This window comes from Choristoneura fumiferana, chromosome 7, assembly GCF_025370935.1.
Source record: "Choristoneura fumiferana chromosome 7, NRCan_CFum_1, whole genome shotgun sequence".
In the NCBI taxonomy this organism is placed as follows: Eukaryota; Metazoa; Arthropoda; class Insecta; order Lepidoptera; family Tortricidae; genus Choristoneura; species Choristoneura fumiferana.
Genome location: NC_133478.1, coordinates 871,436 through 943,524, shown reverse-complemented (window position 1 = coordinate 943,524; position 72,089 = coordinate 871,436). Strand labels below are relative to the sequence as shown.

The 72,089-nt window shown below is 38.5% G+C and overlaps 1 protein-coding gene across 1 annotated transcript; it reads right to left on the bottom strand.

Moving 5' to 3' along the window:
- Positions 1 to 25,975: 25,975 nt before the first annotated feature.
- On the bottom strand, positions 25,976 to 69,725 carry LOC141429344 (uncharacterized). The gene is made up of 5 exons (XM_074089629.1): positions 69,640 to 69,725; positions 66,932 to 67,120; positions 29,467 to 29,592; positions 27,116 to 27,628; positions 25,976 to 26,616 (listed from the first exon to the last, which is right to left on the bottom strand). The coding sequence occupies exons 1-5, from the start codon at positions 69,649 to 69,651 to the stop codon at positions 26,104 to 26,106; spliced, it is 1,353 nt and encodes a 450-aa protein (XP_073945730.1). The 5' UTR covers positions 69,652 to 69,725; the 3' UTR covers positions 25,976 to 26,103.
- Positions 69,726 to 72,089: the final 2,364 nt, after the last annotated feature.

Here is a 72,089-nt window from a genome sequence, read left to right as displayed (position 1 = left end):
ACACTAACTGTATAACAACTTTCGATATTGTGATACAATCGATATTTTGATTTTCGATATTTTGAACATCGACATTTTAACCGTAGGTATTTTAATTTTCGATATTCAAATACTCAAATAGCAAGCTATCTAGTTCAGCAGATGAACTATAGATGGCGCTGTATCGAACATTAACCTTGCCAAACTTAAGAGATCAAGAACATACTATGGTAGGAGGATGTTCAGAACGATTCCTAGCTATTGATCTTTTTCGTTGCACGATTTTGAATTTGATTGACTTTTCAAATATTTAAATGGGTATCTATAAAAAAAACTGATAGTAAATTGGCCTAGAACTTCTCATTTTACAACGCTTGCAATATAGAGACGATTCAGCTTTATATATCGTGTACTTTATTAAGGATTATAATGTTATCCGATTTTTTATAACATCAGCAATGTGTCTACATCCCAAAGCCTAGAAAGGTTCACAAAGAGATTGTCTGAAACCACCCAGGGCGACTTTCAGCTAAAAGGATTTACTACAATGGACTTTTAATCAAAAACAAAGTGCTCGAACTTCATTTAATACAAAATTCTTAATACAAATACACTTTATTTTCCATACGCATAGAAGCCATGCCCCGCACCGTGCCCTCCAAAATATAAGCCGGTTCCATAACCTCCATAAAAAGTTCGAAATCGGTTCACATCATCTCGGTCCTCTGCTTTCTTTTCTACCCGCAATTGTCCAAATTTCTGTGCTCTATGTAGCGGTATTACAGATAAATCATGTACCTGTACCAGGTTGTGCTGAAACGGTACCAGGATCGGTACTAGTTGCGATGGATGGGTGATGTTCGTCGATGAATGGGACACAGTTTGGTGGTAAATCGGTATGCGTCCATTGCTGGTGATGATATGCTGGACCCCCGTGTGCACCGAACTTTGGTGGACATTGGAAGTCGCTGGTAAAACGTGCAACTGACTTGGCAGTAGCAGATGGTGGTGAATAGGCAGCGGGTAGCCTATATTTATTCCTTTCTTCTTCCTAACTTCTTTTTTGAGAGCTGGTATGTCGTGGCGTTGTATGACGGTGTGTGAAGGTTGAAGTTCGCGAGACGGTTGAGGCAAGTTGAAAGCTGGCTGGATGGCAATGATGACTAGGAACAGGTTTGGCAGCATCTGTAAAGAAATTGAATTTTAGAGCAGTGTAGTTACACTATAAAGTTAAAATACAGGTAATAATTATTCTACAGAGTGATTCATGATTCGACCTATTCGGCATTTTCCCTGCAGAAAAGAATTTAAAAACAACAACAACTATTCCTAAAAGAATGTTAGTTAAGTATACTAAAGGTAATTTGCAATAATTTCTTAGTTGTGCAAAATATTTACAAGGAGCTTATACGCAATAAATGGATTTGATTTCATCCTCATCATCCCAGCCTATATACGTCCCACTGCTGGGCACAGGCCTCCTCTCAGAACAAGAGGGCTTGGGCCGTAGTTCCACGCGGGCCCAGTGCGGATTGGAACTTCACACGCACCAATGTATTGCTTCGCTGGTTTGTGCAGGTTTCCTCACGATGTTTTCCTTCACCGCAAAGCTCGTGTAAATTTCAAATGTAATGTGTGTGGATTTGATTTAACTCAAAATAGAATTTTCCGCTTTCAAATATTTTTGAATAGAAAATCTACTGCAAGTAGTTAATTTAACGACCATTTACGTAAATATTTGTTTAATAACTGATTTTTTAATAGTTTTTACATTAAATCTCTATCTGGATCAACTACGTAGGTACTTATTATTTATTTATTTATAAAAAAACTGTCCTGTTTCCTACCTACTTATATAGTAATATGTATATGTCCCACTGCTAGGCACAGCCTGTGCCGCAAAGGCCTCCTCCCAATATAAGAGGATTTTTAGGCCGTAGTTCCTACGCGAGCCCTGTGTGGATAAGGATGTGAACTAACTGAAAATGGCAACTGAACATCCAAGTCCTAATGACCTATTTCGCCCCGACTATGATCGCTGAAATAACTGCGTCATATCGAAAATACAAACTGAGACATGGATGCACAGAAAAACCTGAAAAAGAGACCAGCGCTGGGAATCGAACCCAGGTCCTCAGCAATCCGTGTTGCGTTAACCCTATTATGATTAATCATAATTTGATTGCTTAGTAGCGACATCTCTTGTCTGGGTGAGAGGTTAGTTCCAAAAGAATGTGAAGTCTCTTGATGAAAGCGAAACATAGATGTCGCTAGTGCTACTGCTTAAGTAGCGTAGTAGAAAAAGGAACCTGAGATATGTGTGCATTGGAGAAATTTGTGCCTAGACTCCTGTCCAGGAGTGGTGTAGGGTTATAGCACGCAGCACGGATTACTGAGGACCTGGGTTCGATTCCCAGCGCTGGTCTCTTTTTCTGGTTTTTCTGCGCATCCATGTCTCAGTTTGTATTTTCGATATGATTTTCACGGGATACCCGTAAAAGTAAAAAATTGGAGTTGAAATAAAAAATAAAAAAAGACCAAAAACCAATCATACCTGCGTCATATTTCAGGCTGAGCCCATCTGTCAACAGCCGCGTAATGACGTGTCAGCTGTCACGTCAGCGGATGACCGGCCAGTGGATCAGCGCGGGAGAGTAATGGTCTCCCAGATTTACTGGGATTAATTTAATGTTTGGTGTATTGCCACCTGAATTCTGTTTGGCAACGTTATTGATGTTTGGGTTGAATGCGGGGCCAGTGACAAGGTTGAGTAGATGTGTGATCTTAATAAATAATAACAAATATAATGGGACAGTTGACACCAATTGACCTAGTCCCAAACTAAGCAAAGCCCCCGTGTTTCTAAGTTTTCTTCGATAAAAACATTCTCCAGACAATAACGAACACAACAAAATAAGAATAAGCGAAATCGGTTCAGCCGTTCCCGAGTTTTTCACTTAGCAACACATTTTACGATTCATTTTTATTTATAGAGAATACATACTTAAATATACATACATATTAAACACCCAAGATCCGAGAGCAAACATTCGTATTATTCATACAAATATCTGCCCCAGCCAAGCTGCCAAGCTTCATAGTCAGGTTCTCTAACCACTAGGCCATCCGGTCGTCTAATCTTGAGGCTAATGTATAGAAATTGATGATCAATTTATAAAAATCTATCCCACTAATATTACCTATAAGTACGAGTAAATTTGAAAGTTTGTTTAGTTTAGTTTAGTTTATTTATTCATTCAATACATCATTACATTATAATTTACATAAATGTCAGTTATAAGAATTTGTATTGAAATCGTCAAGGTAATATGATTAGTAATAATTATAAAAAAAAAATTCTAAGCATGTCATGTGAATGTAAACAATTAAAATTAGACTGGTTCTCCTCAAGGGATCGTCAGACTGAAAACACATTGAAATTGAATTTGTAAGTCTTGTTCGTTTGTTTATTTGTTTGTTTGTTACTCCATCAAGCCTGTACCGCTGAACCGATTTAGATGAAATTCGGTATACAGATAGTCTGCGTCCCGGGACGGACAAAGAAGAAGAAAGAAAGAAAGAAAGAAAGAAAGAAAGAAGACATTTATACATACACATAGGATACATACATACATACATACATAGGATAGTTTCATCCCGGAAAATTGCATAGTTCCCGCGTGATAGTGAAAACCGAATCCTACGCGGACGGAGTCGTGGGTAAGCTTACTATATTTTACATCCTATTAATATTATACAAATAAACCATTTAATTCGGGCACCACGGCCCATGCAACAAATACCTTAAACACCAACATACATGTAATATACATACATACATATATTATGTAAGTAAGTCTGTCCTTATATAGGCTTGTTACTTGTGGGGTATCGTTGGATAGGTCTTTTAAAACCATTAGGGGTTTGCTAAGACGATTTTTGTTTTTTTTTTTTGCGAAATATTCAACATTAAAGTGCAAATTTTCATTCAAATCGAGCGCCCTCCCCCCCTCTAAAATCTAAACCGGTGGGTGGAAAAATTTGAAAAATCCAGGATGGTAGTAAGTATAACAAACGTTTGTCTCTATTCAGGAATGGAATCCTAAAAACACATGTAAATACGAGTTTAAGAGTATTTCCAAACTTACTGAACTGGACTTTTTTATTTGTTTACATCAACATCGAATTTAATCATCTAACCTTGACCTTGAACTTGAATAATCATTTCGCAACATGATTAATCAAAGTAAATCGCTGTTCCACGGACGCCCTCGATTACTATGCGAGTATTTAAATCAGCTGGTTAGTATAAGATTAAGTCAACTTGTTACTGAGGTCAAGGTCACATATGTAGATTGATTAGTTTCTTCTAGCTTTTGCTTTTGACACCTTCAATTTCCCACTACCATCATCATCATCATATCAGCCGTAGGACCTCCTCATTGGACATAGATAGGCCTCCCCCATAGGCTTCCCCAGACAGATACGAACTCTTGCAACTGATAATAATGGGCAAAGTGGCAGGCAAAAGAGCAGTGGGTCGTAGTCGTAGCAAGAAATCGTGGCTACGCAATATTCGGGAATGGACGGGAGTTAAGAGCGCCGCGGAGCTTTTTAGACTGGCAAAAGACCGAATCATAGACGCGGAGCTGACTGCCAACCTTCACTAGTTGGAGAGGCACTTGAATAGAGAGAGAGAGAGAGAGAGATATAGGCCTCCCCCATAGACCTCCAGTTGCTTCAGTTGGAAGCGGCCTGCAGCCACCGTGAACCCGTTTTCCTAACCAGGTGATCCGTTCATCTAGTTGGTGGACATCCTAGACTGCGCTTTCCGATTCGAGATTTTCGGCTACAACGGCCATCTGTTCTCCGAGTTATATGTGCTGCCCATTGCCTGTAGAGAAACCGTAGCATAGCTCTCTCCTCTCCATACCTCGCATAGCAACTCTGAACCTATTTATAAGGCCTATGAAGCACCATGCTTCGGATACATGTCATCACTGGCAACACACACTGATTAAAGAATTTCGTCTGTTCATCGGAAAGCACAAGACCGGTCTGAGTGGAGAGCCTTGGGGGAGGCCTATGTCCAGCAGTGAACGTCTTTCGGCTGACATGTTGATCCCCGTCCCACTTTACCTGACCTGACCCGTCAGACATTAGTTTTTAATAAAACATCACCCATGAAAATGAAAAAGCCGTGGTGGCATAGTGGTTTGACCTATCGCCTCTCAAGCTGAGGGTCGTGGGTTCAAACCCCGGCTCGCACCTCTGAGTTTTTCGAAATTCATGTGCGGAATTACATTTTAAATTTACCACGAGCTTTGCGGTGAAGGAAAACATCGTGAGGAAACCTGCACAAACCTGCGAAGCAATTCAATGGTGTGTGTGAAGTTCCCAATCCGCACTGGGCCCGCGTGGGAACTATGGCCTAAGCCCTCTTGTTCTAAGAGGAGGCCTGTGCCCAGCAGTGGGACGTATAAAGGCTGGGTGGGATGATGATGATGATGAAAACATCACCCACATTAGTTTACTAGTTATCAGCTAACTGAAATCCCCTGTGAATTAGCATCCAGCTGCATTATGAAGACATAATGGGACAAAGTAGGTCGTCCTAATAGGATGGCGGTGCAGGCGGAGGCACGAAGGATTATGCCTTTGTCCCGCCGACGCGCGATAAAGGGATCTTCGGTATTAACTTGGAATAATTTCGGGACTCGTCCTGGAAAGTATCAGTTTTCCTTTTGAATTACGTCTTGTTTTTATTTCTGGAAGAATGGTTGCGAACTTTTGTTTGACGTGCAATACGGTCTTTGACTTTTTTGAATATTTTGTAAATCAATGCAACGGAAAAACTATTTTTCAGCTACTTATTAAATAACAGAGTTTTAAAGGTTTGATACAAGATCAGGCAGATAAAGAAATATGTACTTAGTACTAATTATACCGTCTGACTTCACACATGCAACTTATGCCATATCTGCAAAAAAGCGCTTCAGAAAGAGACAGAGAAATATATATTTTTAAATGTTTTAAAATACAATTTTCAACCGAATAGTTTTTTTTTGCTCAAAATTGCAATTCCATTAATTGAAACTACATGCCAGTATGTATATACTTTTAATTTACTCTGTTTTGCTAGCCTTACACAGAATGCACAGAAAAACCAGAAAAAGAGACCAGCGCTGGGAATCGAACCCAGGTCCTCAGCAATCCGTGCTGCGTGCTATAACCCCTACACCACCGTTGGACATTTTTTCGATATGGTTTCACGGGATACCCGTAAAAGTAACAAATTTGGAGTTGAAATAAAAAATACAAAAAGACTCCAAAAAACCAATCATACTTAATTTTTGTTTTGAATAATCGTTTTTTGCCTTGTTTCTTTCGCCGCTTTTTTTTTTAATAATGATATTTCCCAAAGCGCTGGTAGTAAAGAAAACGCATGTAAAAGCTTCTTTTGCGGCCTACTTATAGAGCAGACTTTTGATTTTCGATTGTTTTTTTGAAAGCCGAACCATGTTTTGCCGTATCGGGCGTAGATGCTCCTTAATTGTTAAAGTTCATAGCCAATGTTACACATTGCTATATAGTTACTAGCACGAAAGAATGCTACAATTGAGCAAATGCTACCTACTAGGATGTGTGTATAGGACACGTGCTATTATTAAGTATGCTAGATACGAGCATGTCTAAGGCGGCCTTAATTTTATCAGAAATGATGTTGAGATACGATGATATTCGGCTAGCAACGCGAGCGAAGTATTCAAATTATTCCGATTCGGATTTATGATAAAGTAGACATTGAAACCAAACCAAATTAACATGACGGCTCATAAATAAAGTAATTTTATTTAGAAAGTTCGCTGATTTACGAAGCCGGCTGCTCAATATTTTACATTTGTGCTCAAAATTAGGATGTCTGCTAATTTCAATTTGCATAATCACAATCTAAAAAACAATATAAATGTTGATGAGGTAGTTGAGGACGTTCTTTGGATAACTTCTTGTTTGAAATCTTCTTTAAATTAAGTTTTTGTCACAGTCAAGTGCCCCCCCCTACAGGCAAAACTATTATAATGTAAGTAATCATCCCAGCCTATATACGTCCCACTGCTGGGCACAGGCCTCCTCTAAGAATGAGAGGGCTTGGGGCGTAGTTCCCACGCGGGCCCAGCACGGATTGGGAACTTCACACACACTTTTTAAAATAAATAAAATAAGAATATCTTCATTGCCACATCTTAAATTATTCACACATTTTAAAAAAAAATCTAAATTACTTATGTAGTAATAAAAATAAAACCACATAAAATGCAAATTAAAACCAAAAAATACAAATTAAAACAAAACAATAACTGACTAATTTAGGCAATGGGTGCCAGTCTCAGCTTTTGCTAGATTAGTGGTATATACGCAGCGCTGATTTTCAGACTGGCCCCTTATAAACTTAATGAAATACGTTGGTCGGCCATGTTTATAAATTTCTTCGTCTGTATTCCTCACCATTCACCTATATTGAGTCTAAAAGAATTCAATGACATTTGAGCGTTGCCTCTCATTCCATAATTCAAAACAACTAATATATCTAGTGGGTTGCCCAAAATGGCCGGGCCAGCAATTAGTTTGCGGCAGATCTTTGATTAAGTCCCCCATTAATTACCGGTGTGAAATGTCGCGCGTTAGCTGACAATTAGTTAGCACGCTGGTTGTACAGTCAACGTCATAAATAAGTGATCGCTTTTGTACCTTGTCATTTTAATTTTAACGTCATGTTTGAAAACCCATACGAAATTGTGTCCACTGAAAGCGACAAGGTACAAAAGTGATCACTTATTTATGACGTTGACTGTACCATCCATCCATTCCAGCCTATATACGCCCCACTGCTGGGCACAGGCCTCCTCTCAGAACAAGAGGGCTTGGGCCATAGTTCCCACGCGGGCCCAGTGCGGATTGGGAACTTCACACGCACCTTTGAATTGCTTCGCAAGTTTGTGCAGGTTTATTCACGATGTTTTCCATCACCGCAAAGCTCGTGGTAAATATCAAATGTAATTCCGCACATGAATTTCGTAAAACTCAGAGGTGCGAGCCGGGGTTTGAACCCACGACCCTCTGCTTGAGAGGCGATAGTTCAAACCACTAGGCCACCCATTTGACTTTTTGGCTGTTGACTCTACATTTCACTCGATTTTAAGTACGATTTTAGCCGTTAAGTGATTGATTCAGGAATACTTCTAATATAGCTTCTGCCCGCGACTTCGCCCGCGTGGAATTCGGTTATCGCGCGCTGTTCCCTCGGGAACTGCATTTTTCCGGGATAAAAAGTAGCCTAGATGTTACTCTCTGGCCCATAAACTATACTCATCGGCGCAAAATGGCCCACTCTTCATACAAAATTACCTACTATTGCATACATTTGACGGCCAGATTTTTTGTCGCTCAGTAGGTATATCTCGGTCGTATGAATACAGTACTCAACTATGGCCACAGTTCAGATCAGGTTCCGATTGCGCTACGCATGCGCCAAAATCAGCATAGCAAGGTCGTGGTATCTAGTTTACATTACAAGTAGTTGCATTATGAAAGTGCAACGTAAGGATTACGATCGATGGGGTACTTTCGGCACAACAATAAATTATATATTAAATTCACTTTAAATATTAATGTTTCTCGAAACAGTCCAGGACCTCAAGATACAGACTCTGCCTAGTTTGGGGTCCGCAACACATCTCTTTTCATCTCTTTCTTTTCTTTCTTGGGTGCCCTCCGGCCAGGTGGACTGACGATTTGCAAAAGCCTGCTGGTGCTGCTGGCTTTTTTTTGTTATTCGACTGGATGGCAAACGAGCAAGTGGGTCTCCTGATGGTAAGAGATCACCACCGCCCATAGACACCTGCAACACCAGGGGGATTGGAGATGCGTTGCCAACCTAGAGGCCTAAGATGGGATACCTCAAGTGACAGTAATTTCACCGGCTGTCTTGCTCTCCACGCACAACACAACAGTGCAAGCACTGCTGCTTCACGGCAGGATTAGCGAGCAAGATGGCAGTAGCAATCCGGGCGGACCTTGCACAAGGTCCTACCACCTGCAATCTAGTCTAGCCGAGGACAGGGCTCAATGCTCTTTGGGGGAGGCCTATGTCCAGCAGTGGACTGCTATAGGCTGATGATGATGATGATTATGAAGACATCTCTTTTATGTGTACGTGCGTATCGTTTTTAAAAGCTTTTATTTAGTTTCACCTGGCCCGTTGTCTGTCTGTCTGTAATCAAATCTTGCAAGTTAAATTCGACCAACTTCCAGTAGTGGGATTGACTTGAAATTTGGTCCACTTAAGTATGTAAATTGTCTGCAAATAATCTGGTAGTGACATCCTGGTAGTCCGGCTAGTAAGTATACAAATGTAGTTTGGGTGACAATACAAGTCAACAAAAAGTACAGCCAGCAACAATTTTTTCTATTATTATTAACTAATTGGCGTAATGGAATCCGTACAAAGCCGTGAAATATGTAAAAAGCTGTCACATGTTTACCTACTATTCTTTTGTTTACGTACCGTAATGACGTCATGAACATTGCAGATAGCGACGCAGGGATAAAAAAACATTTTCATCACATCACACTCGCTCGTCAATGATGATATTCCATGCCTGTATACTAAACGACCGCGGAAATTATGGATTTACGTATAGTTTTTCTTCTCAAGGGAGTTATGACTTTAGTTTTAAAAATTAAGACTAAAGAGGTTTCAAGTCAGCCAACGCTTTATTTACATTTTTGAAACTTAGCTAATAACCCAATTTTACAACATAAAATTTTCCACGCATCATGAAACTTCGTTATTTTATTTTAAATACATCAAATTGTTTTGCAATAATTTTAGTAAATATTTTTTTAGCTGGAATAATTAGCTTAGCATTATCTATGGTAGAGGACTCGAAAAAAGTGACAATCAGGTGGGCACCTACGCAATTCGAAAATAGAAGTTCGTATATTATTTAATACGAGGGTGACAGGGACGGTATGATACGAACTTCGATTTTCGAATTTCGTTGTAGCCCCTTGTATTGGCAGGTAACCATTATTTTATTCAGTTGTTTTCTTAGCATTATTTCTTTGCCGAGCTGTGAATTGTTTAGACACAAAATAATTTCATTTTTTGCATTTTTTTCCTCGCAATGTGATGAAAATCATTGTGTGTATCACAGGCCGTAAGGAGATTACAAGCTCGAGTCATTAAAAGATGACTCTCGTTAGTATAATCCCCATCTTACGCCCCTTAATGCACAATGTACTATAATATTTTTGCGCGGGAAATTTGAAAATTTTAAAGTGTTCGAATAAGTATATAAACTTGTAGTGTAACTGTACTCATAACCGTTGTTATTATTAGATCGCTATTTTTCACGCGAGTATTTTTATGCAACGCTTATGAAAGTCACGATTTAATTTCTAGGAATTCCCATGGAAATTATCGCGAAATCCCGGAATCCCAATTCAATGAGGGCTATCGTTTTTTGTGTCACTAGATGGCGCACTGTTGCGTGAGTTTTTTAAGTATGGCTTTCAAAGTCTGTTATTACGGGCGTGAAAACAAAGTTTAGATTAAAATCATATTTAATACACCTTAAAACCGCACCATAAAAATATCGAGCATGCCACAGTGTTGCATAGTCCCCGTTTTGTTCTGAAAAAAGGGAGGACAAAGTTTTCCGAAAGACAAAACTGTCTCAAAACACAGCCTTCATTGCCCCGGAACGCATATTTGCCATACTTAATTTCAGATATTGCAAAATATTCACAAAATTATTCTAATTATAAATAAACCCGCGTAGCTCACTCAAAAACTATGAGATTTGACATTTCGGAGACCTCACGCTACACTAGCGCCTCTAGTGGCGAATTCATTCGCGATAGCCCTCATTGAAGCCACAAGTAAAGACTAGTCATTCATCCCAGCCTATTCTGTATACGTCCCACTATTGGGCACAGGTCTCTACTCAGAATGAGAGGGCTTGGACCGTAGTTCCCACGCGGGCCCGTTGCGGATTAGGAAACTTCACGCACCATTGAATTACTTCGCGGGTTTGTTCAGGTTTCCTCACGATATTTTCCTTCACAAATGAAATTTCGCAAAACACGGATAATAGTATAAAAATAATAATTCGTTTTTGAAGAGCAACAGTAGGTACACAATAAAGGACAACTGAATACGTTTGCACTTACCTTAGTTTCCTAAAATTAACACTAGCAGCAGCACTGAGTGAGGTATGTTCTGTTCGTGCGGTTGCGCGCGCGCCGGGCGGCGGTGTGCGCTGTGCGGTGCGCGGGCGCAGCGTGGGAACTTCAAGGGACGGGCCGCTGCGCCAGCGATTTATTGCTCTAGGCGTTTCAAAGGACATTAGGACTGCAGGCAAAATTAATGCGAAACGAAATAAATTTTTCACCTCAGCACCTCAAACAGGCAGGTTTTGCTATGAGAAATCAGTGAGCAAAATCGCATTTTGCTCACTCCGTGAGACAAAGTAACTTTTTTTTTTTTTTTTAAATGCTGAGTACAGTGTTGGGTCTACTCACTGAATTCCAAATATTTGAACTTTAATTTGATCTGTCATTTCACTTCAACACGAAAAAAGCGAGAGATAGGATCAAATTTGTTGATTACAATATTAAATAAAAATTTTGGTATCTATTAAAAATATATCGAAACATTTCCAAAATGTAAATTTTCCCGATATTTTAATAAAGTATGCAACCTCGTTGCACGAAAGCCGCTTCTCTTGTTTTTTTATTATAAAAGAATTCCGTATACTGCCTCTACAGTTGGAATAAATATTTGTTCATCATCATCATCATCATCGTAAGGAAACCTGCACAAACCTGCGAAGCAATTCAATGGTGCGTGTGAAGTTCCCAATCCGCACTGGGCCCGCGTGGGAACTACTGCCCAAGCCCTCTCATTCTGAGGGGAGGAATGTGCCCTGCAGTGGGACGTATATGGGATGATGATGATGATGAATAGAAATCTTAATAAAATTCATATTTAAAGGTTTACTAACATTTAAAATAAATTATACGTTTATTGTTCAACCTTTTTGATTACCCCAAGATGAGGCTTTTTGCAGTATTAAAAAATAAGTGTGACATTAGGACAAGAAGTTCTCAAATTACAATGCATGTTGCATGCTATGAGTATGAGATTTGTATTGTAGCTACTGGACACTTTTTTTTTGGTTTTAAATGTGATTATTATATTTGTTTCTTAACAATCGGATTATATTTAAAAAAAATGTGTTTGTTTTGTAAACAGGTAGGTATATGTGGTATTCTTATGTTACATTTAAATTATGTTCTCGCTGCTGAGGTGAAAAACTGTATGTGTCACACGAGACCAAAGTTTTTTTGCATGCTCGTGTATTTGAATCCCTTGCTGCTCTCAGGATTCTAACCTAGAATCACTCGCTGATGCTCGTGATTCAATTATGGAATCCTTCGCTTACTCGGGATTCAAAATCAACACTCGCAAAAAAAAACAACTTTGCTCTCTTGTTGCACAAATAACTATTGTCAAATTTAATTGGGCTGAAATGGTGGTTTTCTTGCAGGTGTAAGGCTGTATTTGCACTAGAGATGTCCAAGTGTTTGTCGTGAACCAGTAGAAACGCTTCATTTACCTAGCCTCGCTCCGCTGAGTTGTTTCCACCAGAGCTGCGCTGAGCGAAGATAAATAAATGGAGCGTTTCTATCGGTTCATGAAAAACACATTATTCGCAACGCATTCTATACACATCTTTGGTAGGAACGCTGCCTTAGCCGGGCTTTACCACAACTTTTCCAAGTTATGTCATGCAAGAACTCAAAGTAGACTCCTAAATCTTTGACCATTGCAGAACATAGAAGCCCCGCTTGTTTCGCGGCCTCCGGGGAAAGGACAGCGGCCTCGCTCGACAACAAATTGCCGACAATCCGCCGATTTATTATCTATCCGATATTTATCACCCGATATTTATTCGATACACACCTGCTCTCAATCCATGTTCGTGCTGCGAAAGGAATTTTATACATTTTTAAAAGATATTTAAGACTTGTTTGTGAAATAGATATAGTACCTATAAAGATTCACGCTTTTTATATAGAACTAGCTTTTGCCGTCGACTTCGTCTGCCAAGAATTACCTTCATACAGAATTTCAAGTTTCGGGAACAACTGAAAAAATTGATTCCCCGACAATTTTATTGCTTTGGAAACACCATTTTAAATTAAATGATAAATAAATAATAAATAAATATCACGGGACAATTCACACCAATTGACCTAGTCCCAAGTAAGCTTAGCAAAGCTTGTGTTATGGGTACTAAGCAACGGATAAATATAATTATATAGATATAGATACATACTTAAATACATATGAAACACCCAAGACCCGAGAACAAACATTCGTATTTTTCATACAAATATCTGCCCCGACACGGGAATCGAACCCGGGACCTCAAGCTTCGTAGTCAGGTTTCTAACCACTAGGCCATCTGGTCGTCGTATATTACTGTTATCTTTTGGAAGTAATACATAATTAAACGTATACATAATATATACATGTATAATTAATTACCTAACTAAGTAATAAATCAAGGTTACAACTTCGGTTTACGCGTACCTAAATATTAAACAAGTGTAGCAAAAACTTTGCCTTTAAATATTTAACCAGTAAAAGCTAGCTAATTCAATTATTTATTAAATCCTAATGGCTTCTATTGGAAACGAATAGTTGTTTGTTTTTTTAGCAAACTGAACAGAAAGTGGCACGGTAAAGGGTTGACCAGACCGTGTTCGAAACACGTACGCAAAACGAAATAACAATTTCGGGGTTTTCATCTTTTCTAAGTTGGTTAAATTATTAATGAGTAGGTACCGTCCACGCCGCTACTAAAATAGTACATTACTGTAGATGCCGGCAACCCCACGTTCCGGCCAAGGCTTGTATAGTGCTTTTCTTAAACATCGCACACCCACAAACATCACGCCTGTATTCCCAAATGGGGTAGGCAGAGCACACGAAACGTTACCGCTTCGGAGCCACTTTTAGCAATTTTAGGTTTAAAGTTTGACAAAAAAGGTACAATAGTGACAGGTTGCTAGCCTGTCGCCTACGGTATACCTTAACCTATATCTTTTGTCGCCTCTTACGACACCCACGGAAGAAATGGAGAGGTGTAATTCTAACCCGACACCACACGGGTTCTCAAACATGGCATGAAATAAAAAAAAAGAAATCAAGCTGGCGGGACGCTCGCTAGTCTGGTCGCCCTGTTGCGTGCGCGTGTCGCGCTGGCTACTGGCGCGGCGGCTGCGGTGGCGGCTGCTGCTGTGGCTGGCGAAAAGGGGCGAAAACGCTGCGCTCTGGGAGCAGTGACCTTTCCTGCTTGTACGCAGAAGGTCACTCACTATATTACTGCCTTAAAATACGCATTGATTGTCAGCGTTTTTTGAGTAGCGGTGTGGTCGATCCTTTAGTCCATTAAAAATGTAGGCCGTTTTTACAACTCTGTAGTATCCATTTACTTATAATTTATAGAAAGCGATGACAATAGAAAGCAAATGAGTAAGATAAAGAAGAAAGATTGAGGATAATATCCTTGTTGTTTAGATTTAGAACTTTTTCGAATACTTAATATCTTTTTTTTTAATTATGGTATAGGGGGCAAACGAGCAGGCGGATCGCCTGATGGTAAGCGATTACCGTCGCCCATGGACCTGAACGCCAGAAGAGTCACAAGTGCGTTGCCGGCCTTTAAGTAGGGTACGCTCTTTTCTTGAAAACTTGAAGGTCATATCGGTCCGGGAATACCGCAGGCGATAGTTCATTCCAGAGTTTTGCTGTGAGAGGCAGGAAATTTCTGGAAAAACGCTCAGTAGAGGACCGCCAACCGTCTAAATGGTGAGGATGGAAGTGTTGTCGCGTAGGTCGGTGGCGAAAGGATGCGGCAGGGATCAACCCGAATATCTTTGTTGCAGTAGAGTTAAGGAAGGAGTTTTTGGCGATTTGGGAGGCTCATGTGCAATAATGGACTTCCTAAGGCTGATATGGTGGTGAAGGAGTTTTGGACCAAGTTTTGAGTTTTGGTTACAACTTAGTAACCTACATATTCGTATTCGGAGTTAATAACCTAAAATGAACGAGTTTAGAAATAGTAGGTGCAAAAATAAATACACTTTTTTGTTTGTTTACACTTTTAATAAATTGGATAGGCATAACTGTGTAGTAAGTATATCTTTGCAGCGGTCCGATTCACAACCGCAATGACACATACTTTCCTACGTGTTGTCTATTTGTACTTAATACTGTTGTTGTGTCTTGTGTTGTGAATAATTGTATTTTCTTTCTTTCTTAAAGTATAAGCATTTTACTTTTTACCTTTTTTTTTTTGAACTTTAAAGTGTCAAAGTTAGGGGTTTTACAACTTGTTGTTGGTTACCTTGTCTAATACACAAAGCCGGATTAGACGTTGTCGCGGCCATGACCAAATCTTGATTTGAATCATTGTAGAATTGCCGGGTGTCAAAGTGGAGATAATAAGCAGGTGGCAGGACCTTGTGCAAGGTCCGCCCGGATTGCTACCACCATCTTGCTCGCTAATCCTGCCGTGAAGCAGCAGTGCTTGCACTGTTGTGTTTCGGCGTGGAGAGAAAGACAGCCGGTGAAATTACTGGCACGTGAGGTATCCCATCTTAGGCCTCTAGGTTGGCAACGCGTCTGCAGTACCCCTGGTGTTGCAGATGTTTATGGGCGGTGGTGATCTCTTACCATCAGGAGACCCATTCGCTCGTTTTCCATCCAGTCAAATAAAAAAAAAAATAAACGTACTGTAGGTACTACACACACTGTACTGTACTGTACACTTTTATCTAACTGGTTGCGTGGGGGGGGGGGGGGGGGTGCTAAGTAAAATCCCGCGTCAGTAGCTGTCACGATCCGACGTTGAAATGCAGCCGCCGCGCAAAAAATGTCGAATCCAGCCCATCGGCATACATCATTGATCCGGCACAGTGCCGCGGAAACAGGACGGCAACGATTTTCTAACCCCCGAAACAAAAAGTGGGGTGTTATGAGTTTGACGCTTATGTCTAACTGTCTGTTTGTCTGTGGCATCGTAGCTCTCAAACGAATGGAGCAATTCGATGTGGTTTTTGACATGAAGTCTGCGGCGGTTCTTATCTTTACTTGATAACTAACCTAACCAACAATAAGTTGGAAAACCCCCGACTTTGTCACTTCAAAGTTCAATATCTCAAAAACGGCTCAACCGATTTTAATAAAACATGTACAAGAACCATCGCTAGAAAACCTGCTTTCAATTAAAAAAACGCATTCAAATCGGTCCACCCGTTTAAGAGCTACGGTGGCACAGACAGACATACAGACATAGCGGTCAAACTTATAAACACCCCTCTTTTTGCGTCGGGGGTTAAAAATACATGGAACCGTCCAACAGCCTGGTAAAAATTTCAGGTGAACAAAGGCCTCCCCTTGGACCGCCACAATGAACGACAACTCGCCACTTGCATCCACCGGTTTCCCGCAACTCACGATGTCATCTGTCCACCTGGTAGGAGGCCTGCCAACGCCTCGTCTTCCGGTTCGTGGTCGCCACTCGAGAACTTTTCTCCCCCCACAGTTATCTGTTCTTCGAGCGATATGGCCCGCCCATTGCCACTTCAACTTGCATATTTTTCTAGCTATGTCAGTGACTTTAGTTCTTCGACGAATTTCCGTATTTCGGATTCTATCGCGCAAAGAAACTCCAAGCATAGCTCTCTCCATAGCTCGTTGCGTGACTGAGCCTCTCTAAGAGGCCAACAATCAAGGACCACGTCTCAGAGCCATAAGTCATCACTGGCAACACACACTGGTCGAGGACTCTAGGTCGTGTGTACATTACCAGTTACTTACTGTTATTTTTTTACGGTAGCAGGTAGCACCGGACAACGCGCCCTGCATACTAAATATCCACCGGACTATCGGCAGGAAAATTGAATCGAGCCGGAACTTGCAGCTTCCGCAAGCCGCGGTTGCGCCGGAATAATAATGTGCGGGCTTTTTGAAGGAAAACAGCGGGGAACTGGCGGAGACATCGTTATTCATATTTAGGATTCCGCACCCAAAGGGTGAAAACGGGACCCTATTACTAAAACCCCACTATCCGTCTGTCTGTCTGTCACTAGCCTGTATCTCATGAACAGTGATAGCTAACTGTTGAAATTACTAGACGATTGAGATATTCACAGAATATTAAGTTGTATATTCACTTTAAAAATACATAATTAAAATAAAATAAATATTAATTTAATGGGGGCTCCCATACCACAAACGTGATTTTTTTGCTAATGTCTAATATTTACAGATGACAACCAAACATTGACAGACAAACAGACATTGGCGTCAAACTTATATTATAACACCCCTCTTTTGCGTCGTGTTGATTTTGGAGGGGAACACAACGATAACCATTTCTACCACCGGTGAGACTTATGCCATTATGTAATGAAGATAATGAAACTGGTATAGGTACCATCAGCCAAATATGTGGTCTACCACCCTAAGGTTGATAATCGTTTGCATGTCACAAAACAATAATGCCAATAGACCTGTCTGTCAACTTGAAAGATCGACTTTAGCGACATATTCATTTGATAGTAACTTGTTTAATAATTGGTAGACCACTTATTTGGCTGATGGTACGTATAGTGGTATATATCGTACTTGGCTGGTTTTTTATTTCCACGTTGTTTTTTTTTTGAGAAGCCGCCGATCTCTCGCGCGGATGATCTCTAAGGGTGCCTCTGTTTACGAGCCCCTTTCAGAGTTTAGTTTAGTTTTTTAGAGATTTTTGTTCAGGCTTTTGAAATGTACTCGTAACATTATCAACATCTGGATTTGTGTCAATGTATTTTGTTTGTACTGATTTATGGTGTGCAATAAAGAATATTGTATTGTATTGTATTTCAGGATATTTCACTGAAACCACATTTTCCATACTTTTCCGGGGTCCTTTTATAAGTTAGGTTAAAAAAACAAAAAAAAACCGGGCAAGTGCGAGTCGGACTCGCGCACAGAGGGTTCCGTACACATTTATAGGAAGTAAAAAGGAATCGTGTCTTGAATATATTTCTCGCTTTTTCCGAGTGATTTAATACATGTGTATGCAGAGCCCTACTCTTAAGCAAAATGTACGCAGTGTGGGGTCAGATTATATTGGACCTTGATATTTACAGACAGACATAAAAAATCAAAATTTTCAGACTTTTCTAGTTAGTTGTGTTATAATAGCTACCTTCATACTAACTCTCAAGATTCTGAGTTCACGGGAAGTACCCTGTAGGTTTTGATTCCCTTGCAAGTCTGAAAATTTGCGGAAATTTGCAGCATAATAAACGGCTGCATCTTTTGATTGCGTTGGCTCAGAAGTTTGATTTTTTCACAGCTCTAAGTGACAGTAAACCTCAGTATTTGATATAAATTTCAGCTTGATACCTCCACGCGTTCCCGAGAAAAAGGGTCTTGACAGACAGACGGACAAAAAGTGACCCTATAAGGGTTCCGCTTTTTCCTTTCGAGGTACGGAACCCTAAAAATAAAATAAATATAAATAAAATAAAATATCCTTTTACTATTAGGTAGGTATGTGTGGTGACTGCAGACAATGTGAGTAACCTCAATCCACTCGCGTCCGCGGGTCAAGCTCAAAGGCTAATCTTCGAGGAAATGGAAGCGAGGTTAGGACAGAAGGTCGATGAGGGACGAGCCGCAGCACGTAGGTCCTGCTTAGAATACGGTATTTGACTATTTTGTATATGTTTTATAAATTAAAACTACACAATGCCTGTTATCGAATAGAAAAACAATTTTTAAGCTACCTTTACAAACAACAAAGTTATAAAGGTTTGAAATTCAAGATTACACAGAGAAAGACATACTGGCATTTGACGTCACACGCCAGTACCGCCATACTTGCTGCATAGAGAAAAGCGTTTGAGAAAGAGACAGGTATATACATTTTTCAAAAAATCACTGTAAATCCAATTTTCAACCGATTTAAATTTTCTCTTCGCTAAACACTATCAGTTTATCTATATTTTCATAATAATATTAAGATATGGCAAAATCAGGAGTTGTCAAATACCGTATTTGTCTCATACTTTTATTTATACATGGCCTGTAATACGAGCTAATAATTAAAACATAGATCATACTCCTCAAACTGGCCAACATTAGTTCAGCGACTTTTAAAAATAATTAGTTTTTGAATTTTTATATATACTTTTAAGTTTATTTGAAGAAGCAATGTAAAGCAAAATGCATGATGTTTGTAGCGTGACAGGCGACTTCAGTTGTGTTCTAGGATGACGTACATTGATAGCAGTATTTAATTTGTATGAAAAAAGGAAAATTCAAAGACTCCATTATTTTTAAAAGTCGCTGAACTAATGTTGTTCAGTTTGACGAGGACGATCTATGTTTTAATTTTTTGCTTGTATATAAGGCCACACCCGGTATAGTGTAGTGTTAAAATAAATCATCCCACTAATATTATTAATGCAAAAGTGTGTAAGTCTGTTTGTTTCTTACCTCATCACGTCTAAACTGATTTAGATGAAATTCGGGATACAGATAGTTTGAGTCCCGGGGCCTTAACCGGGACTCTATGCCCTTTCTTCAATGATAGTTTTTATCCTTTTCCGGAATTGCATAGTTCCCGCAGGATAGTGATAAACGAATTCTACACAGATTTAATCGCGTGCAACAGGTTAGTAGCTATAAAAGTCTCAGTCCAAAAAACTCAAGTGGCGACCGCGAACCGGAAGGCGAGGCGTTGGCAGGCCTCCTACCAGGTGGACTGACGACATCGTGAGAGTTACGGGTAACAGATGCAAATGGCGAGTAAAGTTGTCCTTCATTGTGGCGTTCTAAGGGGGAGGCCTTTGTTCAGCAGTGGACGTCTTCAAGCTAATGATGATGATGATGATGATGATGATCTTTGTACGGCAACTCACACGATATTTGTCACACGATCTAAACGAGGCTTTATCCTCTATCTAACTTTAGCGCATAAGAACATTGTATCTTCCAAGATCAGGGTCACTTTAGATTTGAGTTAAACCCCTTCCTATTATACCCCCATATAGCGGGGTTATAATGGCCACATTGTCCCCATTGTCGGTTTAGGTCCTATTTACCATGACAATGACACTGGACCCGGCCTCCCCATTTATATTTTAATCACTATCTTGAATTTATATGTTATTTCAACTCACTGTAGACTAATATTTGGGTTTAGCTATTATACTTTATGTTTTCCCTTCTATTTACCTGCCCACAAACGGGAATTATCACGCTAAACACACGAGTAATATTTACCTCTACGTTTCGACCACATTATAGTGGCCTTGGTCATGATTAGACTCAAATCAATATATCAGTGTCTACTCGTGACCACGACCACTGTAATGTGGTCGAAACGTCGAGGTAAACATTACTCGTGTGTGTTTTAACCCCCGACGCAAAAAGAGGGGTGTTATAAGTTTGACCGCTATGTGTGTCTGTGTGTCTGTCTGTGGCATCATGCCAGCCGAAAGACGTCCACTGCTGGACATAGGCCTCCCCCAAGGCTCTCCACTCAGACCGGTCTTGTGCTTTTCGCATCCACCGCGATCCAGCAATCTTAACCAGTTCGTCGCTCCATCTTGTTGGAGGGCATCGCTTGCTTAGCTGCAATAACGACCTATTATAAAATATTTAGAACCTTTTAAAACAGATACAAAATTCAAACCTATTGTCAAGAAGACATTCATATAGTTAGGCGTATTATAAAAATAATGAATTATCTACTGACATCAAATAGCGAATAGGCACTGTGATGTCTAATGTAGTAAGTACCTGTATACACATTACATTTATATATATATATATTTATATATGTATAAGTAGTTGAGTTTCGTGTCAGATTCTTCTCAACAGAGGTTTTTCCGAATCAGTGGTCAATGTTTTGACATCATAAGTGCTTGTTAAATACCTAAATTGAATAAAAATATTTTGACTTTGACTTTTAAGCGTAGGTAATAATATTTTTATACTACAACTGACAAATATACGACTTAGGGACACGTAAATCTTTAATTATTGTGTCACGTACTAATGATTCGCCAATTCTGTCCTATTTTAAACGGCCGAGAACCGAACGCCTAGAGCCGACTAGTTGGTTAAACTTACATTAAGTTTTGTTGCTCTTCTTAGGATATAGGCGTTTCTACATGCTTGTGCAGTTTCAAACCATCGCCATAGACTTAAGTCTATGATTATTAATAACTAATTAGTTATTTGATAATTATATGTTAATATTATATTTGATTGACAAAAGGAGTAATACGTGTCCAATAATAATAATAATGTGTGTGTGTGTGTTAAATAACTTGCAAGATTTGACTACAGACAGACAGACAACGGGACAGGTGAAACTAAATAAAAGCTTGTAAAATTGGCAGCCAAATACGATCTCAAAGATTAGGTATGCATTTGAGTTTATTACGAACACGGCTCCAGCGCTTAGTCTGTGGTAACAAGGTCGTAAAGCAACGCTAAAGCGCTATTACGCGTGAAGACCGTAGCTAGCAACACTTTAGGCCTAATGAACTTGGTTTTACGACCACTAGAGCGCCTTAAGCGCACTGCAGCACCTTTACAGCTGAGTTACAGCTTTTGATAGTTATACCCTCGTGCGGCCCAGCCCAATGTGCAATAGAATGTACACAATAAGTTCAAGGGAATTAGGAATCTATGAAAATGTAACAAAGTAAAAATTATTTTGTTTTTCTATTGTTTTACACCATGGTAGTTTTACGGCAGTTTGACTTTATTCTCGAAACAATTAGATTCTAATTGCTTTGTTAATTTTTTTAAAAATATTTATATGGTGGGCTTCAGGTGGCTAAAGGCCGGTTCGAGGGTTACAGCAGCAATGGGAATACAGTTTTATTTGTTTGCTCGTAAATTGGTTGATTATAATTTCTTACAGCCGTTTATATGGTTAAAAAATTAAGGGGCTGTTTCACCATCCATTGATTAGTGTTAAGTGACGGTTAAATGTGATGCCGTCTCCGTCTATTCGAACAAAACAAATAGAGACGGCATCACATTTAACCGTCAGTTAACACTAATCAATGGATGGTGAAACAGCCCCGAAGTCACCAGTACGCTCGCCGCTGATCGCATTGTTATATGAAAAAGTAGTTTAATAATAACAAACAGTGTGTAATTTTACAAACAACACACTGAAACAAAATAAAACTTTGCGGCTACAATTGGAGCAGCTATTTTGATGCTTATACTTACCTGAGACACTAGTGCCCTAACTCTTACCGTTTAAAAGATAATCAAGTTATTGAAGATAATTAATAAGTAAAACATCGTGAAGGTCCTTAATTTCTGATTTTTTTAAAACTCCATAGCTAATCCGTGTTTAATTCACACATATTTAGCAAAAGAAAGTTAAATATGTGTTTTTTTTATGCCTCTCTTATGTGTCACATCAATGTCACTTGACAAGATTGTTTATTTTACAATCTAAAAATTAACGATGAATGCAATTATATGCAAGAAAAAAATATATAAAAAAAATATATATTTTTTCAATTTCGCGAAAAAGTTAAAGTCAAAGTCAAAGTAACTTTATTTGTAAACATAGGTGGTTACATATACACAAGGTGTTATAGCGTAATTATTGGTATCACTATATTTCGCCCACAGGCATACAAATAATTTGCAAGTTTAAATGTACGTAATGCAAAAATTATAAAATTAAAATCTTCAAAAATAAATAAATTACGAAATAATTAGTTATCAGGTAGTTCATATCAATGAACCGAGTCGTCTGCTGAAGTTAACGCGTATCAAAAAAAACACAGTGTATAAGTAAGTAACACCTATTAAATCATCATCATCATCATATCAGCCGTAGGACGTCCACTGTTGAAGATGCTCCACCATAGACTCCAGTTACTTCGATTAGAAACCGCCTTCATTACCTAACCGTGAACTTGCGTCTATAACCAGGTCATCCGACCATCTCGTTGGTAAACGTCTTACGCTGCGCTTGCCGATCCGTGGTCTCCATTCTCCTACTTTTCGGCCCCCAACGGCCATCTGTTCGACATGCTATGGGCAGGTCATAGCCCATTGCCACTTCAACAAACTAATTCGCTTGGCTATGTCCATGACATTCCCTCATTTCTGATTTGATCCCAGAGAAACCTCGAGCATAACCTCTCTATAGCTCGTTGAGCAACTCTGAGCCAACATTAGAATAAAGATATTGTATTGTATTTGATTTATCTGTGTGTAAGTCTGTTTGTTTGTTACGTCATCACGTCTAAACCATTGAACCTATTTAGATGAGATTCGGTATACTTACAGATAGTTTGATAAACAACTTCTAGTAGATTTAAATTTGTAGGTTTACTCATAAATTACACGCTTTCCAGTATACAAGAACGCTTCGCAACTTCTCAGAGCACTTCCCCGAATTGTCATTAACTTGAAACAACACTGTCCCTCTTGTATGCTGCTCATTAATACAAAACATCCCACAATAAGTCACAACACCTGGCGTTAGTAAAACACTCCATTGCCTGAATAAACGATGTGAGCTCACGTGCTCGGGCAATAAAATCTCACCTCATCATAAATGTACGAGAATTCTGCTAGTTCTATTGCTCTTATATTAAACGGCACCCCCAATACAACCTTAATACAGCTTAACACAGTTCTTTTCACTTCATTCTGTAGCCACGTGCTGTCTACCGGCTACTTAAGAAGCTGCTTAAGAAAATTGAAGCTTACGACCGGGGTGGTAGGGTTAGTTTTATTTGACGCAGAATGTTCCGCGATTTCAAATCTCTGGCGCCTTTATTAGTGTTACAAGGGAGCACTTACAATAATACTTGGGTTTCAAATGGGTAGATACCTATAAGGTAATGTTGATACCTTTACAATGTTGTCTAATTCCAAAACCATTTCGAGGAATAGGTTTATAAAAACATTTTTCTTTTCTCATGCTCTTAAAATGTTACTTTAGTCTCGGCATATCGGGACTAAAGCTCCTTTTTATTCTCTAGGGATTAAAGTATTTTTTTTAATTTACTTTGGAAACCCCTAAACAGACAACACGGCCAGGATTTTCAGGCGTGGAAATAACCTCAAAATGACAACAGTACAAAAATATTAAAATAAAACACGATTTAATTTCGTGAAACTTAATTCATCATCATCCCAGCCTATATACGTCCCACTGCTGGGCACAGGCCTCCTCTCAGAACAAGAGGGCTTGGGCCATAGTTCCCACGCGGGCCCAGTGCGGATTGGGAACTTCACACGCACCATTGAATTGCTTCGCAGGTTTGTGCAGGTTTCCTCACGATGTTTTCCTTCACCGCAAAGCTCGTGGTAAATTTCAAATGTAATTCCGCACATGAATTTCGAAAAACTCAGCGGTGCGAGCCGGGGTTTGAACCCACGACCCTCTGTTTGAGAGGCGATAGGTCAAACCACTAGGCCACCACGGCTTCCTTGAAACTTAATTAATGATTACAAATATGAATTTATTCAATTATCATATCATATCATAGTCCAATTAGTTTCATAATAGTTTTCAATTTTGAAACTGTTGGCTAAATATGCAAGCTTTTAAAGCGTCACTTCATAAACAATAAAAGAAAAGAAAAAACTGGCCAACAATTTTTTTTGGTATTTCAATTTTGAACAGATGGCTTATCCATTAGTCGAGCGTACCTTTTTAAAAACGCTGCCAAAAAATGGACAACTAAAAAGTAAAAAATAATTATGCACTACCTAGGTTGCCCGCGACTTCATCTGCGAAGAATTCGTTTATCACTATCCCGCGGGGACTATGCGGATTTCCCGCAAAATTAGCCTTAGTTAATTTAGCATAGTACCTACCTAGTAATATTTTTTTATATCTAAGCGTAGTCGGTGTAGGGGGACCGCTAAGGTTAACAGGAAACTTAAGAACATATTATATTGTATTTTTAAAGTAATTAAGGTTAATACTTTAAAAATACAAAATACAAAGTGCCTAGTAGTGGGACGAATATAGGTTGGGATGGGGTTCGTTAATTTGTGGTTACCTTGTATGTCACTCGTTCCGGGTTCGGGCAGGTCCATTTGCATGTGTAGCTGGCATACATGTCCTTATCACGGGCGCACAGCCGAGCGAATTGTCCCGTTTACCATTCAGGGACGTAATACAACCTTCGTCAACTTGTTGGCAAATACGTGATATAGTATTTCTTGGAATTTCACAAGATTCCAAATAAATACTGAGGTGTTGGCTTTTGATATGAATGGCTAACCGACATTCATAGATGCCTGCAAAGTACGCAACTCTCGGTGCGCGAGTCTGAGTGGCACTAGGTTGTTAACTAAAACTCAGTTCCTGCTCAATTACTGGCACTTGAGGTATCCCATCTTAGGCCTCTAGGTTGGCAACGCATCTGCAATACCCCTGGTGTTACAGATGTTTACGGGCGGTGGTGATCTCTTACCATCAGGAGACCCACTTGCTCGTTTTCTAACCAGTCAAATAAAAAAAAATTGTTTTGTACTTCAACGTCATTGTGCTCATCGTATACTGATACCTACAATGATGAATGGATCTCCATTAAATTTCTCAAGTGTTCTCAAACAGTTTAAGCCAACAATCCATACTAATATTATAAATGCGAAAGTGTGTTTTTATGTTTGTCTGTCTTTCACGTCAAAACGGAGCGACGAATCGACGTGATTTTTGGCATTGAGATAGTGACATAGGGTACTTTTTATCCTGGAAAAATGTACAGTTCCTGAGGGAACAGCGCGCGATACCGAATTACACGCGGGCGAAGCCACGGGCAAAAGTTAGTAGGGAACATAAAAACAACATTATTGCTAATAATACATTTATTAAACTTAACTTTAAAGAATATGGCATCACAGAGAAAAATACTATTCAGCACCTTAATTTTCTTACCAATAAGCTTACCCTAATCACCTTTAAATTTGCCTAAACCTCATTGTTGTTGGTACTGTCCGAAGATAGACTGTGCAAACTTGCCGAAGTACTGAACTGGGAGAAAGGAAGCCTGGTGCCCTGGTGCCTCCTGACCTTGATATTGCTGGTATAACTGAGGCTGGACCGGTCCTTGCCTGAAGTAAAGTCTCTGATTTGGCTTGACTGGGACTGCAATGAGATTTGCTTCAGGTTTGGAGATGATTTGGCGCTGAGGCGCTGGCTGGTACTGAGGCACTTGGTATTGAGGAGCTTGGTACACTTGAGGTTGTTGGGCTTGATGATACTGCTGCTGTTGTTGTTGATATTGTTGCGGTTGTTGATATTGTGGTGGCTGTTGATACTGTTGTTGTGGTTGTTGATGTTGTTGTGGTTGCTGATGTTGTTGTGACTGTTGATACTGTTGTTGTGTTTGATGTTGCTGTTGACGCTGAGGCTGGGCGAACGATGGTGCTGGCAGGCCCTGCGAGAAGCTTGCGTAGCTGACTGCTCCTTGAGGTTGTGCGCTATAGCTCTGAAAAATGACAAAATGATACTATTAACTCCTGTGTTGACTTTTACACATTAGAGCATAAAGACACAGAAAACAAAACTATAGATTTGATTGATTTGATGAGTGAAGGGACTAGTCGACCGACACGTGAATAGAAATAAAAAAGAAGGGGTAACACTGATGATCTCCATGTATTAATTATTTAATGAGAACACTAATAGCTTTTTTAAATTGAGATTTTCACCAACTCCAAATGTGATAAACGCCTCGTTAATTAGTAAAGGTTGACAATCCGCTCCGAATACATTCAGTCTCCACGCAGACGTACACTAATCGAACTTATAAAGTTTAATCAAAATCGTTACGCAGCGATGATCAAATAAAAACATGCAATTCAAAAACTTCCTCCTTGTTTTGAGTCGATAAAAAACGAATACTGCCACAAATGGCTCAAGATATTTAATGATTAGAACAAACAAGTAATCAGGAAGAAGCATTTGATCGTTGTCTCATTTATTACCTGTTGTGGTTGGACACTTTTCTGAAGCTCCTTGACTGCTTCTGGTTGTCCGGTCTTCAATTCCCTCTGAGCCGGTCTTTCGTGGGTCTGCTCCTCATTGCTTTCTTCCTGTGAAGCGTAGGTTATTCCCGGCTGAAGCCTGACCAGTTGGATCAAAGGCTGCTGATTATACGCTGGTTGATTCTGTGAGGCCTGGTATATCTGAGGAGCCTGGTTGTATTGGATTGGTTGTTGGTAAACTTGAGGCTGGTATACGGGAAGCTGTTGTATTATTTGCTGAGGTTGCTGCTGATATACAAGAGGTTGAGGCTGTACCAGTAACTGCTGAGGATACGGTTGGTAGTTGACTGTCAAGCGAGCGATTGCTTGCTTGGGGTTGGCCAATTTTGGATTGTATTCTTGAGGTGTGTATTGAATCGCATTTTGTCGTGGCTGGTACGCAATCTTGTGTTCTGAGTAAGCCAGTTGTGAAGGTATCGGTGCTGATACTTCGTACGTAGTTGGTGACGACAGCTGGAAAGTAATTTAAAATTTACGTAAGTGTGTATTGCTTTAAGTGGTAGGAATACTTGATAAGGACATTATACTTAGTGTGAATGTCTCAGTATCAGAAATGTTTCTCGCTTAACATATCACTCAGGCTTGTACTACTTTGTAATAATCTTACACAATCTGAAACCGCGACATTGTGGTCGCTTTGTTTGCATTAGAAATGTCTATAGACGAAATACGTAAATAAGTAACCTAGTTTTACTTGCTACAGGTAGGCTAGTTTTTGTTTTAATATTACCACAAGATCAGGATACTAACTAACATGTTCAACCCCAAAATTACAACAGCTAAGTCTAGGAGACTCGAACAGAGTATGTTAATGGAATAAATTAAAACCACAAATAAAAAATAATATAAAAAAGAGAAACCCCGGATATCAAATCGACACACCTAAAATCTAGAAAAAAGCTGCAGCTAGATATCAGCCATAGGATGTCCACTGTTGGACATAGGCCTCTCCCATAGACTTGCAGAAGCTTTGGTTGGATGCGGCTTGCATCCATCGTGAATCTGCGGCTTTAACCAGGTCACCCGTCTATTTTGTTGGTGGATGTCCTACGCTGCGCTTGCCGGTCCGCGGTCTCCATTCGAGAAATTTTCGACCCCAAAGATCATTTGTTCTCCGTGCTATATGGCGGGCCCATTGCCACTTCAACGATAGCTCATTGTCTATTTTTTTTTGTCAAGTCATCCGTTCACTAGAACTCCATAGAATGATACCTTGCACTTTTTACCTAATCCATAACAATAAAAGAGTAATGTGACTGATAGGCTGACTGATAGAAAACGCACAGCCTTTACCACTAAAGTGAAACCTTAAATTTAAAAAATATATAAGCCACTAGGAATAAATTTTAGGCCAGCCATGTTTTTATTCTTTCCCAGGAGCAACGTTGCAAGTAAAATATACGGTAAAAGGAAAAGAAGTTATTGAATGCTCGCGCGCGTTGTATGTTGCGTGTATTTTATGAGAGCGTCGCCTGGCATGCGCGTCCTGCCGCCATTTATAATTCATGGCGAAGGAATTTATCACTCCGATGGGATCTATTAATGTAAATAAAGCAGCCACTAATACCCTTGATCTCCATCTTTAATGGACCGAACGGGTTCCGTTGAAATATAGTAATATGTCTGAGTTACGACTTCGGGAACCGCAGCAATACAATGCTAAGTATAAATGATGAGCTTAGATGCTGTCTTTATTATGGAAATGTGCGAGCTAACTTGTTGAGAAATTGATGAATGAGCTATGTTTTCGGAATGAAACCTCTTCTTTACAGTCTTTAAATACAAATCACAATATTACGCATGGTATTTAAAAAAAGTCCTTATGGACTAGCCAATGTCCAACCCAAACCCTTGCGTCTAATGAATTGAAATTTTGCATAATTGTTTCTCAATAATCTAGTTAAGGATTAAGCACAGATTTTGCAAAATCCCATAGGATAGAAAATCTGCAACGGGAGAAGAGCCGCAGCCATAAGCTTTTGGTTTATAATTACAGAGTTTCTACTGCTGACAGGCAATGTGTAGAAACATCCTAACCTGTCAGACTATCGTGGTGATGTGAGTATTGAATTACAACAATTTGAAATTCTACTTGCACTTCCTAAGTTATTCATAAGATCATAAGTGGCGAGTACGCAGATACGTATCGAATGACCCTCCACAAGATGGTAAAGGTCACAAGTGTTTGTTGGATGCGGACAGCAAAAGACCGGTCCTTATAGCATTCTTTGAGAGAGGCCTATGTTCAGCAGTGGACGTCTTTCAGCTGATGTTAGTGGAGTTCTGCTCACCCTAGGCTGGTAGATGGGTACTGGTGAGAAGAGGTGGCTGGCAATGGCCGCCGTGAACGGAGGACCCTGGCCCGTCAGCACGTCGGATATCTTCGCCACTTGCGGCTCGACGCGGGAGTACACTTGCTGCAACAAAAACAACGTAAGATTATAAATAATGATGCATGCCCGAAACTTCAATTAAATTTGATGCGAGATCAGAGTGGTTGTCACTTTTCTTAGGTCCTTATGTCGCTTTTCTCTGTATCCTATTTATTTTACCTACTCGTAGATGAAACAGTTTACGGTGAAGGAAAACATCGTGAGGAAACCTGCACACAAACCTGCGAAGCAATTCAACGGTGTGTGTGAAGTTCCCAATCCGCATTGGGCCTGCGTGGGAACTACTGCCCAAGCCCTCTCATTACGAGAGGAGGCCTGTGCCCTGCAGTGGGACGTATATAGGCTGGGATGATGATGAGATGAAACAGTAAGAGTGGTTGCGTGTAAGACTCCATTAGACAAATAGCAAAATTCGAATTTCGTATCTTGCATCCCGCTGACGCATATATTAGCTTATGATGGTCTGTAAGATATTTATCGTATTGGCCATGTTACCCGAAATAGATGAACTTATTATTATTTAATACGAAAGTGTGAGGGATGGTACGACACGAACTTCAAATTACGTAGTAGCTCCCAGAATTGAATTTGATCGGAAACCACAAAAATACGGTCCGGGGTAGTCGTGGAACTATTTGTATGGTAGCTTGTACACTAGATCCGATTTCCGGCATTCGATTTTGGATGGTTTCGATTTCGGAACCGCTCTATAGGATGTAAGCAACAAAGAGCCGATGGAGTAAAGACGAGACGACGTTGTGTAATAACCAAAACCTGCTTTCAAATAAAAAAAAACACATTCAAATCGGTCCACCCGTTTAAGAGCTACGGTGTCACAGACATACACACAGACACGCATAGCGATCAATCTTATACACCCCTCTTTTTGCGAGGGGCGTTAAAAATGATTCAAATGGCCCTCTACCCGTTCTCTATTGTGTAAAAAGATTTTGTAGAACTTAAATACAAAACTTTTTTTATGTATAGGCTTGCGTTTAACCACAATTACACCTAATGGTTAACGAAAATGTACACTAAGATTGAACACCTTGTCTAATTAATGCCCACTCACCCAAGATTTGAAGATAACCAAAATGTAGCGGCCAGTGCCCTTAGTGTAAGTTTTCGGTTACAAAATACGTCTCGATCGTGTTCGCGTTAAAATCTCAACAGCGCCAAACACGAACAGCGCCTCTAGCCGAACATTTGCGATGTTCGTGTTTCCATACAAATTAAGATTTTAACGCGAACGCGATCGAGACGTATTTTGTAACCGAAAACTTACACTAGGGGTACAGGGAACTAAGATTTATTGCTTTACTCTAATGTAATCAAACTATCCCTTTTTATCTAGTCAAGCAGCAAGCGAATGAATATTTGGGAACTACTTCAAATAACTTTTTGGTCGATTTAAGCGACTCGATAGGTAACTTTGGACAGTAAGGTGACACGGGTACCCTTGACGCGTGTAACTCTTATTTACTTAAATAAATAACAGTTTGGGGTAGATATAATAAAGTTTTTTTTTTGGTGTAAGTATCGAATGATTCACACGTAATAGTAAATTGGCTGTGACAGACAAACATAGATAATGATGATTATACGAGTAGAGCGGGTTCTGCTTTCCATTTAATATACTTATGAGTTTAAATTAATTGAAATTTATTAAGAAAATACAAAATATCCATAGGACTAAAAATACTATTAAATTAAAATAACTAAAACTAAAACTTTAATTAAAAAAAAGAGAGTTGGTATTATAATTTTTGCAGGTGGAAGGACCTTGTGCAAGGTCCGCCCGGATTACTATCACCATCTTGCTCGCTAATCCTGCCGTGAAGCAGCAGTGCTTGCACTGTTGTGTTTCGGCGTGGAGAGTAAGACAGCCGGTGAAACTACTGGCACGTGATTAGCCTCTAGGTTGGCAACGCCTCTGGTACTGGTACTCTGGTACCTCTGGTGTTGCTGATGTTAATGGACGGTGGTGATCTCTTACCATCACGAGACCCACTTGCTCGTTTGCCATCCAGTCGAATAAAAAATAATGAACTAGGTACTTTATGTTTTTACTTTCAAAGCTTATTCAAATACGCATAAGACGTTCTCCAAAAATACCCTTTTCAAAAAAAAGAAAACTTCCAGTAACGCTTGGTCACCCACCTGGGCGAGGCTTAGGCTCCGCATCCACCAGAGTGTGTCGCGATGAATGTGTTTTTCATGAACCAATAGAAACCCTTCATTTACCTCGCCTCGCTCCGCTCAGCTGTTTCCACCAGAGATGTGCTCAGCGAGGATAAGTAAATGAAACGTTTCTATTGGTTCATGAAAAGCACATTCATCGCAAACTATCTTTGCACATCTTTGGTGGAAACACAGCCTTAGTACCTAAATACTAAAACCTTAAAAATGGGGAAACATTTTCCTGGTCAAATTCTCAAAATCCTAATAATTCACGAGTTTCGTACCTTCTATCCTTCTACAAATAGAGAATTATAACCACAACCCTGTCGTTCGTTGCGCGAATATGATAATGAAATTACATCCCCAAAATTTCAATACACCGCAAACTCCCCAAGATATCAAGCAATTTATCTTATATTCATAAACCCCATAATCCACGACTCCATGAATGGATAGCATAAATATCTAGTTTATTATCTGAAACCGGAAATATGGTTCCGCCGCAGCAGAATTAAGGATCGATCACACTGGTTCTCAAAATACGCTGACGTATCGTCGACGTCAAGACGGCATGCGTCAGCATCACACTTTCATGTCCACACTTACGTTCAAAAAACACTGACGCAGCGTAAACGCAGTGACGTGACAATTTATGACGAGTTAAAGTCAGTCAAAATATCTTTACTAAATTTAGGCTTACGAATGTCAAAAACAAATCTACCACCGGAAAAACCTCTGTTGAGAATAATCCGGTAAGAAACGCAACGGGGTAAATACAGGGTAGCTCATTTAGATCGGTCAGTATAAGAAAGTCTGAAATTATAAGACATACGAAGATCTGTTCTTAGGAACAATGTCATCGATTTTAGTAACAAGAAAAAAAACATTCATACATTTTAAAAAAGCATTGTACTGAGTTTGTCATTTTGAAAAATAAAACTTACATTGTTTCTATTTGGATTTAATAACGTAATTTTTATTTTTCTAAACGTCCCGGTTCAATTCCCGGAATGAGTGCAGGTTTTTTTAATGTATTATTGTTACAAAAATCGATGACATGTTTCCTAAGAACAGATCTTCTTATGTCTTGTAGTTTCAGACTTTCCCATACTGACCGATCTAAATGAGCCACCCTGTATATTTTTTAACAGATTAACAATGATATTTAGTGACACGCATGTATTTAACAGGAGATACGAGGTGATTTGGGTCATTTTTCAAGCGTTTCAACCATGTTTCAACCGTCTCAATTTTCTGTAAAAATGCCGAATATCGTGATACAGTTTTTAATTATCTGGTAGAATTACAGGAACTCTTACAAATAACCGAAAACGAAATCAAATCGAAAACGAATTCGTGAAAAATGTGACCAGAATGAGGCGGTTGTAAAGCTCTAATAATAATCACCCATATTTGGGTTATTATTTCGAGAGGTTCAATAGTGTTCAGACTCAAATTTTCAGTTATAAAATTAGAAATATATCGTTTATTGTTTTTAAGTTGCTTAGGATATTATCACTGAAACTTGCGGTAAATACATTTTATTCTATTTTATCTTTTTTTCCACAATAACTTAAATTTTCTGCACAAAAGTCAGTTACGTGGTCAGGTTCGGATTATCCCTGATTACTTTGTAGTATTGTAAAAAATACAAGGTATACAAAAACTTGCTGTGTAAAACATGGATTGAATGTTCATAATATGATATACCATGCATGCAAACATAAAAAAAAATAGGACATTGATAAGACTATTTTTTCTACATTTCCCGTTGTTCCAAAATACACCATCATTTTCGTGGCCACACTTATTAAGTATATTTTAAACAAAAAAAAAGAGGTCAAACCTCCTGTAAATCCTTTTTTAACTATAAGCAACTTTGAAAATAAGACTGCGTCAATATAACGTATAATGTTTATCGCAAGTCATAATTATTTATCTATAATTAATGTAATAAAGGTTCAGTTAGATTTGCGTCAAAGATCGAGCGTCATTTTCGTTACGGTTGCGACTTGGTAAGTATTGGGTAAATAAATATAATGTTTTACTGGTGTTGTGTCATTTGCAGTTAAGTTATTCAATATTGATTTCATTTGCTTCAAATCAATAGGATATTTACTGCAGAGCCGCGAAAGTAAGAGCTTTTCAATTTCGTGGTCATCATTTTCGTGGTCCTATGGGCCACGAAACTGATTAAAGACCACGAAAAAGATGATTTTCCCTACAAGTAGAAAAAATACAGAACACTTTTTATAGAATTTTCTGCTTTTTACAGTGTAATCGTTTATGCCGTTATTGATTTAATTGATTTAAACGAAGAATGGTTGACCGTCAACAACATTTGCTCCAGGTGTGGTTATAGGAATTATGACCAGTGCGTCGCCAATTTTGTTAACTGGCGAGAGGTTCAAGAATTATTTTGCCCTGAATGTACGTGTGAAATGTATATATCTAAATATTAAAAGAAAACTTCGTCATTTAGAGGAGCATTTTGTTGTAACATAATTTCGTTCTGGTTTACCGTAGACCTGCACGGGGGGGAAGGTATTGAAAACTGTTTTGGTTTGTGAGTTGAAGTTATTAATCTTACTTTAATTAAGTAATTTCTAGATAGTATTTAAAAGGTTACAAAAATGACAATTTGAAGTCGTCATTTTCGTGGTCAAGTTTTAATTTTTTTTTTATATAGATATCGATTGTCTATTTCTGTTGATACCTGATTAATTAAATAATGCTTATTCGTTTTCTCATTATGATCGGATTTTCATTCAAATAGTACAATTATAAGATTTTAAAATAAACAAAATGTTCTTTTTCGTGGTCTCGATGCTCATTTTCGTTACCGTTAAAATTGGATTTTTGCTTTTTTTAACCAAAATAAACTTTATCGATCTCTTATAATATAAAGCATCTTATCGGTACATATCCTTATGTTCAAAATAAAACAGACCACATCAAAATGTGTGTTTTTATTTCTGTAACATTTATCTTACACCTCAAATAATTACCTATTTATGGTCCATGGGTGGTTTTAGATTTTAGAGCAGCAGTGTGGGGTAGGTGCAGCAGCACATGACGCGCGCATCATTCATTCATTCATAAAAAAACATGACGCTTCGGGCACGTCACGCTTTTACATTGCGTCAGCGTATTTGAGCGGCGGTTAGTTTGAACTTTGACATAATTTAAGGCAAGATTAACTACTGGATACATAAACAAAAAACCGGCCAAGAGCGTATCGGACACGCTCAAAATAGGGTTCTGTAGCCATAACGAAAAAATTAAGTCATATTTTTCTAAGGATTTCGTATTTTATACGGAATCTTCCAAGTTTAGGTATATTTTATACCTTATTATTGAATTGCAAAAATTGGTACCTGTTTAGTTGATTACCCATCGCGTTTAAGCTGATGATGGTATTTTATCCATTTTAGCGAGCATTCTCCGTCACTGGAGTGACCCCAGAACTGTCTCATTTGAAATATCTCCCGCAAAAAAGCTTCCGTGTGCTGGTGGCCAAAATAGCTATGAATCATAAATTAAGTGCTCAATTTGGGTCAACGCTGAGGCGCAATTTTCGGCAAAATTTAAAGGCGGACTGGCGTTAAGAGCTGACGAGCCACTGGGCCCAAATGCGCTATTAAAGCAAGATTATTTCTTAAGAAAATGTTTATGTTCATTTTATAGCGCTAAAGGATTAGATAAATATAGACTGGGAAGGAATTAACTACATTGTCGTTTTTATTTGGGATTCAAAATTTATGCTTTCGCCTTTGTTTTGCTTAGCAAGCTTTGTTTTTGAGACAGGATTTTTTTTCTAAACTATTACTATCATCCCAGCTTATATACGCCCCACTGCTGGGCACAGGCCTCCTCTCAGAATGAGAGGGCTTGGGCCGTAGTTCCCACACGGGCCCAGTGCAGATTTGGAACTTTACAGCCATTGATTTGCTTCGCAGGTTTGTGCAGGTGCTTCTTATGGCCTCACAAGCAGATCCTGGGTTCAAACCTAGGCTCGCACGTTCATGTGCGAAATTATATTCGAAATTTACCACAAGCTAAACCTGCCAAGCAATTAAATGGTGTGTGTAAAGTTAGACGTATACAGGGTGGCTCATTTAGATCGGTCTGTATGGGAAAGTCTGAAACTATAAGACATACGAAGCAGTGGCGTAGCTACCGGCTAGACGGGGCAGTGCCCCGGGGCCCTCAAGCTCAGGGGGCCCCTCGGACTCCCAAACTATAAATGACAAATCTGAAATAAAGCCTGAACCTGTGTTCCTATTTAGCAATCGGTGGAACCCTGTCGCAGGGAGCCTCTGTCGTCGTTATCAAGTTTTTTTTGATAAGTGCGGAAAATGCTGAATGTGACAGGATTCTACCTAAATAGGAACATGTCAGGCTTTGCGTCGAATTCGGAACACGGTGAATACGGAACAAACGATTTTAAATACCTAGTTTAGTTTGGGCCATACTTTATTTGTTGCCCCAGGGCCTATGGTTACCCAGCTACGCCACTGATACGAAGATTTGTTCTTAGGAACCATGTCATCGATTTTAGTAACAAGAAAAACTGCATCCATAGATTAAAAAAAACTTGTACTCAGCACGGGAATCGAACCCAGATGTTTGGAAAAATAAAAATTACGCTATTAAAGAATATGAAATACATTATGTCTGGTTCGTATGTATGTCTTATAGTTACAGACTTTCCCTTACTGACCGATCTAAATGAGCCACTTAGTTCTAGGATGATAATGATGATGGTGATGGTAATTCGTTAAATAACTAAACGAGCCAATCACAAACAAGATTTGAACGTCAAAGGGACCTCACCACAGCGCCATCTAGCGCTATTTCGCCAAGAAACCTTCATTAACATCTCATTAAAATAGCTTGAGTGTAGCCAAACCTATCCTCACAATATTTACAATAATCCCATCCCGGCTGATTGCTCCGTCCCGAGCGTCCAGAGATAAGGCGATTAAAGTCCCCACGGGAATTATTCCCGGGAACTATTTTCTTGGTCCAGTTAAGAGATGAAAGGCTAGGGTGTTGTTTCTAGCTTCTGGCACCCGAGAAAGACTTGAGCTTAATAAGGGACACGTTTGTCAGTAAAAATAACTCGGCGTTTTAGTTATTTCAGAAGGATGTTTTTATTTGAAGTTGTTTGTTTGTTTGTTTATACTCTTTATTGTACAAAAAGAAAAAACAAAGTTGTTTTTGTTAGGTCTGGCTAACTTCCTGAGTCCTAACTTTTTTAGCAGATGCATAGATGTAGTACTTAAGATTTAGACGTTGGTAACCAGCTTTGTTGTTTTGGATAGGTACTCCTGCCTACCAAAGGTACTTTTTTAGGAATATCTTTTTGAAACTTTCAAATTATATTGCTTATAGCTTAAGATGCTCAGCGAAAATAGAGGAAAAAATCTCCGGCTTTTCCTACTAGTTTTTCACTCTGTACTTTACAAAGGCCATCAGTGTCCAATTATAATTATTTCTTATGCCCTTCCCGAAAGGAAGGATGTAGGCACGAGGATCAAATTCCATATTTAATGAACAATTTAAGCTATCTGAATTACATTTGGCCGTTGTTTTTTTTAGTGTTTATTTGTTCTTTATAAAGTACACGAGGATTCAGGAGGCTAACCTTATTATTTATTCGTAGATTTTAAATGCTTACTAGCTTTTGCCCGCGACTCCGTCCGCGCCGGAACTATGTATTTTTCGGGGATAAAAGCTATCCTATGTCCTTCTCCTGGATTAAAACAGCTGTATACCGAATTTTATGTAAATAGATTCATTGGTTTAGAGTGGGTTTAGACGTGATGAGGTAACAAACATACAAACAAACAAGCATACTTACAAACTTTGGCATTTATCATATTAGTGGGATTATTTTCTTTTTGTATATTCTTTTAAATGTTATAATAAAATATTGAAAACTGACGATATACCTACAACATCAGTAAATAGGTAAATTAAGGTTAGATATATCATAAATAAAAATCCCTAAATAACTTTTCTAATGCCTTTTTTGTGTTTTTAGGGTTCCGGTGGCAAAATGGCAAAAACGGAACCCTTATAGTTTCGCCATGTCTGTCTGTCCGTCCGTCCGCGGCTTTGCTCAGGGACTATCAATGCTAGAAAGCAGTAATTTTGCACGGATATAAATTATGTAAGCTATGCCGACAAAATGGTACAATAAAAAATTTTTTTAGGGTACCTCCCATAGACGTAAAGTGGGGGTGATTTTTTTGTCTCATCCAACCCTATAGTATGGGGTATCGTTGGATAGGTCAATTTTTCGATTCAGTGATTGGTTTGCGAAATATTCAACTTTAAAGTGCAAATTTTCACTAAAATCGAACGTCCCCCTCCCCCTCTAAAATCTAAACCGGTGGGTGGAAAAATTTGAAAAAATTCAGGATGGTAGTAAGTATATCAAACGTTCAAGCAAAACTATAACGGCTGAGTTTGCTTGAGAATTATTAGTAGTTTAAGAGTAAATAGCAGCCTAAGGTATAAAATATACCTAAACTTGGAAGATTCCGTATAAAATACGATATCCTATAGAAAAACATTACTTAACTTTTTCGTAATGGCTTCGGACCCTATTTTGGGTGTGTCCGACACGCTCTTGGCCGGTTTTGGCAAATAAATAAATATGTGAAATAAGGCTATTAATGAACTAAAAGAATTTCTTTGCTCAAAAATATCAGTGAACTAAAAGAAATTCTAGACCTCCGCAAAGTAACGCCTGATTCAATAAATTATATGGCTATTAAAAATCATGTCTTCTTTACACAATGTTACGAGTATACCCTACATTATGCTAGAGCTACACGAGCACATAGTACCAATAAAAAAGTAATAAAAGACCTCAACTTTTAGGGACAGCGACCGTCCATTATGCAGCGTTTATATCCGGAACTGTTTCAGAAACTAGAACGAGATGAGAACTTTAATGTTTTTCATGGGAACAATATCAAGATAACGTAAGTAAATGTATTTTTGGTGTATCCAATGGTACCGTTGCTTATGAAGAAACACTCTCAAATAAATATTTCTTTTTTTTAACTTGTGCAAGGTCCGCCCGGATTGCTACCACCATCTTGCTCGCTAATCCTGCCGTGAAGCAGCAGTGCTTGCACTGTTGTGTTTCGGCGTGGAGAGCAAGACAGCCGGTGAAATTACTGGCACTTGAGGTATCCCATCTTAGGCCTCTAGGTTGGCAACGCATCTGCAATCCCCCTGGTGTTGCAGGTGTCTATGGGCGGTGGTGATCTCTTACCAGCAGGAGACCCACTTGCTCGTTTGCCATCCAGTCGAATAAAAAAAAAACTAGCCTGCAATAGTGTCCCACTGCTGGGCAAATGCCTCGTCTCTTGATCTCCGCACAATGTCAGGCCAATCCCTTGCATACGCGTCCAAATCATCCCGTCATCTCCTTTTCGGTCTAAATATTTCTTACCTTTTCTAATTTTTAAACAGCTAATTAGAACATGAAACTACCGTGAGACTTACCCATATTAAATATATTGACCCGGATAACTCACGTCTTAAATCGAGTTTAGCTCGCCATGTTTCGAGCTAATCCGTAGCCCTTCGTCTTCGGAACAGTGCGCGTGTTGCAGCAGCCGCTGAGTCGCGTTGCTCCGAAGACGAAGGGCTATAGCCCGAAACATGACGAGCTAAACTCGATTTAAGACGTGAGTTATCCGGGTCAATATATTTAATATGAGCTAATTAGAGATTACAAACCAGAAGGGGATCAGATGTTTAATTCAAGAAGAAACAAAATATGAAACCCAACTTAATAGGTACAATTAATTTTGTATTTACTTTGGGTATTCTTTTCCTCTCCCGACGGTTATTTGTTCTTAGCGCGATGTGCCCGCTCATTGCCATAATTTGCAACTTGCATATTCTTAGAGCTATATCAGTAACTTTTGTTCTTCGGCGAATTTCCATATTCCGGATTCTATTACGCAAAGAAACTCCGATCAGCTCTCTCCATAGCTCGTTGCGAGACTCAGTCTCATCTCGGCTTCATTATATCTAGTTAAAATTAAGTTGTTATCAAAAGTTCTGCAATACCTCATTGAATGAGCGTAACGGAACACCGTGAACCATAATGCAGCGCGACGGCCGTGATGAATGCCCGAAGAGGTGCGAACAGAAACCGCAAATTGCTAATTTTAACTCGAACTCACTGAATCCGCAGCAATTTGAGCAAATCTGGAAGCTTATTTCTTAGTAAATTGAGTCCGTGCACTCCGAGGAGTTATGATTGTTATCGGCAAAATTACGCGGAGTAACGAGTGCTGGAGCTTGAGCAAAATTGGAGTATTTTATCACGAAAACTAGGTAGCGTGGGTGGAATACTAAAGCATAATTTGGTGAGGCACAGATTAGAATAGGTTACTATGTAACAGGTTCGTTACTCGTGTTTGCCGGTAGCTGTATAAATACAGCAGCATGCATGCATATGCTGTATGTATGCATGTAAACCTAAGCCGTGGTGGCCTAGTGGTTTGACCTGTGGCCTCTCAAGCAGAGGATCGTTGGTTCAAACCCCGGCTCGCACCTCTGAGTTTTTCGAAATTCATGTGCGAGATTACATTTGAAATTTACCACGAGCATTACGGTGAAGGAAAATATCGGGAGGAAACTTACGCAAACCTGCGGAGCAATTCAATGATGTGTGTGAAGTTCCCAATTTGCAGTGGCCCCGCGTGGGAACTACGGCCGTTTAGAGATGAGGCTTGTGTTCAGCAGTGGGACGTATATAGGCTGGGATAATGCTGATGGATACGCTGGGTACTCGAAAATACAAACTGAGACATGGATGCACAGAAAGACCAGAAAAAGAGACCAGCACTGGGAATCGAACCCAGGTCCTCAGCATTCCGTGCTGCGTGATATCACCCCTACACCACTGCTGGACAATGATAATGATAATGATAATGATAATGATTAATTTATTTGACAGGAATCTAGACAAGATTTTTTCCTATGCATACATATCTCAGGTTGCTTATTTCTACTTTGCTACTTAAGCTGCTGCTTTGGTGCTGGTCTCTTTTTCTGGTTTTCTGTGCATCCATGTCTCAGTTTGTATTTTCGATATGGTTTCACGGGATACCCGTAAAAGTAACAAATTTGGAGTTGAAATAAAAAATACAAAAAGACTCCAAAAAACCAATCATACGCTGGGTACTGTTATATATATATATACCTATGATAAGACAATGTATGAAGTCTTTTCGCTATTGTAACATGAAACACATGTCAATGACCTTAATGCTTATTACTGCGTTTCCATATATGTGACATTCGAGCCCGAACGTTTCGACATAGAATTAATTACGAACGACGACAGTCTAATTTTAGCCTTGTGGCGGACAAATTATCCCAATTATAAATCTCTTTGAATAAATCTACACCTGTCTTTAAAAAGTTGTTTTAATAGAAGAGATTCCAAAGACCCACCCCGTAACAGTACCCTCTTAACCAAATCAGGCACAATTTGCCCTACGAAGTTTTATGTACTCCTTTTAAACGAAAACTAGTTTACTTCCAGCATCATAAAAGGAACCTACGCCCACATGCAAACACCCGTCCGGCGACCGTTTCAAGAACCGTAAAATAAAATTTTATGACGCCCGAATCAAATCCGAATCCTTAAAATTGAATGTCGGGGCTGTTCTGAAGCATTAATTTATGCGGAGGGCCGATAAAGGCAGAGGGCCCTCGTAGGTCCACAATAAGGCCCGATTGTCCTCGGCTGTAAAGATTTAGGGATGTAGCTGGGACATACTCATTCGCGCTGTATGTAAATAAAATAATAACAATAATTTATTTTCAGATGATAAATAGAATTTGGGTAATCAATGAGATGAATTAAGTGGAATGAATAATTTTGGGTAAAGTTTCAATAAAAGTTTGTTCCGATGAGATAATAACAATATTATATCTAACGTTTTAAACTTTCGTGATTCTCACTCATAGTCAAAATACCATATACGGGACTAATCACGCTATTTTTACAGCTGCTAGGCAGACTTGACACCCCACACTTCAACTGTAACATTGCCGAAACGTCGAGGTAAATATTACTTGTGTAAAAAAGCGTGATAAGTCCCGTATATGGTATTTTGACTAATATTATATCTATAGTAAAAAGCCCACTTCTCGCTCATCATCCCAGCCTATATACGTCCCACTGCTGGGCACAGGCCTCCTCTCAGAACAAGAGGGCTTGGGCCATAGTTCCCACGCGGGCACTTCTCGCTATTCCACTAATATTATAATTGCGAAATTTTGTAACTATATTTGTTTGTTAGTTACCTCTTCACGTCTAAACTGCTGAACCGATTTAGATGAAATTCGGCATACAACTAAGAGTCCTGCGGGACACCGGATATTTTTTATCCCGGAAAATTGCATAGTTTCCGCGGGATAGCGATAAACGAATTCTGCGCGGACGAAGTCGCGGGCAACAGTTACAAAATAATGGTACAGTCAAGGGCAAAGATACCGACACGGCCAAAGTTGCAAAAATATGTATACACGGCCTTATGTTAAGTGCATAAAGTCGTGTATACATATTTTTGCAACTTTGGCTGTGGCGATATCTTGGCCCTTGACTGAACAGTTATTCTACAACATACCGGCCTTATTCAAGCATTCAGAATTGATATCGGGCTTGACGGCAATGATCATCAGTATGCTGGTTGGCGGTGGCCAGAAAGAACCCTGCCCATCATTATTAGTATTTTATATTTTTTAATTTCATTCATCATCATTATTTTTAATTCTTAATTTAGATACAGTTTTGAACTTGAACAAACAAACAACTCACATGAATTCTCATAGTTTATCTTAAATCTTCATATATCAAAACGACGATTGAAACACAAATAATTTAACTAAACTAAGTATCCATTTACTAACGCTTTTACTATTAAACGCTACTTTTATTCAAATTTCCAACCTAAATATGGACGTAGTTTTGCAAAAATGATCCAGACCTGAACAAAACCTATTTTTTTGATTTTTTGATTTTGGAACTAGTTTCAGTAACATCAAAAGCGAAATTAAAGAATAACATGACATGGAACATTTTTGCTAAACTAGTCCATATGAGGCCTATTATATAGGCTTTTCTATATTAATACTCAGCGGCAAGCCATATTTAGACGCCTATGTATTCCCATATTCATACTCAACAAGCCATGTTTAAGAGTTGAAACACCTCACTTTACTGCTAGTCGGGGAGTGGTACTTCCTATCCTACAGCGATTTGTTCGCGGTGCTTATACGGCTTTGGCCGAAGGATTCAAATTGGATCTATAAAAAATAGTACTAAACTTATAATAATTTAGTTAAAATATAAAGTATACGTATACAGTGTGTTACCGGGAGTCAGGTTTTTTTAAGGGAGGTTAGAGTAACGTATTTCTGTAACTTAATCATGACATTAATTTTATTAATAATCTAAAATTCAGAATTTGTTAACTTTCTAACAAAATTATAATTGCCAGCAAAGTAAATTGATAAATGACAGCCGACAGGTACTTTGATTATTAATTGACAAAACCCCTAGTCATTTACTTTGCTGTACTTACATTGCTGGTAATTATAATTTTGTTAGAAAGTTAACAAAGTCTGAATTTTAATTTTTAAATTAATGTCATGGTTAAGGCGCTGTACGTAGTGAAAACTACAATTTTAGAAAATATTTAAAATGTACTTACACAATACTTACAACTGCAATTTTTTTATATGTATATTTTCAGTCTATTAGCTAGTTTTTGACTTCATCAAAAACACGATTGCTGACAAAAACCTCGATAGATTATTTTTTTGAAAAAGAGCCTTCATTTACACGTTAAACCAAATATTATGAAAACTATTATGAATATCAACACAAAATTTGCTTTATTAAATAGTTTTTAGTAGATTTAGATTTATGCTTCATAGATTTTCAATAGATTGAGTACATCAATCATACCAATTTATTTCGTCTTTGGCAAAATAAAACGGTTCTAGCGCGCGGCGGCGGCCAAGTATTTCCCAGTCGCCAGTACACGCGTGTACGTAGTCGACGACGGACCTGTGCACATTTTTCTAACGCGCTAGTACTACTTTTGAGAGCAAATAATATGGGTAATCGCAGTATTAAAAAAGTTAAGCGAAAGAGGAAACGCATAAGTGAACTCAGAGCACATATGAGAAGCATTAGAGTACCTAAACGGTAAGTAACTACCACACACTAATCGACCGGCCGGAGTCGGGCCGAGTCAGCAGGGCTACTACGAAACTCCAAACTCGAAGTTCGTGTCGTGCGGTCCCTCTCGCTCTCGTACTAAATAGTATAAGTGTCAGAGGGACCGCAACCCACGAACTTCGAGTTTTGTAGTAGCACTGCTGAGCGGATTTCACATTCGTACTACGACCGCAAGCTGGTTGGCGCGGGCCTCGGCTGCTCATGGAAGCGGACGGCTTCGTCCAGATTCTACCGCGACTGCCATACAAATTGTAGGCACGTTGTATAAACCTATACTACTCACGGCGAACATGCGGCGAACCTTGCGGCTACTATGAAACTCGAAACTCGAAGTTCGTATCGTACCGTCCCTCTCGCTCTCGTATTAAATAGTATAAGTGTCAGAGGGACCGCAACCCACGATCTTCGAGTTTCGTAGCAGCCCTGCTGAGCGGATTTCACATTCGTACTACGACCGCAAGCTGGTTGGCGCGGGCCTCGGCTGCTCACGGACGCGGACGGCTTCGTCCAGATTCTACCGCGACTGCCATACAAATTGTAGGCACGTTGTATAACCTATACTACTCACGGCGAACATGCGGCGAACCTTGCGGCTACTACGAAACTCGAAGTTCGTATCGTACCGTCCCTCTCGCTCTCGTATTAAATAGTATAAGTGTCAGAGGGACCGCACGACACGAACTTCTAGTTTCGAGTTTCGTAGTAGCCCTGCTTGATCCCTTTGACAGTTTCACTGACATTTCTGATAGTAGATGCAACAGTTTCGATCTAAGTTCAGATTTTCTCATTTTTTTGCAGGCAAAGGTAATATCTTGCATTCAGCCAAGTTATTTAACATAAATTATTTTAATAAAATAAGATGGTTGCACTTGGTTGTAAATTAAATGTAGTAGTTGGCAGTAAATTATTGACAAAAACATGTACTCCAACTGCAATCCGGCTGCAAAATGGGAGTTTGGATGCAGTTATTGCGCAGTTAGTACAACTGCACCAGCACTGGACCCGACTGTCAGAGGACTGCATTCCAACTGCCATTTTAGGCAGTCGGAGTGCAGTTCTTACGCAGTTCTGATGTAGTTCTGCCATTTTACAGCCGGATTGCAATTGGAATGCGGTCCGTGTGTACCAGACCGTACATTACGACGCCACCTACCTTATCAGCGACTTATTTATTATAGGAACTTCGATTTGTAATTTACCTTCACGTAAATCAAGATTGTTTTTTTGGAATCTTTTTATATTTTTTATTTCCATTTCAATTTTTTTTTTTCTCTTACGGTCATCCCGTAAAACCTAAATTCAAAATACATCATTTCAGTTTGTATTTTCAATTTTGAAATTAGTTTGTCTTTAATTTTTTCTCCCAAAATGTATCATCTTTAAGTAAAAGTGAAATAAAGTGCCCGGTTGAAGTGTAGCCTTTAGAAATGGACTTGAAAAATGTATCAAAGAAAACGAAATTCAGATGTAGAATTATGAAAAGGAAACTAAAACTACTGAAATTAACAAAAATAGTAACTGGTATGACCAGATCCAAGGTCTCCATGTCACGTGTCGAGCACAGTGTATATTTGCTGTGTGGAGTGGTGAAAATCATCACCTCAAACAGCAATCATACTTATAGATGATACATTTTGGGAAAAAAATGAAAGACAAACTAATTTCATTTTATATGGACTGGTTACTACCCGAAATTGTTGATTCCCGTCGAGCTCGGGGAATGCCACTAAGGGAAAAAGAATCTTCATCAAAAATAACTGTAGAACCTCCTCTGACTGAAGAAAAAGAACTTTCTTCTACATATCTATACTTTTCAAGCGACGAAAATAGGGAAAACATCGCTTCATGCTCCAGACAATCAACTTTGGAATCTCCTCTGACTGAAGATAAATAACTTTCTCCTACATATCCATACTTCTCAAGTCACGAAAATAAGAAAAGCATCGCTTCATGCTCCAGACAATTTTGGAAGAGCTATAAAACTAATTGTTGCCGTCGACTGCGTCCGCGCGGAATCCGATTTAGAGCAATTTTTTATTATATCCAAAAATATTTATTTTCCGTAACATAAAGTATCCTAAATGTTGACCAGACTAATAAGCTATCTAACTAATTTGGCTCAGGGACCCAAAGAGGGTCTTGGCCTCCGAAACAAGAGCATGCCATCTGTCCCGATCGTGCACAGCCTCTTGCCAGTCGTGGTCGTGGAGACGTCGATGATCCGCCTGGACACTGTCCTCCCAGCGTACGCTCTTTCGGCAGCCCGATCCTCTCCCATTCGTAGTAGGTGGCCGAACCAGCGAAGTCTGTGTGATTTTGTTACGCCGATGATGTTGGGTTCAGCCACCAGCTCCTGGATCTCTCTCTTTTTACGGATCCTCCACGAGCCGTCGTCTCTCTTGACAGGTCCCAGGATCTTACGCAAGACCTTCCTTACCGCTACAAGGAGTTGATATTCCTCTTTGTGTGTTAGTGTCCAGGCCTCACAGCCATACATAAGGACAGGTCTTACGTCAGTTTTATAGATTAAAACTTAACTTTGTATTCCTGCCGAGAAGCCTGGACAACAACACCAATAAGCTATCACTACACAAAATTTCGTTGATTTCTGTTTAGTAGTTTCTGAGTTATTATGATTAACTCAGGGACTTTATACATCCCCTTGGCCCATAGAGCTTATGGGAACGGAAGCATTACCATGTCCTCGGTACCGCTCTGCTTTCAGAGCATGACATTAGTGCGTGTGAGCTAACTTTGGGGGTGGCAGACGTGAGCTTGCCTTCGGAATCCAAAAGCTTAATGGTTGCTTGACCTGAAATTTATATTTCAGATTTTTATTTTATTTATGACGGTGGAAGCATTCTACACTTCTACTGAACGTAGATATAGTTTAAATATAGTTAGTGTTTAGTTTTGTAACTAAGGGACCCCATACATCCCTGTATTATAATAATATTTTTTTTGTATTTTTTTCTTTAATTGTATACTGTAGTTTTTTAGTACCTATTTTATTTGCAATTATTTTATTTTGAAAAAACGACTTTCTGCCAAGTTTCTTGCGGCGCATTCTTCTTGGCAATGAATAATGATGGTCTTTCCGAAAGCGCTGGTAGTTTAAAAAAATGACGTGTAAAAGTGCCCATTGCGGCCTATTTACTGAATAAATGATTTCATTTCATTTCGTAAAGTGAACAGACAACTTTTTCTTTACTGTTTTATTATTATATGTATAGATTTGCCTAGCTTGTAATCGTGATTTTCAGATTGAAATAAAAATGTTTTTTTATTTGTATTGATTTACCTTTATATCCTTTTCATCATATCTATCTATCGACCTATTCAGTCTAAATGTCTATCCATTACCTACGTTACAAATCAAACTGTGGGCATGAAGAGGCATAAATAATTTGTTTATTACCAAGACTATTCATATTAAACGAAGATTTTCTTTATTAAACCAAAAAAATGTGTAATTATAATTTTAAGGAAAAATCCGGAATTCACATTAACCAGAATACGGATACAAACAGAATAAGGCCGTCAACGGGCTGCGTGACAGATGCGCGAGGCGCCCCGCAATCGCCTCCACCGCGTCGTCTGCTTCACCCCCTCAAATACCGAAAATTCTTCTATAAGCGCGCCTTAAGTTACAGAAATACATTACTTTAACCTCCCTTAAAAAAGCCTGGCTGCCGGTAACACACTGTACTCGTATAGTATTTGACACAATAAGTGCGAAGAGTCGAGTTTTTGGGCACGATGAAAATTTACGCCGAAATTTGTATTTATTGACTGGCTCTCGAACCGTTTTCTCTTTGTCGTTTTTCTTATGATTTTTGGTTTATATTAAAGCTTTATTTTTTGTAGTTTTTAAAGGGTACGTAGTATAATGTATAAATTTAAAATACATATCGGTTGAAATACATACAGTTAAAATAACGAAAATTATAAAATATAACGATTAAAATAAATAATAATGAAAAATCATAAAGCTCGTTTTTCATTATTGGTCGAAATACATACAATTAAAATGACTAAGTGCACAATGTTTATGTTCAGAATGTACATAGTCAGAATATATAATAGTTGAAAGAAATAACAATTAAAATTCCTATAGTACGTTTTACATTTAAGTTGTATTTGCATGTTAAATTCTAAAAAATGAAGGACTATATAACAATGTCGACGGAGCTCTGCGTAGTTCAGGCGCTTCGCGCCTGGACATAACTCTAACCTAACCTATAGGATACCGACTGATCAGAGGCCGTATTGTCTAACAAGCGGGCGCTTGCCATCGCTTTCACCATTTTATACCACAGAAAGAAATACCTAGTCAATGCGATAGCAAGCGTCCGCACGTTGGACAATACGGCCTCTTGCCCTGAATTTTTGTTTAAATAAAATAAAAAATAAATCACTTAGTAGTACCTTGCATTTTAAACTAAAGTCTGATCATTAATTGAATAGAACCGGCGAGTGCCAGAATTGTATACGCATTTTCCTTTGTGAAATTTCAGTGCCGATTATGTATTTCAACCATTATAGAAAACATACTGTATTGATGTTGATTGATGTTTTATTTAAATAATATAATAAATAAATAATTAATGCATTTTGTGCCATATGACTAGGAACCATTATGCATTGTAACTATTATATATTTTGACCACTATGCATTTCAAGCTTATGCCTTTAGAACTTATGTCAAATAACTTTATGTATTTTGATGCATTCTATTTTATAATTTTCGGTATTTCAACCGATATGTATTTTAAATTTATACATTACAATACGTACTCTTCTTGCTTTTTATTTGATTGCTGATTTGCGTTACAAGATAAAAATGCCAACGGCTCTGGTTTAGGTTTGACACTAAAAGCTAGGTTTGACCTAATTTTCGAGAATTTAAAACGGGGAAGCTAGTCACAGAAATAAATCACTAGACTCACACGAAAGGTACTTTAGTATTATCTACAAAATTTACAGTGAAGCCACTTGCAATTAAGACTGAATTTTAAATGGATTGCTTCTAATGCAGTGAATAAATTATTAACCGGTCCTACAAAAAGGAACGAATTAATTAGGAAGGTGAAGCGCTGGACACAAAATTGTTCACCATAAAAGAGTTTTTTTGAAAGCCTATAACGTTGTCCCGCTGCTGGGCAAACGACTATTTAAGACTAGCTTTTTCCCGCGCCTTCGCCCGCGTTGAATTCGGTTATCGCGCGCTTTTCCCTCGGGAACTGTGCATTTTCCGGGATAAAAAGTAGCCTAGGTCACTCTCTGGCCCATAAACTTATCTCTATGCCAGAAATCTCGTCGATCCGTCGCTCCATTTCGACGTGAAAGGCGGACAAACACACACACTTTCGCATTTATAATATTTGTATGGATTTGGAGCGATACCAGCCGGACTGGTGTCATTTTTTCGAAGCCAGATACAAAACGTAGTGATTGTTATACTCTTTGCCAGAGACGAATGGAAAGAGATAGGGAAAGGAAAGTTCCCATTAGAGAACATACAATTTTTTTATTGGTTCAAATAGATACTAATATAAATTTTGAACTGTTATCAGAAGGTTATAAATATAAGTTTATACAGTTATAAATATAAGTTTAAAGTTTATAAAAAACTCTACAAAACTAAGTTCCCATCGTTGTTACTTGAAAACTTTTGTTTTATTGTTCAACTACTAACCTTATATAAAAACCAACCAGCATGAAGCGATAGAATTTTAAGTGGGTCTTGGCCGGCAAAGTTATCGCGGAATTCTTCTTAGATATTAAAATTATACGCCATCTTGTAAAAAAACGGAAAGCTGTTAGCTAATATTAAAATATTCCTGAATGCAATCTCGCAAGCGCCTGCAATTTAATAAAAACTGTTTGAATATTGTTTAGGAACTTGTCTTGCCAATTAGTTCCTTACCTTAACTTTTAATCTGGGGTGTGCCTAAAGTGATGAGCAAAATTAAATATAAAATAGTGATAACTTATGTTTATATCCAAGGGACAGAGAGCAAGTGAAGTACTTTTGCTAAGCAGTGCGACAGAATAGGCTAATAATAATAATTATTATTATTATCTACAGTGATAAATATAAATAAATAATGGGCTACTTAGTTCTGTGAGATATTACCGATTTTTCACTTATAATTACAAAGTTTTCCATTGCTTTTTTTAAGAAACAATTTCGTTGTGGTTGCATCTGTAACATACACAACCGGCCAAGAGCATGTCGCTCGATTTTAATGAAAATTTGCACTTGAATATTTTGCAAAGTAATCACTAAATCGAAAAATCGTTTTAGCAACCCAATGGTTTTAAAAGACCTATCCAACGATACGATACCCCACACTATAGCCGGTTGGATGAGAAAAAAAATCACCCCCACTTTACACCTATGGGAGGTAACACTAAAATTTTTTTTATTTTTTTTTTATTAAACCATTTTATTGGCATAGTTTACATTGTATATTCGTGTAAAATTACAGCTTTCTAGCATTGATAGTCCCTGAGCAATGCCGCGGACGGACAGACAGACAGACAGACAGACATGGCGAAACTATAAGGGTTCCGTTTTTGCCATTTCCGCTACGGAACCCTAAAAACGAACTTGTCTCTCATATTAATCTTTTCCAGTTAAGCTATAAACGATTGACAGGACATCAGAAACAAGAGAGACGAATTTAACTATTAAGAGTTGAAACCGCAATTTAACCTAAATAAATAATGTTTTTTTTATTAAAACTAAAATACAAAAAACAAGCATAATAGTTTATGTTTTAATTTAAAGTTTTTTCAAGCAGTCAGGTTTTTTTATATTCCTTTTTTGATGCTCCTGTGTAAATTGTAGTTGAAAAATTTACAACGTATACATATTTGGAATGGTCTAATAATTCGTTTTTCACACCTCTCCTTCAGAAAAGTAACTTTTCCTCCCTGACGAGAGAGATGGTATAGTCGAACAAACTGATTCATGCAGGTACTAGGGTGGATCCTTTTAATTATCAATTTCACTGTAATTCCTTCCGTTCTTCCACTCCGATCAACTAAACTCAACTATTTTTCTATCCTCAACTATTTGATTGGCTCGATAGGAATATTTTTTTCACACCTCTCCTTCAGAAAAGTAACTTTTCCTCCCTGACGAGAGGGAGCAAAGTTCAACTTTTCTGTTCAAGGCTTTCTAAGTGTTTTATTGCAAATGTTTTTAAATTGATAATTGTAAAGCCACACCATTTTCTATGCTGGTTGTTCTTTAATAATATTCAGTTTTTTTTTCAAGTTTCTTAATACTCGGTGTGAAAAGTTGTATGAGCCACTCGAGAGCAAAATTATTTTTATCTTGGGCGTTAACACTTGAATCCCTCATTACGTTCAGGATTCTACTTTAGATTCCCTCGCTTCGCTCAGGATTCTATTGCAGAATCCTTCGCTACATTCTGGACTCAAATTTTGCTCCCATGTGACACAAATCTATATTAATAATTTCGTCCAGGGGTACGGTAGACTCGAACGAAATGCACATCAAATTGAAGAGCGTAAAAAATTAGTCGATCCGAGTCGACAACATATATCCGCAAAATTCGGATTATGGAGAATTTCGTTAAATTCTAATGGCACTGACAAACAAACCGCAGTCGCCATCTTGGGTAGTTAATAAACGTTCCGTTTCATACTAGCTAGCTCTTAGATACGGCTCGCCTTCAACACATCGCGTGCGTCACGCCAAAAAAGTATCCATTACAAAGAACTGTGACTCATGTGACTGTGTAAAACGAAACGTCTTGCCGGAAAACTTGAATGGATCTTATCAAAACTCAAAACTATCACCAACTACCTTCAACTATAACTATCTTCAGTTGTTGACGTTTGTTCCGAGTCGACAACTTGTAGGTAGAAAATTCGGATTTAGCGAATATTTTCAATAAAAAATGGAATAAATTACTGAGTATATATAATGGCGTTGCGAAGTAAACATGTCAAAGTCATCACATCAAAGTGGCGTGAGTGTCACGTCATCACGTGTCACAGGTTTGCATTTCGTTCTCCATTGTGACCTTTTAAGGGCCCCACACACGGTACGATTCGTCGATTTTCATCAGATCGATCGTACAGACGGATCGTACCTTATATGGGGCCCTTTAGGTCTAATTTCTTTGATTATGAGACAGACATACGTAGTCGGTCCCAAAGTTCTGTCACTGGCACATTATTTTTAAATTTAAAACATGATTTTAAGAAAATTTGATTGAATTCCATTTTTGAATGTTTGTCAATTATTTTAAAACAATAAACAGTCATTCGCTGCAATTTCTCACGATGGAGTGGACGTTGAAAGAAAACCGAATAGCTGTTTAGCATTGCACCGCTGTGGGCACTCGCCAAGTACCATTTTCAAGTTGCTCAAAATGTAAATATAACGCTTAGGTTTGTGTACCGTACGATTGACAGGTACAATGAAGTCTCCAGTGTTGAGGACAAGAAAAGAATTGGCCGGCCTCGCTCCGTACAAACACCAGCAGTGATCAAAGCGATCAAGGCACGCATAGCAAGAAATCCTGTCCGAAAACAGAAGTTGATGGCTTTGCAGATGGGTGTCAGTAGAAAAACCGTCAAAAAGGTTTTAAACGAAGATCTTAGTCTGCGAGCATACAAAAATAGAGTGGGCACTTACTTAATGCCCGTCTAAAAACAATAAGGTTTAAAAGATCCCGGAAGTTGTTAAAGCGGTACGCGAAAAATCGACACCGTGATATCCTCTTTACAGACGAAAATATTTTCGATATTGAAGAGAAGTACAATAAACATAATGATAGAGTGTACGCTAGGAGCTCTGATGAGTATTCTCTGATCTTATTACGGGCCAACTGAGGTTCATTTTTGCGAAAAAGGGGTCAAAATCAGTGCGAAAGTGTACCAAGAGACGGTTTTGATAAGCATGTCAAAGATCTGCCCAACACGCTATTTTCAGGTCATAATTTTTTGTTCCAGCAGGATTCTGCGCCAGCACACAAAGCCAAGACCACTCAAGCCTGGTTTGGCCGTCAAAAAATCGACTTTATAAGACACGAAGATTGGCCTTCCTCCAGTCCGAACCTTAATCCTCTGGACTTTAAAATTTGGCAGGTCTTAGAGGGAAGGTCTGTGCTAAACCCCATAAAAATTTGGAGAGCCTGAAGTCATCTTTAAGAAAAGCGGTCGCTGAAATAGACATGAAAATGGTGCGTGCTGCAATAGACGACTGGCTGCGCCGATTAAGGGCCTGTATTAAAAACAAAGGAAGTCATTTTTAATAATTTTAAGTACTTAAATTTATTTTTTTATTAAATGTACTTTAAATTGGTATATAATTATTAAAAACTGATTGGTACATTTGTTTTTATCATTATTTTCATTTGTGACAGAACTTTGGGACTGACTACGTAGTTATTTTGGGAAGATTTAGGAGAAATATCTACTGGTGAAATACCGATACGTAGGTTAGCCGTTAAAGTGTTTGTGATAATAATTAAGGCTGGGAATATACGTCAGATTTTTCGATAAGTACGACAGTCTTTACTGGCAAAAAATGTTTTCAAACATATTATTATGAGTCTACATTTTACCCGAGCGAAGCCGGGTTTTCATCTAGTAACTATTAATTTGATACCCGTATTGTTACAAATAAAAAATGCCCACCGCTACATTTTTTGTAATTTTTGTGCATTAATAATATAATTTTGAATACAATGACAAGTAAGTAGATAACGCGTATAAAATTGCGGACAAAGGTTAATAAATAATATAAAAATTTAAATCAGACCGATTCATCTACTTCATCAATCATTACGCGAACTTTCCTCCCGCGGACCGGTCCGGTTGGATTACATCCGCGCTTGCGATGTAATGGCATTACGGCGACAGGTCGACCGATTTATCCGGCAACTCGTCCACACTTGCAGGTATGAGCTGCACTTACTTGCTTACGTAGGTTCCGTGAAAAACATACGGAAAACGGCCAATTCTAAACAGTACCCAAAATAAAATAGGAGCCACATCATTAAAACGAAGATGAAAACGCAATAGTAGATTGTACAAGAGCATAAAACAAGCCATTTTACCCGAGCCGATAAGGCGAGGGTGGATAGACACGTTGACGGGAAAATGGGTTTAATGCTCGAGTTTTACACTGCATTTCACTTCGATGGCGATTAAATGAAATAACTACAGTGGAAACAATTGTTCACTTACTATGTATGTACCCTTTATTGTTCACGCATTACTATTATAATTATATTTTTTTAGTTTTATTGATCTATTTTGATTGATTTAATTGATTTTTAGTTTTATATAGATTAATAGATTAGTCTTCTTAGTCGAAGCTTCTAAAATTCCAAATTCACTTCTCTTCGTCTTTGTATTTCTTCATTTTCGTTTCTTACACTACTTAATAAGTATTTGATCGTAGCAACAAAAATGTGACATTTATAATTAGAGATCTCTTGCTTTCAATTTAATAGTCAATTTTGTAATCACCACAAAAAAACTGCGTAATTATTAATTAAACCCAACAGAAGGAAGAGAAGAGACCGAATTTCTTTCTTTCAATGGACCCTAAAACCGCTTGTCTTTACGAGTAAAGGAAGGTTACGCGAGCCTTAATACCGCCAGTAATAATAAATGTGGCCCAACTGATCACACGACTGGTCGGCCAACAAGTCGGGTCGCGGAGACAAATGTCGCTTTCTTTCTCAATCTCATATTAGTCAAATAGTGTTGTTATAAAACCAACGCTGTGTACTTAGACATGAGGTCGATTTGATACAATGTAATGTAGTCAGATAAGATGTTGAAGAATTTGTAGAAATGTCGCTTGGAGAATTGTTCAGATGTTCCCAGTAAAGGTAAACATGTTGTTGGTGAAATTGTTGACGCCTTTGTTGGCAAAATGTATTATGTTTGTTTTTGTTTTTGTGCTTAAAGAGGGCCTGTGTCATAAACGTGTATCGGGTCTGTGAACAAGCTTCTTAAGTTGCTGTTTTAGGAAAAGTATTAGGCAGTTGTCTCACCGCCGGCGAGGAAACGATTGGCTATCGACTATTTTCTCGCTCAAGAAACGAACAAAAGATATAAGATCATGTGTGAGTAAAAGATACATATATACATATTAATAGTTGATCGCTGGCGATTCACACTGCCGGCGAGAACTCGCTCTTACATCTTTTGTCGCAGCGACAAGAGCTATAAAACTCGCTGGGCTTTAAAACTAGCTCAGCGATACTCGCTCAGCGCTGTTAGCTTGGCGGCCGCCCGGCTCGAGCGAGTGGAGCGAGTAATCGCCCGTCGTGCTCGAACACTCGCTTTTCACTGCTCGCTCGCCATCGTCGGCGGTGGGACAAGTGCCTTAAAGCGTTGTTTGTTTATAATTAAAAAAAAAACCGGGCAAGTGCGAGTCGGACTCGCGCACTGAGGGTTCCGTACACTTTTTTTATATTTGAGTTGCTTGAATGGAAGGTAAATTGCGGTTTACGATTTATGACATATTAAAAAAAAACTACTTACTAGATCTCGTTCAAACCAATTTTCGGTGGAAGTTTGCATGGTAAATGGTAATGTACATCATATTTTTTTTTAGTTTTTTCATTCTCTTATTTTAGAAGTTACAGGGGGGGGGGGACCATTTTACCACTTTGGAAGTTATCTCGCGCAAACTATTCAGTTTAGAAAAAATATATATTGGAAACCTCAATATCATTTTTGAAGACCTATCCATAGATAACCCACACGTATGGGTTTGATGAAAAAAAATTTTTGAGTTTCAGTTCTAAGTATGGGGACCCCCCCCCCCCAAAATTTATTGTTTTTTTTTCTATTTTTGTGTGAAAATCTGAATGCGGTTCACAGAATACATCTACTTACCAAGTTTCAACAAAAAGTTTCGGAAAAAAGTGGCTGAGACATACGGACGGACAGACAGACAGACAGACATGACGAATCCATAAGGGTTCCGTTTTTTGCCATTTGGCTACGGAACCCTAAAAATGCTTGTCTAATCCTTTCTAGTTGTACCTATGTGCTTGCAATCAATTTTTACCCAACTGGCCAAAGGAAGGTTATGTTTTTCTAGCACATGTAATTCATGAACCCTCAGTGCGCGAGTCGGAAAGCCACTTAGCCGGTTTTTATCCTTCCACGCAGTAAAACCGCTAGCCAAAACCAGACATGTATTATTTACAATTAACAAAGATTAAACAAATTAATGAATCCCCCAAATTAAAAATAAACCCACGTAATCCGTGAGCTTGCACGAGACGAACAAATGAGTGTCATTTGCGAGCGTCAGCCCTGACGAGTGCCAGGTGACAACCCTGGCTAATTTGGGAAGCGTCAACAACAAACATTACGGGGTGTACCATCAGCCAAATAAGTGGTCTATCAATTTTTAAACAAGCTCCTATCACATGAATATGTCGATAAAGTCGAATTTTCAAGTTGACAGACACGTCTATTGGCATTATTGTTTTGTCTACTTACTTCATCGGAATCTTTGGAGCCGTTTCCGAGATCGCCGAAATATATATATATACATATATACAAGAATTGCTCTTTAAAGGTATTAGATAGATACTCGTAGATAGATAACGTAGAGGACATCATCATTAATACAATTATCATCATCCCAGCCTATATACGTCCCACTGCTGGGCACAGGCGTCCTCTCAGAACAAGAGGGCTTGGGCCATAGTTCCCACGCGGGCCCAGTGCTGATTGGGAACTTCACACACACCATTGAATTGCTTCGCAGGCTTGTGCAGGTTTCCTCACGATGTTGTCCTTGACCGCAAAGTAGTAAATTTCAAATGTAATTCCGCACATGAATTTCGAAAAACTCAGAGGTGCGAGCCGGGGTTTGAACCCACGACCCTCTGTTTGAGAGGCCATAGGTCAAACCACTCGGCCACCACGGCTTCTTATAATTATAATTAAAATTAATAGCAAAAAATGACGTCAGGCCACGGTAATGTCGTGTCGTGCCGTCGCACGGCGCCGGGTCCACGTTGCGTCACGACATACACCTATAGATACGCGACGCCACACCCTCGTGTGGCCTGTGGCACAAGGCACAAGCGAGTAGCTTTCAATGTACTTATACTGTACAGAGAGCCTACTACGAAGTTCGAAAATCGGATTTCGTATCATACCGTCCCTCTCGCTCTCGTATTAAATAGTATGAGTGACAGAGGGACCGAACGACACGAACTTCGATTTTAGAATTTCGTACTAGCCTTGCAGTAACCTGCGTTAATATCTGCCACGGCGCAGCGTGAGTCGTATCAGATATTTATGCTCGTTTTAATGTGTCAAATAAATATTGTTGCTGACTGTACGTAGGCTTTATACGTCTCACTACTTGAGGCCTCCTCTTATAAAAAGAGGGCTTGGGCCCAGTGCGGATTGGGAACTTTACACGCAACATTTATTGCTTCGCAGGTTTGTCCAGCTTTCCTTCGCCATAAAGCCAAGGCTATGCTCCAATAGCGAGATTTCTCTCGAAGCAGGTGTTATTGTCTGGGGACCGAAGTAGATACTAAAAAGAATACTGTCTCATAAGCTGTTACCTTTTCACGCTTAAAACCGCTTAGCCATATACCGCTTCATATAATTTCCAATACAATATCATATTAGAACTCACGATCCTATGTTTGAGAGGTGATTGGTGAAATTACTGTTCTACCGCGGCTTTCTACCCAGATTATTAGACAAGCATAAGTACTCGTAAACCTAAAATATCAAAGTGTTTTCAAGAAATGAGAGCTCTAGGGCTTTAAAGCAAACTTTCCACCCGCTCCGCTTCCGCTTGTACCTCCGAGTAAATTTCATTACACAGTGAAACGAACGAGTTTATCGAATTTAAATTATTCATTACATTACGAGTATGTAGCATGTTTGTCGGGTGTTACGTAAGCCGCTGTGTCTGCCAGCTTAAATACTTGTTGAGTCGACTATCAAATTGCTTTACCACCCTAGAGCTTAAAGCTATTTGCAAATAAAAGGTTATTGTTTACCTTTAGGAAGCAATGCATCAACTCGAGATTCGGATCATGCGAATTATTGCAAATGCATGCTGTTTTATATTATAAATATATGTAGAAGGTTTTGATCTTGTACATATACAGGGTGTATTTTTGTTATAACGACTAACTTTAAGACCGTAGTAATAAACACACTTTCATATAGGTATTTTATTTAAAAAAAAACAACACAACAAGGATGTGTATAAATAGTAATCTAAAATTCCCAGTAACTCCCAAATCATAAATTGCTAACTTTCCAAATTTCAATTTCCTTCCTAAAAACATTTCCGTACGACGTTCAAGTACATCTCTCAGCACAACAATTAATGTTTTGATCAATCTAAATTACAAACCCTTCCGATTAAATCGCAAGTTATTAATGTCATTCGACATTCATTAATCCCATTAGGAATGGGAAAAGTTCCCGCGTATTTATTTAATTAAACTTCGCCATGATGTCTTGGAGGCCACAAGATGGCGAATCTGTTACAACAAAATGGCGTAGTCTTATTTGTTGAGTGAATCAATTTATTTAAGTCAACATGATGGCTAAAGATCGTTTTGGAACTAAACAAACTGCGAGTACTGTCATTATTCATCATCATCATCATCAGCCCGAAGACGTCCACTGCTGGACAAAGGCCTCCCCCTTAGAACGCCACAATGAACGACAACTTGCCACTTGCATCCACCGGTTTCCCGCTACTCTCACGATGTCGTCAGTCCACCTGGTGGGAGGCCTGCCAACGCTTCGTCTTCCGGTTCGTGGTCGCCACTCGAGGACTTTTCTCCCCCAACGGTTATCTGTTCTTCGAGCGATGTGGCCTGCCCATTGCCACTTCAATTTGCGTATTTTTCCAGCTATGTCAGTGACTTTAGTTCTTCGACGAATTTCCGTATTCCGGATTCTATCGCGCAAAGAAACTCCAAGCATAGCTCTCTCCATAGCTCTGTCATTATTACCTTAGATAATTTAAGAAAACATTTATTACGAATCAAAATGAATAGGGAATCGAAAAAGATGCTTATTATTTTGTAGTAAGTAGTTTGGTACTTGTAGCAAATAACGCATGGTAATAGATTGGTAGCTCCATACAAATAGTAATGAGTGTTCTGCGCATAATTTAATGAGAATTCTCATAGAAATATTTAGATGTTTATATTTTGATGTTTGTTTCTCTATCATGCAATTTCAGCAGAACATATTTAGATAAAACTATGTGTACATATAAACAAAGTTCTCGATTGACACATAAGATACTTAATATCCCAGTAATGTGTTCCCGCGGGATAAAATTTGTGCTATAAATAGTTCTTAATATCCCGCGTTACTCGTAAACTTATTCTCCTCCATACGTGCAAGACAGCTATGTCATACGACGTATTAAAACTTTTTTTTTATTCAACTGGATGGCAAACGAGCAAGTGGGTCTCCTGATGATAAGAGATCACCACCGCCCATAGACAACTGCAACATCAAGGGGATTGCAGATGCGTTGCCAACCTAGAGGCCTAAGATGGGATACCTCAAGTACCAGTAATTTCACCGGCTGTCTTACTCTCAAAGCAGCAAGCACTGCTGTTTCACGGCTGGATTAGCGAGCAAGATGGTGGTAGCAATCCGGGCGGACCTTGCACAAGGTCCTACCACCTGCAAAACTTATAAGTTTTCATGGAAATACCTTCTCTTTCAACACTGCGCCACAGTCGATTAAAAATAATGAACGGATCAGCCGCCAATCTACTTAGAGTTTAAACATCGATTTAAATATGAATAACTTACACAAAAAGCGAAATATCAAACAAAGCCCGTGATTTCTTCTAAAAATAAGTCAATTAATTTGCGACTTGAGTTTATAAGTTTTTTAACAAATCTTCACTTTGTAAAAAAGAACCGAGAAAGTTTGAGATTATCTTCAGCGTTTGTTTAAAACAAACTTTAAGAAGTAAAATGAACGGATTGCTCGGATTTTGATGAACAGTGTTCTGATGTTTTAAAACTGGTCAAGTGAAAGTCGGAATAAGACACCGAGGGTTCCATACGTACGGTTTTTTAAGGGGCTCGCACAAAGTTCGCATACTTTTTGCTAGTCTAATGTTGGTAATGTTTGTCCGAATTATTGTTATATTGACATGTAGGTACACTTAGTGAAGTATTATTTACATACTGTGTTTACCCGCGGCTTCGCACGCGTAAATCATTAGATACAACAGTTGAATTAAAATACCGGGATTTTGTAGAATTCTCGTGGGAATTTCCGAAAATTACTTAAACGTCCTGTACTTATTATTCGGAATCGATTGAATTGATCGGAATCAATCACCCGCCGCCCATGGATGGCCTTTTGAAAGACTGATGGAGTCGTTTTAATGGGCTGTTAATGTTATACTATACTAGCCTTGTTACTTGCGACTCCGTCCGCGTAGAATTCGGTTTTCACTATCCCGCTGGAACTATGAAATTTTCCGGGATAAAAACTATCCTATGGCCTTCCCCGGGACTCAAACTACCTGTATACCGAATTTCATCTAAATCGGTTCAGCGGTTTAGACGTGATACAGTAACAAACAAACAAACAGACTAACAAACTTTCGCATTTATAATATTAGTAGGATCTAATAAGTTTTTGTTAAAAAATATGTAAGCATTTTTTGTACTGACTGTACTTGCATAGTCATCAGACCTTAGGTATTTTTATTTTTTTCTTGTGTATCCAATGTTTAAATAAACGTCGCTCTGTCTCTCTCTCTCTCATTATAAATACTACAACATTTATATTGCTTTATTGGGATTCTTCAGCGACCCTGCAATTTAATTACATGACGGGCAAATATATAATATGTTTAATAACTACCTACGCCTGACCTTTTCGGAAGCTTGCATACTTGCCCCAATAAGGACATATTTAATATTCTATCGTTAATAAATGATGTACAAAAAGAAACGATCCTTTATTAAATTTTTACGCAAGACGGCAGCATTTTTACCGGAATAAAATATTTATCCCTGCCATTTGGGATAATAACGGGAGCACAAAAGAGCATCCAGGCGCATTAGATAATAATTTGTCGTATAAATATAGTCATATAAATATATGAAAAATCGACCAGAGGTCCGCTTGACATTACAGTCTTGCTTGCGACGCGACGTGATAAATATGTACTGTATGTACTGTAATATTAAAGCTTGTTCGCCAAGAGAGGTCAAATTCAAAGTTAAATAAAAATTGGCGAGCACCATAGATTACAATGAAACAGAAAACTTACTTTTATGGTAACACACACGAACACACACACACACACAAACCTTTGTATAAAGTTGTAATTAAGTAGTTAGCATATATTTTCATGATTTTCTTGATTTAAATAGTTTATTAGGTAATCACTGTAAAGGTGTCATGCTACGGGACAGGCCTAGCGTAGTGTAGCTGACACGGGTAACCTCTATCTGCAAAAACAAGTACGATGAAACTATTCCTGTGCAAAACTTAATTTTATGTAATCTGTAATGTCCCTGTTTCCAATTTTTATTTAAATGACCTGTTTTATGTAGTTTAGTTTAGTTTATTTATCAATTTCATATAAGATACTTAGTACACAGAAAGACAAAGACAGAGAGTAAGTTACTTAGTTTGTAGTAGGTAACTTAGTGCACAGAATTGATATGGAACTGAAATCATTTTTCGAATTTGGAACGTGAATTTGTTTATACGGACACGTTATTACTACATACACAGGTCATTTACTTAAGCTTTTCACCTATACAATGTGCTTACAGTCTTACTATTGGCTCCTTACTTCACAAATCATAAACGTGAAGCAAATGTCAAACCATCTCCCCCCTTCCCGCCCTCCTCCCTCCCCCTTTAGTCCATTTTTTAGGCCGGCAACGCACCTAAAGTCCTAATAATGCTTGCTCCATGGGCGGCGGTGATCCCTTACCATCAGGTGCCTGCATGCTCGTTTAGTGTTGCCACCTCAGATATTGTTTTTATCCTAACGCTACGTGAAATTACCCTAACTTAATTAGGCATTTTTTAAATAAAAACAAAGCAAATAAATGCTATTTATTAATAAACTAATAGCTAAACTACTCAACCGTTTCGAAACATTCTTGGAATGCATCCATAATAGTCATGGCTTCTATGTCATCTGTATTTTTTTTTCCTTGAAATCGTACACACCCTAAATGATTTTAAACCCTAAAAAATATCCTAAATTACGGGGAAAATACTCTAAGGTGTTGTCATTGGTTTGCCAGCTATTTGACATAAAAAAACTAGCTGTTCACAGAAATCCTCATTGCATTTCACACAGAAAAGTCTGCTCCTGCTTCTTTCAGCTTCTGTTTAGGATTCCGTATCCGAAGGGTCCAAATGGAGCCCTATTGATGTCATTTATATCTCCGTCCGTCTGTCACACAGCCCAATGGTTGAAGCTACAGTTTGCAAATTTTCAAATAACTATTAGTTGATCTACAGCCACTTAAATTGATAAAATATATTTTGAAATGTTCGCCGAAATATCGAGCTGCTCTTAAATCAAGGTACGCGGAACAAAACCCGAATAAAATTAGTAATGACCGCGATAGTCTAAATATTGTGTAACTGTTAATTTTTGCCGACTCTCACTTCGCCGGTTTCGTTTCGCAGATGTTTCATTTGGCAGAGTAACGTTTGGCATAATTTCATTATGTACTTACTGAGTTAGCCGAGTGTTCAGTACCACTACCATGAGTTAACAGTGACCGTACTCGATAGCGACGGCGTAAATCTAGGTTAGCATAGCAACGCATCTGCAATCCCCCTAGTATTGCAGGTGTCTATGGGCGGTGGTGATCTCTTACAGGAGACCCACTTGCTCGTTTGCCATCCAGTCTCCATACAAATAATTTACGCAGTCGCTATCGAGTACGGTCACTGTAAACTCATGGTAGTGGTACAGTTGGCAGAAAGTCGATACGTAGATCAACGTTTGATCAAATATTCATTGTGTAGTGTTGTTAAAGAAAAATTAAGTTTGAAAGAACTTTGAGAAGTGTTTCGAGATGTGCTTACTTCGATTGCATCTCGACCAGAGGGTCCTGAAGGGTACGTTTGTTAACGCTCCATATCTCACATTACCTTCGTTCAACGCTTCTTTACTCCGAGCGCCGCCTAATAGCCAATTTGGACTGTAATGACCCATTTATTCCAAAGAACACAAACCTTTTTTACTGCTGTCCGCGGATATTAAACCGCTTTTGTTACATTTCAATGACGGTTTAAATAAATTTGCTGCTATTTCATGGGACTGTTTTTGTGGTTGAAACGTTCCGTGCGTCTGATTACGCTTATGTTTCATTGTGGGAGGAAAGAAAGCGGTGTTTACTTTAATGGGAGATTATAACAGTTAACGAGCGGCACAGGTATTCGTTAGTGGCATATTACGGCTTGACGCAAGTCACAGTAACGTCTGCATCGTAATAATTACCGTTTACGCATAATAGCGAATTTCTTTTATGCTTCTTTTCCCATCCCACTATGAGGGCCAGTAACCTTTTGTGACGGAAGAGACAAAAGTTTTTTTAATTAAGCCTATTAAAGTGTCCCACACCTTTCAGAATGAGAGGGCTTGGACCGGAGCTCCCACGCGGCCCGAGATGCTGATGATGATGATGATGATTTAATACCAAAAGCATGTCACTATTTCAGAGAATTTCCAGAATGCACGTGCCACGTGTGTAAATTTTCGGTTCGGTCGTTCCCGGCATGCAGCTCCAGTTCGCACGAACTTCAGATATTATGCACCTTCTTTGCATTTTAGTGCATAATCTAGAATTTAGTTGCAGTAGAAAAACTGGTTTTTGCGTGGGAACTCTCTGTTATGGTTTGAAAATGCAATTTATAACTATTTATGAAATCCACTTGCAGTTCCGAGTGTAGTATATGTTTCTGCTGAATAAATGTATCCCCCTCTGAATGACACAGTAAACGATGATTGACTGATGTTTTATAAGTATAATGTTTTGAATATCACGATTTTCGCTTAGTTAAGCGTGAGAGTGTATATTCGTAACCACAACCGCTACAACGTGGAGGAAATTTTAAAGAATAAATTTAAAAATAATAAATAACACAAGTCCACGGTCAAAGTCAAAGTCAAAATATCTTTATTCAATTTAGGCTAAAACAAGTCAAAAAAAAATCTACCACCGGTTCGGAAAAACCTCTTTTGAGAAGAATCCGGCAAGAAACTCAACGAGGTATATTTTTTTAAACAGATGTGTAATAACAACTGTGTTTTAAGTTTTGTAACGCCGCTACCCCGATGCTACATCGTAATGTGATTGTCCATCCCAGCCTATAAACGTCCCACTGCTGGGCACAGGCCTCCTCTCAGAACAAGAGGGCTTGGGCCATAGTTCCCACGCGGGCTCAGTGCGGATTGGGAACTTCACACGCACCATTGAATTGCTTCGCAGGTTTGTGCAGGTTTCCTCACGATGTTTTCCTTCACCGCAAAGCTCGTGGTAAATATCAAATGTAATTCCGCACATGAATTTCGAAAAACTCAGAGAACTCTAACCACTAGGCCATCTGGTCGTCAAAATAGAATGACCTCGTTATTGTATTCGTATGCGTTAGTAGAAATTTTGTCAGAGACAGAGCCCAAGAAAAGTCGTTATCTCATTTACAAGCCGCATTAATATGCGCCGCGGAGCTGCCCGCTTTTTTCGCGTTTAGCTCGCTAAGCGACAGACGCTTAAGTTGTGGCTTAAAAGGATTATGTTGTTAGTGAAGAAGAATTATGTTAGTGTGATTTACGGTGCTTTTTGATTTTGTTCAATAGTAGCCGAGGATTTTTTTTTCGTCTCGGAGTCAATTTTTCTAATCGAAATATGTCAAAGTCGAAATATCTTTATTCAATTTATGCTATTAATACATTTATGAACGTCAATCTACCACCGGTTTTAACAAACCACTGTAAAATTATTGTTATATAATACTTCCCGTTTCACAATAAATTTCCCCATGATTTCTATAGTAAATGTACATAATATTTGCAACTAAACGATTCATCCCTAGTTTTGTTTAGTTTATTCGGCTGTATAGTACGCAGACATGAATTAATTAAATATACGATAAAAAGCAAACTTAAATTAAACACATAATCGTTGTACTTGTTTACTCAACTGCCAAAAATACTCGCCAAACCCAAAGGTCGCTTCCATCATAACTCGACGATTTCGCCAAACTTTCGACTGAAATCATCAAGCAACTTCTCCTCCGCGTTGAAGTTGCAAACTATTTGGCAAAAAAAGTGGATAAAAAGTCTACAATACCCTCTGTGAATTATCGCGAGGCCGTGAACTTTTATATTAAATTTCTTGGGCGAACTTCTTTGATAGGACCGATACAGACCGGACAGTTTAATTTTGTAGGTGCATTTAACTATAACAGTTTGAATTTAAATACAGGTGCTACTTAGTTAAGTGATTTATTTATACGCATGTGAAGACACTAAAATAACTGACAAACTTTATTATTAGTATAGTATAACTCAACTTCAATTTTTTGTACTTTGACTGTACTTGCATTGTCATCCTACTTACATATTGTGCCTATCAGATTTTTAGTCAATCCGACAGCTGAGACTGGGTCAAAAGGAACTACAAGATTTGAAAACACAAAACGCCTAGAGAAATAAGATGACCTAAATTTGTTTCACAGAAAATGTGGAAAGAACACTATTCTCTTTATTCGGGGTAAAACTGCTGAATCAAATTTTAACATGTTTGGCAAGCTTAGAACATAATTTAGCGTTATTCTTTAGTAATAATAAATAATAATAAATAAATATCACGGGACAATTCACACCAATTTACCTAGTCCCAAAGTAAGCTTAGCAAAGCTTGTGTTATGGGTACTAAGCAACGGATAAATATAATTATATAGATAGATACATACTTAAATACATATTAAAACACCCAAGACCCAAGAACAAACATTCGTATTTTTCATACAAATATCTGCCCCGACACGGGAATCGAACCCGGGACCTCAAGCTTCGTAGTCAGGTTCTCTAACCACTAGGCCATCCGGTCGTCTAAACTACCGTTACGCTCTTTAATTTTTTGGTATTTCTCGTAAATTATTCATACATACATAGATACATTAAATCACGCCTCTTTCCCAACGGGGTAGGCAAAGACTACATCCTTCCACTTGCTACGGTCCTGGCATACAACTCTCGCTTCCTCTACATTCATCAATCTTTTCATGCATGCGCGTCGGTTTAGAATACTTATTTATTAATCACGACGATTAAAATATTGCTAATACTAGTATTGCTAAATATCTACTTGAGTGCCGTTTAACCGTCGTATCCAACCATGCAGAATAGGATCACAGAGTCCGTGCACTTTGTCTTATTTATTTTTTGTTGTAACGTAAAATGTATATTACTTATTATAAATATATTGACCCGGATAACTCACGTCTTAAATCGAGTTTAGCTCGACATGTTTCGGGCTAATCCGTAGCCCTTCGTCTTCGGAGCAACGCGACTCAGCGGCTGCTGCAACACGCGCGTGAGTTATCCGGGTCAATATTGTATTTAATATGAGTGAGTCTCACCGTAGTTTCATGTTCAAAATATATTACTTGTTTTAAATATTATTCAATATGGCATTTGTTATACAATTACACATTATATCAACCGTTTATTATGTTCTCTGAAATTAGGCGTTACGTTTAGGCAACGTCAAAATTAGCAAAATTGTTTTATGCTAGTCATAACACGCCCATGCCTTCCTATGTGTTTTAAATTAGTACTTAGCACTTACTTGAGCTGGTTTCTCAGTGGGTGAGTCCTTGGTGTCAGCGTATTCAATGCCGGGCGTGGAAGGGAGCGGCGTGGGCAGGATAGCGGGCGCTCTCTTCTCCACTGGCCCTTCTCTTCTCTCTCTGCTCTCTTCCTTCTGCTTGCTTCTTGCTTCTTCTGCGTAGCATGCTGCTGCTAGTACTAGTACCAGCTGGAATGTTTTAATTTGTTAATAACGACACGTTTCTTAAAGTTCGTTTGTAAATGGGATTTTCAAAAAGCTCTCACGGTTTTAAGGAAGTTTTCAGGGAATAGGGAATTCGACACGATAAATCGATTAAGCGTCTTAAGGAAAATGAGTTATTGTACTCAATAATCACGCTCCAGCGCACTATTTTTAACCCCCGACGCAAAAAGAGGGGTGGTATAAGTTTGACGCCAATGTCTGTCTGTGGCATTGTAACTCTCAAACGGATAGATCGATTTCGATGCGTTTTTTTTACTTTGCCTGTGGTAGTTCTTTGCTATTTGTTTGATAAAAATTGCTTCACCCATTTGTAAGTTAATAAAATTTGAAATGAAATGTTGAAGGTTTTTCAAATTTATTAAGTTGGTGAGGTTATTTCCTATTTATAGACTATGCGATATCCATCTTTAATTCTTAGAGTTCTAGTTATTGTGATATATTAAAAAAATAGGTTTACTTATATGTTGTAAAATTAATAGTAAATTGTTTGACAAGTGTATAAAACGCATCATTTTACGCCAAGTCGTTTATAACCAAGTTTTATATTTTAGGCACTCTGAAATAACAAATGAATTCTTCCCAGACAAAGTCAAGGGCAAAAACTAATATGAAATAAAGTAAAAGCTTTGTTAATATAAAGTTTTAGTTTGGCTGTTTGCGGCTGATTGCCCTGGTCTTAGACGAAGATTTTACTTTAAGCTCTAGAGCATAAAAAGACGTTTTATGGATACAAAATAAATAAGAACTTTATGGGCTTGCGAAGTGAACCTTTCATGACATGCAGTTTGATACTTTTCTATAGAAGGTGTTTTAAATTTAATCCAAAATACTTCAGGAGGCGGTACATTTGTGTTGTTGAAAAGGCATTAATTACGTAATCTATTTTCTAAGTGTACGGCGGCAAAGGCGTGATTGCATTTCAAATATAAAAAACTAGCTTTTGCCGCGACTTCGTCCGCGTGGAATAGTAACTTTGGAAAGTGTTTAATTTATTTAGGGTACCTATTCTGCCAATAATAGCACACAGACACCTCTACGGTTTACTGAAAATAAGCTATTTTAATACATTGCTTTATATCTAAACTATTTTTTTTTGTTCTTCCATTCTTTCTAAAACATAAATTTTGCGGGTAGCCATATTTTAGCAATACGACGTGTATTCTACCCTGCTAACACAAAAGGACTAATTCTTCATAGTGAACTCTTGACATCTTACGCCTTTTATTGTAAGTTAGGAGGGTAGGATTTGGTTAAGACGTCATCATTCATATAAACTTTCATCCCTATTTCACCCTCACACAGGAAGAATTTTAAAAAACGCGCGAACAAATATCTATTTATCTCTTATCACGTGCCTAAATGCCAAGTTTCACAAAGAACCATCGATTTATCTTCGAAAATGACGATCTTTATATAAACTTTCATCCCCTATTTCACCCCCACATAGGAAGAATTTAAAAAAACGCGCGAACAAATGTCTATTTATCTCTTAATCACGTGCCAAAATGGCAAGTTTAATAAAGACTCATCGATTTATCTTCGATACCTAACAGGTCTAATTTTCAAAAAAGCTCTTACAAATACCGACTTATTTTTTATTAAGTTCCTAAATGCCAAGTTTCATGGTTTTATCTTCGATAGCGACGAACTTCCACCATACAAACTTTCATCCCCTATTTCAACCCCTTAAAGCCTCTTTTTCGCGATAAAACATAGCCTATGTTCTTTCCCAAGGTCTATTCTATCTCTGTACCAAATTTCATCCAAATCGGTTCAGCGGTTTTGGCGTGAAAGCGTAACAGACAGACAGACAGACAGACAGACAGACAGACAGACAGTTACTTTCGCATTTATAATATTAGTATGGATAAATGAAAACCTTTCTTTACAGGGGTGTTTAGTACAAATAATTAAACAGTTGCCGAAATTTTCCGCATTCATTTAAAATACTCAGGGGCTGTTTCTTCATCCATTGATTAGTGTTAACTGGCGGTTAGGTGTGATGCCGTCTCTGTCTATTCGAACAAAACAAATAGAGACGGCTTCACACCTAACCGCCAGTTAACACTAATCAATGGATGGTGAAACAGCCCCTTAATCTAAAACACCATTTTAATTTAGACTTGCTTAAATTACTGAGATATTTAAGATGTGTATCATTTTGAATTCATACAGTACAGTTCACACCACAAAGCAGGCTCTATACTACAAAGTATTAGTATTATTTATTATTTCACACGAGAGTGAGAGGGACGGTACGATACGAACTTCGATTTTCGAATTTCATAGTAGCCCCCCAGTTGATTAGGAATTGAATAGCCCATTTTAAATAACTTCACTGTTGTGTGAAATTCCCAATCCGCACAGGTCTTGTTTGGGAACTAAAAGCCCAAGCCCTCTGATTTTAAGAGGAGGTCTACCCAGCAGTGGGACGTAACTTTACAGAAGATGATTAATTAAATTACACACATCACTTAACTAACCATAAACTTCATCTTCACGTTCACTGATGCACTAATTAAGTAATATTCGTGTACTGTGTCTGCCCGTCTGTACGTGTAGACGCGGCGCGTATGCGGGCGCGGGCGCTGAGTGCGTGCTTTTATGCGCAGGAGTCGATCGCGGCGAGATTGTACAGTGCGCTTGGGCGCATTGGTCATTGAACTGCCAAAAGTTCAACGTAGTTTCTTTGAAAATAGGATGAGTTAAAAGCTTGTTATACTCGTATAGATACGCAACGGATATTCTTAAGTAAATACTTACATACTTAAAATACTTATCAAATAATCAAGAAGTGAATTAAAGGCAGACCAACCTCTAAAATACTTTACTTCGTGCCTGTATGTCTGCCTGTCATAGCTCCCAAACAGATGGACCAATTTTAATGCAGTTTTTTTTAAATCTAAAGCTAGTTTCAACTAGTCGCATCCATTGAAATGGTTTTGTTGTTTATGAGATACTGAACTTTGAATTGACAGTGGTGGGGGTTTATCAACTTTTCTAAGGAGTTTTATCAAATTAGCACACTAAGGCTGCAGCTCCACTGAGGCGGAGACGAGCGGAGCGGAGAGGAGACGTGTAGGGATCGAACAATCCATACACGTTTGTTGGTAATGCCGCGGAGACGAAATGTGGATTCAACTAATATGATTGGTCAATCACTACACGTCTCCTCTCCTCTCCGCTGGTCTCAGCCACACGCCAAAAATCGTTATTAACAATCTTCTATTCTTTAAACTTTTATCGAAAATACAAACTGAAATATAGATGCATAGAAAAACCAGAAAAATAAGACCAGCTCTGGGAATTGACCCAGGTCCTTGGCATTCTGTGCCACGTGCTATACCACTACACCACCACTGGACAGTGATACAGACACGAATTTCTCCTATGCACCACATATTCAGCTTGTTTGTTTTCTTATTTAGTCACTTAAGCAGCGACACTAGCGACATCTATGCTGTAGCCCTATCGAAAACTTTCAGCACCCCATTGGAACTAACCGCTCACCCGGACAAGAGATGTCGTTATTAAGCAATCAAATTAAGATTGTTTTTTTTGGAATCTTTTTTTTTAATATTTTATATTTTCGATATGGGTTTTACGGGATGACCGTAAAAGTAACAAAAAATTTGTAATTGAAATAAAAAATACAAAAAGATTCCAAAAAACCAATCTTTTAACTTTTGTAAAATGTGACCACTTAAATATATTTTCTTTCTTGAATCTTTCTCCATTTTCTCCTGAGAATATAGGGAATTTATTTATAAACAAACAAATAATATATACAATAATTAATTATTTCTTGTAACTTTATGATGTAACATTATATTGAAAAAATAAACTGAGATATCAAGCCAATTCACACCAGCGTCACTGGCCGGTCACATTTGCACAACGTCCGGCCGCCAGCCTGTCTGCCGAACGAACTTTTACCCCGACTCCCTTGCCCAATGCGTGAGTGTGTCACTCGCCTAACTGAACTGTCAAAACTGACAGTTATAGGTAGGGCTTAAACCAAAGAGTATAGAATAAAATCAGATGGATGATAAAAAGTGATCTAGGTGCAAATATGACGTTCATGGACTTTAATTCCTGAACCACCATGGAACCTTTTCAAACAAAAACTCGTTACGATTACCCTTGTTAATTAATGCGATGTCACTATGTACTGTGAAATGGTTCCTAGTGGGTCCTTGACCGTAACATTATCATCATCATTATCATTAACATTGTCATCGAATAATTAAAAAAAAATGGCGGTCTATACTTCGGTTTGCTTAGCAATACAAACCAAACTATGTTGACCTTTTTACTGAAAAATCTGCACCTAATATTAAAGGCTGACCAGAATTATAAAAAACCTCGCCATATTGCGGATAACCAATAGAACTAATTTCTTGCACTGGTAACACTAAATGAGGGCTATCGCATATGAATTCGCCACTAGAGGCGCTAGTGTAGCGTGAGGTCTCCGAAATGTCAAATCTCATAGTTTTTGGGTGAGCTACGCGGGTTTATTTATAATTAGAATAATTTTGTGAATATTTATGTATGTATGTATGTAAACTCTTTATTGTACAAAAGAAAATTAACAAAATACAACTGACAAACTTTAAGATACTTGTACAAAGGCGGACTTATCCCTTTAAGGGATCTCTACCAGTCAACCTTTGAGTGTTTGAAATATTTTGCAATATCTGAAATTAATTATGACAAATATGCGTTCCGGGGCAATGAATGTCTGTGTTTTGAGACAGTTTTGTCCTTCGGAAACCTTTGTCCTCCTTTTTTCCGAACAAAACGGGGACTATGCAACACTGTGGCATGCTCGATATTTTTATGGTACGGTTTTAAGGTGTATTAAATATGATTTTAATCTAAACATTGTTTTCACGCCCGTAATAACAGACTTTGAAAGCCATACTTAAAA

Bases quoted from the DNA above. Each gene is read 5' to 3' on its own strand.
- LOC141429344 (XM_074089629.1), bottom strand. The intron at 27,629-29,466 runs GTGAGCAGAACT...ATTACTTTCCAG, and splicing joins TACCCATCTACCAGCCTAGG to CTGTCGTCACCAACTACGTA. The intron at 26,617-27,115 runs GTAATAAATGAG...GTCATTTTTCAG, and splicing joins AAAGTGTCCAACCACAACAG to AGCTATAGCGCACAACCTCA.